The sequence below is a fragment of the Lepisma saccharinum genome, chromosome 11, assembly GCF_977018435.1.
Source record: "Lepisma saccharinum chromosome 11, izLepSacc3.1, whole genome shotgun sequence".
Lineage (NCBI taxonomy): Eukaryota > Metazoa > Arthropoda > Insecta > Zygentoma > Lepismatidae > Lepisma > Lepisma saccharinum.
In genome coordinates this window covers 32,843,174-32,904,121 of record NC_139239.1, presented here as the reverse complement: position 1 = coordinate 32,904,121, position 60,948 = coordinate 32,843,174, and the positions used below count along the sequence as shown (strand labels likewise).

Genomic DNA, 60,948 nt, shown 5'->3' with positions numbered 1-60,948 from the left:
CTCGTCACTGAAGAGGATCCACACATTCTGCCGATCTACTCGAACTCAGAACCGGATGACGAATTTAAGTCTTATCTCCACCGAGAAAGAATTACTTTCTAAGCTGCGAGAAGGGGATAAATCCAAATTTTATGAGGCGGTGATCAGCGCATTTCTCTCCGAAGAAAGAAGAATAGAGCTGGAATTCAAGTAACTATAAGAAATGAGCAGTTCATTTTTCAAAATTTACTTTTTGGAAGGATAAATGAAGGGTACGGGGAAATACCGGGAATGTGCATGTGCATTTTAGCAATTTTGTAATGAACGTGTCATTCTTATGTCCAGTGTGTTTTTTGTAGGGGGTGGTGGGAGTTCCAGACCCCTCTGGTTGCAAACTTTTAGTCAAAGTGGCTTGTTAAATACACCTAGTCTGGCCATAAATAGTGTTACAAACTTTCGGAAAGTGTATATTTTGAAAACTGATTGGTGCTATTTGTGTGTAATATATGTAACTGTAACATACTAAAAGAACATTTAAAAATCTGAAACCATATTAAATTTATTCACAAAATAGTGTGTAACAGTATTTATGGGCAGACTAGGTATAATACATACAATATCCCAAGTAACTAGAATTTCTCCCCCATTGGAATTAGAAATGTCCACATACGTTAAGTCATTGAAACTCGTGCTTTAAAAATTAATTGTATGGCGAAGTATTGAACATTAATTTTCTCGTTTAAACTGTTCTTTGGCAGTCCTTGTTTCTCCTTACTCTTCAAATACGATTAATATTTTAAATGAAGTATTTACTTGATTTAAAATAATTTATGTAATTTAATGTTTTTCTAAATATTTCTAAATTTACACCAAAAATGTTCGGGCAAAATTTGTAACATTTGTTCACAGAAATGAGAGGTGGAGTGGTTAACACTCCTTCTTTGCCAACGCCTTAAGTTCAGGGTCAGGAGACGCCACTGACATCAACTTAGTATCCACGACGTAAGGTGCTTTTTAAAAGACGATTCATGGACCAACTATGGATCCCCAAGACAGGCGCCAGAGAGGCGAAGAGTTAATCTCACTGAACCTACTTGAATATACGCCTTGACCGCGTTGAAACACAATCGACCCAGGGTGGTACCCTGCTGGAGCGACGCTCGTCTTAACGACTCTCCAACTGAAATTTTCGAATCTGGTATAAAACTCCGGGACTCCGAGTTTTCAGTACAGTTTGTTTCGAATCTCGTTGTGAAAGCACCTCTGTGCTATAGCTCCGGCTACAGTGGACTTAGTGTTTTTCGCGGACCATCGGCGTGTGGCTATCAGTGAGTCGTGATGCGTGTACTTTCATCAATCGCTAGAGTGAAGTGAGACTGTGATTCTGTGAGATCATACTTTGTGAAACGAGGACTGTCTAAAACTAAGGCCGGCTAGACGGATAAAAGAAGGAGGGACGACGGGTTTCCAAATCCCTAACGACGCCGCCACTACCATCCGGCGCCGACACTACAGCCAAACCAGCCGACACCGACGGCGTACCATGCCATGGAAGCCAGCCAACGCCGACGCCAAACACAAAACCACCGCGACGGTACAGTCCAAACATCCAACGCCCAACTGTAACGACGAAGAGACGTCCGACGCCTGAGAGAGAGGATTCCAAGCCGACGTTTGAGAGATGCCCGCCAGAAGAAGCAGTGGACCAGAGAGACGCCCGAGGAGGGCCAGAGGGACGCCCGACATGGGAAAAGTCAGGAGCGCTACCCGAGGAACGAGAGTGCCAAGTATGAACGACGAACGCCCATCGCCGCGGTTGCTAACCAAAGGGACATTTTTTCGCCGCAATGAAACAAAGTGTGATTAACTATACCAAGGAAAGATGCACCACGCGACGACGTAGCAGAGTCTGGTATAGTATTCTTCTGTCGATTCACATCCACGTGCGAATATATTGTTTTCTTTCAACGTCCTACCACAAAAGCCGAAATCATATTCATTCGCGATTCTCAACGTGACTCACGATTCCAAACCTAACTTTCGTGTCTTGTATTTGATTGATTGATTGTTTTTTTTTTTTGTTTTTAAGTCCACTTTATGCACAGTAAGGCTAATCGGGACTGACCTACAGTTTAAAGTGGGATCCGAACTACTTGTGCCTCCACAGAGTATCGAACTCGGGACCCCTTGATTACAAGGCGACGACGCTACCACTGCGCCATCGGGGAGGCCGTCTTGTATTTGAGTAATTGTTATAAAATAGGTCATTTCATGTTTAATCATAATCTTTTAATTGTCTGCATTTAAAGATAAAGCTCCTTTATTGCGTTAAATTTCATTATAACTTGCCAAAGTGTACTCCAATGTAGTGTAACCAACCGCCCAGTCGTTTCAATAACTTATCGAAGGTTGACTGTTTAGTCTTTTATTTGTTGAGTAATGTATGTTAAATTGCCCAGGTTGTGTAAGTGATGTTATTCTCTGTTGTAGAGTGGTAATGTAATGTTTGCTAGCGCCGATGGGTAATTAAAGTAATTAAAGTATTCCGGCAGCTAGAGCTTAATTACACCTCAGCAGAGGTGTTTTCATACTTGCGATATAGAAGCGTATGTTCTTGTGAACGGAAGGTTCGATCACGCCGACCCATCATTCTGATAATTGTTTTTTAGAGAGCTGGCACATATTGATCGTAATGAGCACAGGAGCAAATGATTAACAACCTAATTCATGTTCATGTTAAAAAAAGGAAAGAGTGCGTTGATCAAATACGAACCTTGTACGTGTATTTTCATGTTGACACACCGCATGAGAATGAATGAGTGAGCGAATGGACGAATGAGTCAGGGACCTGTATTGTGTTTGTTGTGTAAATATTTTTGATTCCAATACATATATTTTTACCGTTTGTACGAGTTGTCATTTGTGTTTACAGGTGCCAGGTGTATCACGTACAATGCTATTTGTGTTTTTATTATTGGTGCCGACAGGCCTCAGGTAAAATTAAAGTGTTATTTCAAAGTATTTTATCCCCGTCTCCACATTGAAAGGGAACCATTACCGTCCAAGACACGAACTCAACCTGGATCGTTTGCTAATGCATAAACGGAATTCTTGCCAATTTATGCCGTGGTAGGTTAAACACCTAAAACCAATAAAAGTCAGCAATCAGAATCTTAACTAATCTAACTACACCATTATCAATATATTCAATTAACGATTTTCACCAGTTATTAAAAATTACTGCCTCCAATCTTAAGTACAGGGTGAGTGAAAAGTCCCTGACCACCCCTTATAAAATGATAGGGAGTGTAGATTGCAGCGTGGTAATATGTTAGGCCTAGGGGAAAACTTTTTGGTGCATGTCATGACATCTTGTTGACCATCATCTTGGATCCAACTTCATTCTTTAAATGGGAAGGGGGCATGTGGGGTATGGTTTTGGGCTAGAATTTCACAAGGAATTCAGTGGAGAAGTTAGATTTATGAAAACTTTAATGATAAGGAATTTATGGGCATATGAAAGTTACACAATGTGTTCAATATGCTGTCCTTCTTGTGCTATGCACATGTTGAGATGGTTCTCCCATTCTCTCTGGACACGGAACAATATCTCAGGTGTGATTTGTGCACAGGCATCCATTATCCGTTGCTCCAAGTGACCTACATCCCGAATCTTTTTTGCATACACGATTGACTTCACATGACCCCACAGATAAAAATCGAGTGGGGTAAAATCTGGTGATCGGCGAGGCCATTCCACTGGCCCACGTCGACCAATACATCGACCAGGGAACTGGAGGTCCAAATAGTGACGAACCTGTCGCCCATAATAAGGTGGTGCCCCATCCTGCTGAAAATATGAGGGGAAGCTGCCATCCTCTGTCAAAATTGATGGTGAAATGTGTTCTTGTAACAACTGCAAGTAGCTCTCTGCATTTAGGTTATCATGAATGAAGAATGAGCCAATGATACTTGTCCCCCAGATACCGGCCCACACCATAACCTTCCCAGCACCAATCATATTTATTGCTCGGATCTCTGCAGAACTGGTTCTCGGAGGACCAATACCGCATGTTCTGTTTATTCACTTCGCCATTCACATAAAAATTTGCTTCATTAGAATGCAAAATATGCAGTGCAATGTGTGGGTCCTTGCGAATTTGCTCCACAACAGCCCATTCACAAAACTGCATTCTCCTATCTGGGTCGTCCTCAGAGAGATGGTTCTGCAGCTGCAGCTTGTACGGGTGCCACTTAACCATCTTTAACACCCTGCAAATGGAACTCTGGCTGATACCACATTGCACAGACATTCGACGTATGCTGCGCTGCGGAGACTTGGCAAAAGATGCTAGCACTGCCGTAGTTGTTCCTTCGTCAGTGGCAGTTCTGGGACTACCAGATCGTTGCCTGTCCTGGACTGTACCGCTCTCTTCGAATCTGGTCAGCAATTGGGACACTGTAACGTTCGACACTGGGTTCCGTTGAGGGTTCCGTTCGTTCAAATCACGAGCTTCAGCACCGACACTTTTGCCCCCCCCCTCCCCCCGTCCACAGCTTGATGATCTGGATTCGTTCGGCCTTGGTCAATGGCATGGTTCAGCACCTGCAAATGATACATAATTATCACTTTCATATGCCCATAACTTCCTTATCATTAACGTTTTCATAAATCTGTCTTCACCACTGAATTCCTGGTGAAATTCTAGCCCAAAACCATACCCCACATGACCCACTTCCCATTTAAAGAAATGAAGTTGGATCCAAGATGGCGGTCACCAAGATGGCGGACGTTGTCATGACATGCACCAAAAATTTCCCCCTAGGCCTAACATGTTACTACCATGACCAATTGCTGCAATCTACACTCCCTTTCATTCTATAAGGGGTGGTCAGGGACTTTTGACTCACCTTGTATATGAATTCAACAGTGTTTATAAAAACAGAATAGTAATGGAAAATTTACCAAAAGACGAACATATCCTCTCTTTTTCACCCGGGTTCGATACACGGTGGAGGCACATGGTGGTTCGGATCCCACTTTAAACTCTAGGTCCAGTCCCGATTAGCCTTACTGTGCACAAAGTGGACTTTAAACACCAGCTCAATCAACCAATCAATCTTTTTTTACCACAATCGTCGCTTTTCTGCATTTACTCGCGTCAGTTATAGTGAATGATGATTGATTGATTGCGTTTTATTTTACTTCACTTTTCTGGCACTTTATGGCTAATCGCAAAGATGAGGATGAGCATGGGCGTCGGGAGGGGGGTCGAACGGGTCGGTTGACCCTCCTGGAAATTGACATTGTTCATTTAAAGATACTAGAAAGCCGAAAGTTTGTTACTCTTATTGTTAAGAACAGAAAGAAAGTTCATTTAGTTAGCTTTCGAAACGAATAATCAAAGTAAAAATGCATTGAATCGAAAACATTGAATGAAAAATACAGGAAGAAGGTTATATTGTACCATTTCATCCAATGAATAAATGGTTTCACAGTTTTCAATACTCTAATAATTACAGTTGTAGGTGAGAGGCCACACAACACACTTTATAAAAAGGAATCCCCCTGACATTTAAAGCCTTTTCTTGAACGAGACATGCAAAGGTTAATATCAAAATGCATTCAGATACTAACTGCAGAAAATGCAAAAGAAATAAGGAAAATGGTTGTGCTCGTATTCACTCGTTAAGTGGATCGTCTCTCACGATTTATATAATAATAATAATAATTATTATTATTATTTCGAATTAAAAATTATATTTTGGTGCTTTATAATATTTATTATTGTATAATAACATTTATAACCGTGGTAATAATACTTATTATTTATCTACTATTCAACTTTTATCATTTGCACGACCCCCCCTGCAAATATTTCTGACGACGCCCAAGAGGATGAGTTATGGTATGATGAAATTGATGAAGGAACACTTACAAAGGTCACCCATGCCCAGGGCGTGTTTCCAACCCGAGACCCCTAGTTGATGAAGGGACACTTGCAAAGGAACATCTATGCCGAATCGAGGACTTATTCGATGTAAAGTCCCTACTGTCACTTGTGAGCGTCTGTGTGTGTGTGTTGGGGGCATTTAATCGTTTTTGAAGTGGGTCTCGCACCTTGTATCTATTCAATTCACCAGAAATGTGTTGTTATTTGTGTATGTCTATAATATCGAAAAATTGTATCCGGTGTTTTGTAATTCGCTGCAATTTTAAGCTCCCGATTGTGGCAGTTCTTTATTGATGTGTTTCACTTTCTGCGTGTGGTTTCCTTAAGGGCATGCGGGACAGTCTCCGCCCGGCTTTTCCCTCCGAGTCAGTGTTGCCAACTTAGCACTCTCGGAGACAGATCTAGCTCTTTTGTGCACTCGTTTGGCTGTGAACTGGGGCGCCCGCCCCCGTGCCCCACTATGATACCATCACTGGTTCCGGCCCACATAGACCAACTTTTGCCATGATTATACATTTTGCACGTCACGTGATATTGTTTTATTGGCTGCGTCGCCCCACCCCCTCTTATATCCCCAGCTATTTTTTTATGTTTTATTATAGCGCCGTGTTGACGTGAAATTGGCATAATATTGTTATCAGGGAATTCCTTATTTTCGATTTCATACGATCATGAGATGGGTGATGCCGCAGAATCTACGTAGATGGTGAAAACTAAGAATAAATTGTCATCAATTTAGAGTTAACGGTAATAGCAGCACCCCACCCCTTTGAGAACTAACATTACTCTCTAGGAAGCACTTCGTAAATCTAGCTCTTTGAAAGTCAGTTTTAATTCTATTTAAGGTGAAATTTAACTCTTTTATGCGCACCAGGTTTGGCAACACTGCCAGGAGCCAAGGAGAAATGCATTGGGCTTATGGGAGTATTTTTTGATTTGTTATCTTAGGAATATCGAACTTCCGATTGAATAGAAAATGATATCAACGGGAAGAGGGCAGTTTTAAGAAGTGATTGTCAAGCAGAAAAGTATAAACTCCCATTTGATTAGCCGTAACTTGATATTGAAGTTCATTCCCCGTAAGGAATACATGGCATTCCGAAAACTCTTTACTTCATATTTTTCAATATCGTGTCCAGCTTAATAATCAACACAAAAAAACGTTTCCACTTACAACATGGAGAGAAATTCATACTCCGGGGATTTTTTTAATTAGTAGCAGTGCCCATTCGGGCGATATTGAAATAAATGCACAATTGGTGGTAACTGTATCTCCTCCCCTTAAAAACATGCAGCTTCTATACTTACAAGTGTTGGTTGGTTGATTTGTTGTTTTAAGTCCACTTTATGCACAGTAAGGCTAATTGGGACTGGACCTACAGTTTAAAGTGGGATCCGAACCACTTGTGCCTCCACCGAGTATCGAACCCGGGACCCCTTGATTACAAGGCGACGACGCTACCACTGCGCCATCGGGGAGGCCCACTTACAAGTGTATATTCGGTTCGCAATCGCTACTCGTACCTAAGGGTAATGTAACAAAGTGAACACTGCGAAAAATTTTCGGCTTCTAATGTGAGAAATAAATCGAAGCAAAAATGTATTGTTGAAATATTTCACGGAAATTGAATTGTTAATACAGAATAGGAGAAAAGCGTTGTTAAAAATAATGTTATCCCTAAAACTAGGGGTTATTGGCTGAGATATTTCTGGAATCCTGCGGACTTTCTGAAAACCCTCTGGTTAAGAGCCGTAATTTGAAGCATGCTGACAATGCTCGTCCTGTGCTCTCGCCCGTAATTAGAGAAATAGTATAGAGTATAGTATAATAGCAGTATAATACCAATGAAGGATGTGCGGGACCCCGAAAAGAAGGTATCGGGAGAAAATGTTTGCAATCCCTTTCCCGATTTCCGAAAATCATTTCCAGACCTTTCGGGATCTCAAGTAGTCGGTGAATTACAAATAATCGCCTCTTGATTCTCGGGGTGAGTGATCTAAGGTCAGAATGTTACGGCCTTTTTCCCACATAAAGCGGCTCTGAGGCTCACCCAGCCTCAAATCAATAAATCTCTGAGGGTAAAGGAGGCCGGAGCGTGATGCTGATCACATCACCTCCAAAATGGTCGCGATCGAGAATGTGTGGGGCCCTACCCCCATATCTCCTAAATGCGCCTACATGGCATGGTTCTATATGCACGGATAACTTTGCCATACCTTACCTTAATAATATTTATTTTTCATGTTTTCTGCACTTTAAGCCTCCGAAGTCTTGGCAGAAGTGACATCACCTAGTACAGTTCGAAAGCACCAAGTACAGAAGTACACAAGTCCACAGCTAGCCGCACACAGCTAGACCAGGTCACGTGATTTCCGCACTCGTTGTTCATTTGCTTAAAATCACGGAGGTAGAATAGAAAACCAGCAACACAGGTCAAATATACGTTATGGGCCGGCAAGTTGTTGTTTAAAGTTCTTCTAATGTGTGGAAATGTATGTGTAAGAACATTTGAAAATGCTTCGTGATTTCTTTGGTGAAAAATAAGTACTCCCTCTGTCCAGGGGCGCCGACTTGTCAAAATTATTGGGGGAGCTCTGATCACTGAAATAAATGAATCACTCACTCCCTCCCTTTTTTAAAAATAAAAATTACGTCTTCGTATAGCAGTTTTTAAGCAGCTATTATATTCCTCATGCAAATGAAATGTAACATGAAAAACGTTTAGAAAATGTTTCAAAGTCGCTTTATGTCTTTTGTGTCTGCTCATTTGTTTTTTTTACATAACAATTAACATTTTTATTGAAAAGTATGTATTTACATTAAGAGGCCAACCTAACAGTTTATGCCAGCCTCGGTAGCCGAACGTGTTGGGTGGTCGACTCAACTCGCTTTTGACCCAGAGGTCTCGGGTTCGAGTCCCGGAGAGGACATGGGTGTGTTTTAATGTCCGCAACAGATATGTGATGGGTTGCAAATAACCTTAGTGTTGACGTACCCATAAAATAACTAATATTTACAATATTTAACAGTTTTATTTAATTATTTACATAAATGCTAACACAAATAGCAAAAAAACAAGTTTTACTTGTTTGTTCTTGCTACAATATTTAACTTTTTAAATTTAATTTTGCAATAATAAAAAAACACATAACATGTATACACTAAGATATAAAGTGACATACACAACAAAAACATATGAACATGATTTAAAAATAAAGCAAAAGTTGCTCTACGCACTGGGTTATTTTTTTATGAACTCATTAACGAACGGTCTCAGGTCCAAATTATCAAGCACAGTTTGATGTATGTGGAGTACCGCTAAGCTGCTTAGTCTCTTCTGCCCCATTGTAGATCTCAAATAGGTCTTCAGTCGGCGAATAGCACTGAATGACCTTTCGGCTGTGGCTGTCGTCACTGGCACAGTGCGGAGGACCATCATGAATTTGGCAACTTCAGGCAGAAACTCCTGGAGGGTACTGTCTTCCAAAAGAAACTTCCTCATGTCACGCATGGTAGTTAGAACCACTTTCTTCTGTTTGGCGATATCACCAAGCATGGACATAAGTAAGGAGAGCCTATCGGCATCCAAATCTTGGCGAAAGAATTATCGCGTTTGCTGAAAGTTGTGCAACTGTTCACAGCTGAGATGCATTCTTTCTCTACGGCTGTTACTTTTTGTAGTCCTGTAGATTCATGTCCTTGTTTAATACATGATTTTGCTGTATTACACACGTCAGTGTATATTGATTTATAATACTATTTTGGAGTGTAGAACTTGTGAGGTTTGGCAGCATTAGGTTTTTCAAGCCTCTTTGGGACGTGACGTTGCCGGGGCAATTCTGGCTCATCAACGAGGCTGGGTTTGACCTCTGCCAGAACTGCTCAAAACCTATTCGCTTTTCTTGAAAGATGTCAGTCAAGTATTTTAGTTTTCATCCCACTTCTGTAGCATCAATGTGTGGAAACTGAATCTTACAGTTTACCTCTTCTATTGGATCCATCACATGGCAGTAGAGGGAGAGAAAGAAAAAATGTCTTGAAGTGAAGCATTGTCTCCAATTATCCAGCACATTTTGATGCTGCGTCAGTAGAATCTTCTTCAGAAAATTTCTCAAAAAAATTGAGAAGGTTTTCATAGTTCCTTAAGATCTGTTGCATACTGGAGGCTCTCAACGTCCACCGACGAGGGCAAAGTGGTCGCAGTCCAGTATGGCCAGCCTTTTCATTCACATCAATAATATTCTTTTAGGGGATTCCCAAACAGTCTTGAAGAAGTCGTTGGCTAAATTTATTATGTCTCTGATTAATATATGATAATTATATTCTTAGTATATAGTAATAAGTCATGTGTTTTGCTGGCTCCTGTCATAGCCCCCCAAAAGTTGATGTTTTGGCGGCCTCAGCCCCCCAAAGTTGATGGTCTAGAACATTTCAAATGTGTATTTAAAGTTAAGATCATGTGGCACAATTTAAGTAAACTTTACAAGAGAAGCAAAATAATACATTAGATCCTCTTAAGCAAAATTATTGGTGGGGCTCTGCCCCCACATCGTTAACATTGGGGGGGAGGGCTCGAGCCCCCCCAAGCCCCATGGAGTCGGCGCCTATGCCTCTGTCCCATAAATATTATCCGGTACACCTTTGTTTGTTGTCTCATAATAATTGCCTGATATTCAAACTGTGACATTGGTGTACACAGAAGAAGAACATGAAACACTGGAATGAGCCATACAACTTTATTACTCAAGGATCAGTACAAATTGTGCTTTCCATCCGCCTCTTCGTCTGTCATTCCTGTACTACCATTTTGGCATACCGGACTATAATTATGGGACAGAGGGAGTATTTAAAACGCGGGGAAAACAACGTGTCCTCATTTATATCTACTGATCGTATTTGGCGCTGCAGTCGAAGTATAATTCGAAAGAATCCAGTCTACGACTTCAAGACCGCACTGCAAGACCGTACTCGGAGGATGCTCGCTTCAAGTACGAGTTTGTACCTTTCGGACACGGCCAGAACATGCAAAAACAATCATTTTAGGCGAAAATAATATGTAAAGTAGAATTCTAGATTTTAACTGTGTCATCATGAAAATTTACCAATTTAATCGGAAATGACGAATTTTTCCCGTTCCAAGAAAAGATGTTCGTCCCGTAAATTTCTAGTCGCAAGAGCGTATCACCCCTAGAGCAGGAAATTCTTGGATTCAATCTGGTAATTTTGCGGTTTTTGTCTTTGGCAACATTGTGAGTCTTCACAGATTACTCTGCCAGCAGACAGAATATTGCAGAATAGACTGTGTGTGTTGTTTTGTTTATGTTGTCTCCTACATCACAGTTTCTGTAGTAATTGTTCTTTTAGAAAACAAGAAAAGTAAAAGACCTGTGTATTCCACGGAGTCTACAGATTATGGTTTTCTGCCAATAGTTAATGCACCTTGTACAATATAGTTAAATAGCAAGACAATAGCAGTTTCGTGCAAAATTAATGTGACATTATGACTATGCTACCTTGTGTTGTTGTTGTTAGCTGTAGTGATAAACACCCAGAAGATATTATAAAACGTGAGTTTAAATTAGTTTGATTTTGTCATTAAACTCATTTTGGTAACGGTTCCGATTGTTTTATGATTTCGGTAAATATGTAGTATAGCCCAAACGGATGGTACTATTATCGTATGGGTGAAACACCTACGAATCATATATTTCGGACTTCTTTACATTGCTAACGTGTTGCGGAACATTTCTTAAGGCGAAATAATGCATTTCTAACTAAGATAATGTTTATTTTCTCTATTTTCGAGTACTTACTGTTACTTGCTGTTTCGAATCTGTAACACATTATGGCCGTCATAGCATACAGGTTTAGGGGGCGTTCTGAGAGTGTTTTGTCGATTTATGCAGTGGTGCAACCTCGTTCACCGGAAAATATCTACTTTCGTGCCCCTATTTGAAATTATGGTAATACGTTGCAGAACTTGTAAAATAACCTTGCGATTTGCCACGTTCATTGTCCATACACAGCAATTCGGAACCATCTTTCTTTCGCAATTCGGAACCATCTTTCTTTCGCAATTCGCTAATGCTCTTCCTTTACGCACAACACTCTTGCAACCTTGAATATTGACGTCAGACGAGGAATGCCTATGTGGTTAGGTTAGGCCTGTTAGGTTAGGTTCCATTAGCATAAATACAAAGAAAAAATAATATTTTCGCTAAGAGACGCGTTACCTTTGTATTGCCTAACATGAAAAAGGTCTCTCCTGTGACGTCAGAACACAATGTTGCTAGAGTATTGTGCGATAAGTGACACCCTTTCGGGTCGGAACCATCTTTCGACATTTGTTAATGCTCTTCCTTTACGCACAACCATCTTGCAACCTTGAATATTGACGTCAGACGAGGAATGCCTACGTGGTTAGGTTAGGCCTGTTGGGTTAGGTTCCATTAGCATAGATACAAAGAAAAATTATTATTTTTCGCTAAGAGACGCGTTAGCTTGTATTGCCTAACATGAAAAAGAACTTTCCTGTGACGTCAGAACACAATGTTGCTACAGTGTTGTGCGATAAGTGATACCCATTCGGGTCGGAACCATCTTTCGTAATTCGTTAATTCTCTTCCTTTATGCACAGCAATCTTGCAACCTTGAATATTGACGTCAGACGAGGAATGCCTACGTGGTTAGGTTAGGCCTGTTAGGTTAGGTTCCATTAGCATAAATACAAAGAAAAATTGTAAAAACAGCTCTCTCCTGTGACGTCCGAACACAATGTTGTGCGATAAGTGACACCCATTCGGGAAAAATGGCTTGTTCCGAACTCGACAGGTGGTTCTAGTGAAAACACGGCGAGGCTGAAACACTGGCTACGGGGTTGCATCGTCTTAACACACAGAACATTGCACTCTCATGCAAAAAGCAAATGGCGGGAGCAGAAACAGCGTGTCGACAGAGATTTTCGCAGAAAACAAAACGCATTCACATTAAAATGGATCAAATCTACATTCAGGAACTTCCAAAACGCTCAAGAAAATGATTTCCGTAAGTACTTTCTCCTGTAAATTTGAAGGAAATTTGAGGGAATCCGTTTTACCCATACGATAATGTTACCAAACGGATTTCTTCTTTTTACAGAACAAACTACGGAGCGAATTGACAATAAAGTCTCCAATCTTGTTAATTTTCGGTATACTACCTAATTTTGGTCTCCTGTACAATTTCCAGACGTGACCCCCGGTTTTTTACAACAGATTCGTGATTAGGAAGCCAAAATTGGTTACTATACCGAAAATTAACAAAATTGGAGACCTCTATATTGTCAATTCGGTAATAGTTTCATGCATCGGAGACACATTTAAATCGGATATTTTGTCTTTCTCGTGGTTTGTACTTACCAATTATGTATTGCGGAACATAGTGGAAGGTGCCAATATGCTTTTTGCACGAAAACAAACACTTTTTCTGCTAAAATAAACCATTTTCCTTAATGCTACGGAAAGCACGTCACGGTGCAATATCGCTTGCTTTGCGAATTGTAACGCTTCTTTTGTTTTCGAATATCAATGTTTCCAACTCTATTGTGCATGAAAGTTGTAAAAAACCGGGGATCAAAAACCATGCACGGGTAGCCCCACAAACCATTGACGTTAGCCCCAAAAACCATCCACGGGTAGTCCCACAAACCATTGACGTTAGCCCCAAAAACCATGCACGGGTAGCCCCACAAACCATTGACGTTAGCCCCAAAAACCATCCACGGGTAGCCCCACGAACCATTCACACGAGGTTAGGTTAGGCCTGTTAGGTTAGGTTCCATTAGCACCCATTTCACCCCTAAATTCATCGAAAAACCATTTTCCTTTCTCGAAAAAAAAACCGCGCGTTTCTTGAAGAAAAAAAAAACTCGCGTTTCTCGAAAAAAATCGCGCGTTTGGAAACCCTGATTCCACTAGCGAGATCGCGTGACTTCCGACGCTAGAGCCATCTGCAGGTACATCTTGGAAACAACGGCATGATGTTGTCGATTTTCACAAAATGCGCAATATTATTACATGAAAAGTGATTATTTATTGTTCTGCTGCATTGTAGGATGAAGTTTTAGGAAGATTATATATCGACGGAGGTTGTAAACCTTGGAGAAACTCATTTCCGTAAGTAGTTTCTTGTGTAAAATTGAAGAAATGTGTCTCCGATGCATGAAACTGTTACCGTCAATTCTTACTCAAACTACTTACTGTAATCAATTTCTCTGACGTTGTGGAAGTTCGTGAAGGTGGTGTTTTCGGCAACAGTTTCATATATCGGAGACACATTTCTTCATTTGGTAAATTCCTTATCTCTGGAAAACGGCTGAAATTTGCTACTTCATTTAATTTCAATATTCGGACTTATGTATTCTGCATTGAGAAACATTGCTGAAGGTGGCATTTCACTTACTTCACGGAAATAAGGTCTATTTGCGACATATCAAGTAAGTTTTCTTCGTTTCATTTTGCCTTCGGTAACACGCAAAATGGCGGTCACAGTTCCACTACCGTAGACGGCATGCTGTGTTTCCACCCCACTGCACCCAAAAATACCTACGCAAAGCGATTGCATACCGACGGGCACATTGACTTTAAGTGTACTGCGGGCTATGCCCATCGTGAGACCCCAATGTGTTAAGGTTTGAAACACTGCTTGCGCACTGCAAATCGACAAAACACAAGCATTACGCGTGATGATCCTTGACGAGTGCACGTCATATTTTCTGTTACACAAGCGAAACAAGGAAGACAAATAATGACTTGTAATATAACTATTTTATGGAAAAAGGCATAACTTCACCTTAAAGAATCTTCTGCAATGCAGGATAGGTAAGTATCAATGCTAAAATTAACGAAATAAACAAGTGAGAGGTGTTCGGGCAATACTACATATTTAATATGATTTCGCCTAGCACAAATTCTAATTATTGTAGAATTTTGGAAATCATTGTTACACGAAATTTGAACCTTCCTTAAAATAATGAGCACTGTTTGGACTCGAAAAAAGTTATTTATGTTGAAAAAAAAAGCAACTTGAAAATTGGTACCAGTTCGGTATATCGGAAACATTAAAATCTGATATTTTGTGTTTCGCATGGCTCGTACTTACCAATTGTGTATTGCGGAACATATTTCAAGATGCCATTATGCTTTTTACATGAAAACAATTTTTCACATACAGAGTGATTTTTTTGATTCCTTTCTTCGTTTCCGTAACACATATTATGGCAGCCACATCTTGACTCAAGTTGTAGGTATGCAGTGTTTTCAACCTTCTGCGCCGAAAAATACCTACTATCGTGTTCGTCACTGGTGGAAATTGTGCATTATGTACGGGTAGCTGACGAATAGCCCCACGAACCATTATGCATGGTAGCTGACGGATAGCCCCACGAACCATTTCCGATAAGGTTAGGTTAGGCAAGCATAGTGAAAAAAAGGGGGTTGGAAACACTGACAGAGGCTTACGTCATCAAAGGTACGCAGCATGCAGTTCACGTAGCGAAAGCAATGGCAATTGTGTGTCTGTGAGATATTTCTCTTGAAAAATATATGATTCCATGATGAAAGAAAATATCTCGACGAACGGTGGGAAGCTTGCAGAAACTTATTCCCATAAGTAGTTTCTCCTGTAAAAATGGAGAAATGTGTTTGCAATATACCGAAGTGTTACCTGAAAATTATCTTATGCACTTCTCATGGACAAGATATTCTCCGTCGACAAGCGACAGTAAATATCGTAGAATAGTGGGAATGAGTGTAGAAGTTAATTGGAATCATAGTACAATGCATTTAGGGACTTTATTTAGTATATATCTTACAAATACTATAAACGTATACCATAATTAACTAAATATTAATTGAAAATTTTCAGTGTGCTGCTTTTTACTGGAGGTAGCAATAATTAATTATGATATTTTAAAATTTTTCAGTGATTCTCAATGTTGACGAACTTCCAGAATCAGTAGTAATTGAAAGTGCAATTAAGGCCTATCCATGGCACATTGACACAAAGTATTATACCAATGACATCCATGTGTGTGCAGTAACGCAGAAAACCATCGGAAATGCAGAATTTGCTAACAATGTTGAGGCAGTCATAATTAATTTTGACAGTAACAAGGTAGGTAATTATTATTGTCATTCTTCTTATTGTATTTGCATAGGTACGATTACAAGTTAGAGTAAAAAATTCTTATACCTTAGCTTTGTCTTTTTCCTAACTAAAGGAATGGATAGGAAACCTACACTTCTTAGGAATTCAATTTTTTATCATGTACCTCTTAATTTTTCAATCCTGCATGCTTTTTCAAGAGTCACATGAAATGATTTTTCGTAGTTGCCATAAAATGTCAATTTAAATGATTCGGGAAATAACTTATTAATGAATGTTGTTTGTTATTCCTAATAGCTTCGTAATATTTTGTAGATTTCTTGTACTTTATGTTTAACCATCTAGGTCATATTCAGGAACATATAAAGAAAAAATAGGAATGTTAAATAATAAACTCTGAAATAAATTGCACCCGTATAAGATGTATCATTCATAATTATGCAAAGCTAATTAATTGTTATATGTATATCACATAAAACTCTTAACATCCCTGGTAATTACCAATCTTCAGTTGTAGCATTGTGATTGATGCTGTTGCCTTGTAATCAAAGGGTTCAGTGTTTCATTCTTGGTTGGAACACATCTCACTTTGATTTGTAGATTCAGTTACTTATACTTGTACTGTGTACTTGACAGTATCAACATTCTGTTCTACCACATGCAGTTTTTCTACATTTGAAAATGTAACTGACAATGAGAGACACCAGACATCCATATATACAGGGTAAGTCAAATTGATGGACACGATTTCAGACATTTATTCTGTGAAATGTTATTGTGAGACATGTGCTAAGAAAGGTAAACTGTCAAAAGTTTTTTTCAAACAGATCACAAGTGTTCTATGTGAGCACCTCGCGTAACACGGCACACATCAAGCAATGGCTGCTGTGATGCGGGCACGCAGGTCATCCAATGTTGTTGGAAGTGGTGGTACGTAAACATGATCCTTGACAAAACCTCACATGAAGAAATCACATGGGGTCAAGTCGGGAGAATGAGGTGACCAATGAAGGAGAGGTCGATCCTCCGGAGATGCACGACCTATCCAACGTTGTTCCAATGCCGCATTGAGATGGTCCCGAGCGCTGCCATGGTAATGCACAGGGGCACCATCCAATTAGAGAATTAAATCTGCGCTATCCTCTGCAAGCTGTGGAAGGAGCCATAGTTGCAGCATATCAAGGAAAACAAGTCCTGTCGCAGCACGTTCATGGAAGAAAAAGGGCCCATAAATCTTTTCATGGGAAATGGCACAAAAGGCATTCACTTTGGGAGAATCACGTTCATGTTCCACAAATTCATGGGGGTTAGCAGTTCCCCAAATCCATGGTATTCACTTTCCCTGAAAGGTGAAAAGTTGCTTCCTCACTGTAAATTAACCTCTCAGAGAACTCATCCGTTTCCATTAATGCAAGGAAATCAGCACAGAAGGATGCATGCAAACCATAATCAGTGTCTTTTAAGGCTTGAACTAGTTGCAAGCGGTAGGGTTTCATTTGTAAAGGTTTCCGCAGAACCTGTCAGAGAGTTTTCTGTGGAAGTTTAAGTTTATCGCCGTGGACTCCGCACGAAACATGTGCGCACTCGTTCCACTGTCTCTTCCCCAGTCGACGGACGGCGAGTCGATTTTCATTTACAGATGCAGCCCGAATCTCTGAAATGTTCATACCACTTACGAATTGCCTTCCCCGTAGGTGGTTCTTTCCAATATTTGGTACGGAAATGCCATTGTACACTAATCACAGACTTGTTCACATGATAATCAAGCACACAGAAAGATCTCTGTTCTCCAGTCAACGCCATTTTTCTGCTCGCTGCTGACTCCTACCGGTAGAAAGTGGAAACACTGCATGGAAACTAAACTTTGAAAGTTAACCTTTCGAAGAGCATGTCTCACGATAACATATGTTTATTAGATTTCACAGAATAAATATCTGTAATCAGGTCCATCATTTTGACTTACCCTGTACCAGGGACGTCGTTAGGGGGGGGCCTGGGGGGGCACTGGCCCCCCGGAACGTTCACGTGGCCCCGGCAAACTGTTCTACATTTGCTGAAAATTTTACTTTCATGACAAATATTGCAAAATAGTTTTTCAGTATTTTTTTTCTTTCAGTTAGAAACACTGTTCTTAATTTGAGTGGCACGAACCCAAAACCACATTTCTTTCTCGTTTTCCTGGTTCAAGCTATAGTGGATGTCAGTGTAGGAACCCAGAACTTCGTTGTTTCTCGGAATTTTGAGGGGGCTGTCTTTCCACTCCTAGCAGTCGCAGGTCCACAACAGGCAGAGTTGGGCGTTGAGTTTTGCCGTTGCGTCCAAACAATGTTTTGAGCTTGAGTAGATTGAAGAACGACCGCTTGTGCAGCGGTAAACGACATATATGCTAACAGTTACAACTGGTCCCGAATCAGAGCGCAATACACGCTAAATAAGTATAATGCTGGCAGGATGCCTCATATCTCCGGGTAAGTAGTATTATTCGCACCAAATATCTTTCTACTATTGAAACAGTCTAAAACACGCAACGTGTTAAAAGTAATTATTTTCACAAACTGTACGATTTCTCGAGTCGCATATTTTTCTCGATATCGTGAAGACCGATTTTGAGAATCCTCCTTAACAAACGATGCCTCCCCGATTGCGCAGTGATAGCGTTGTTGCCTTGTAATCGAGGGGTCCCGGGTTCGATACATGGGTGGAGGTACACAGTGGTCCGGATCTTACTTTAAACTGTAGGTCCAGTCCCAGTTAGCCTTACTGTGCATAAAGTGGACTTAAAATCACCAACTCAACTCCTTAACAAACTTTTCGAAGAATCGAAAATTTAAACAAGAACAAGTAAATACATTTTTGTAATTTTGAAGTAAATTATTATTATTGTTGTTATTATTTTGGGTATTTTTGGTTCGTATGAATCTGCCTCACACAGTAAGCTTATTTTGTTGAGTCAAGTACAATAACAAACCCTTGCAATAAGTCACTGGAAAGACATGTGAGGTTGCACATATGTTTAAGCATCTATAAATAAATAATAACCCGTGGTTCGACAATCCTGGAAGGGCCTTTGGTCTATCTCCCGACTGCCAGTCTCCCTCCCACAATCCTACCTAGAGATGTGGAGATCTTTAACCAGTAATGGGGTGACGTGGGGTCAGCACGTCAAACTCCTAACCGTTATAGGGGATATCCGTAAAGAATAATGATATTCTTGTGGTAAGGAGTCGTTGTCATTTAACAAACTTTATTGATTTATTCCATCAGCATTATTTAAAATGTAGTGCCATACTGAACTTACCAACTTATCAAATGCACATTGATTGCTAAATGAGGCATTTTCCTTGTGTTGCAGAGCAGGTTCAGCTTTTGGAGTATTGCAATGTTTTATACAGTCCGTTCGAAGAATTTTTAGAATATTGATGTTTTGTCAAAGGGACCACCCCCGAATAAATATCTGTGGATGTTTTACAGGTTTCATCGTATTTAAGAAGGTAATTTTTCCGGTGCAACTTTCCTCCGTACAACATGTCTTTTGCCACTCAAGCTGAAGAGCCGATTCATAGGTGCAACGACCTTGGCAGAAAGAAACTCTGATTGGCACCATGTTGACAAAAGACTCAAGAAATCCCGCAACCGACAGAACTCGAAGCGCTCGGATCCTACGGTGACATACACTTTGATTGAACACAAACGGATGCATTGGTAGGAAATGCAGTGATTTTATGGGCCGTCCCTTTCTTTTGTAAACACACTTTCCCTTCATGCACACCAGGGGGCCTAAGCCAGGTCACTCCTTCCCACAAAATCTTCTCTTCATCTGGCTCTGGTTATCGGCCGCGCCGAAACGCACTGCAGGTAGCTATATAGGACTTTCTGGGTTAATTACTTTATGGTTCAGCATGGACAAAGGCTTTTCAAATTTCAAGAGACAAAATTCTACTGTCTGTCCCTTTTCTGGCGGGAGATGAATGACAAAGATGTCGCGGTTCCTTCAGGTTCCCACACTCAACCCTTGTGCTCATAACCTGCAATGAAGGGAAAGGCCATAATAAGCCTTTGTAATGTACTGACTTTATATCCTTCTGCTTCTTTTTGCCCTACTGTGTTGTTTGATCGACAATTGATGACTGTCAGCTAGTTCGAAGAAGAGTTTGATCCGAGAAGTGGTTTTATAGTTAGCTTCTGTAAACGTGAGATTCCGGTAGGATCACGGAGTGCTTGAGATCTCATTTTCATGCATTGCGAGTGAAATTTCGATTGATTTGGTTCATTTTACTTTGCTCTTCTGCCACATTTGGCTAATTGCGAAGATGGGCATGAGTGATGATATGATTAAATTGATCAATGGACACAACAAACACCCATGCTCAGTCCGGAATTCGAAACCGGCACAACTGGCATCGTAGCACGATGTGCTAACCCCTCCGCCACGGGGGTAGGCGAAGTGAAATTTCGAGTGTGAAGCTGCCAGCTTATTTTCCTCTCGAAAAACTTGAAGTAGGATCGACTGATCGACCAAATGTCCAACACATTGACTTTCTAAATTGTTGTCCGACTACCATACAGGAGACCGGGTTTGACTCCCAGGGCAGTTGATCTCACATGTGATGAAGAATAAGTCACATTTCAATTAAGGAAGGAAACGAGGTATGTAGTCAACTTTATATAGTAGTGTGCATGCTCTAGAAATAATGTTTCAAAATTCTGCATATTTTGTGATTTTTCTTCATTTAGCCTTCACTTCTATGTGTTTTATTGGGTTCCGTTGCAGGACCGGAACCTTTCTTCTCGCACAATTTAAATTCGGTCCTAGTAGTGTATTGTTCCATTAAAAAAAAAGTTACTGGATCATATTTAAATTGATCCTGAAAATATTCCTGCACCGAATTTTAATTTATCCTGGAAAAAAGGTTCTCGGACAGTGTTTAAATTCAGCCGCAAAACAAGGTTCCTGGACCGTATTTAAATTTTACCGAAAAAAAAAAGAGTTCCTGCACCGTATTTAAATTCATACGGAAAAAAAGTTCCTGGACCGAATTGAGGCTTAGAACCCATTTACACTTGCTGATTTTCTCTCCCGGATGGGAAATGAATTTATTTACAATACCTGGACCATTAATAACCCTGGGATTGTTAAAGATTAGGGAACGCATACATTCTTATTTGTTCTATAGGATTCCGTTATAGAACCGGAACCTTTTCTCTCGCACAATCTAAATTCGTACCAAGTTGCGAATTGTTTCATTTCAATGCAGAACTTTGACCCTATTTAAACTGATCTGGGAAAAAATGTTCGTTGACCGTATTTAAATTCTTCAGGAAATAAGGTTCCTGGACCGAAATTAAATTCATCTGGAAAAAAATTCATGGACCGAATTGAAAACGTTACAGATGAAGAGGTTCCTTACGGTCCAGAACCCATTTACGCTTGCTAATTTTCTCTCCTGGATGGGAATTGAATTTATTTCAAATTCCTGGACCTTTAGCAACTCTGGCCTCCACCCGCGAATGCAGACGCTGTGGCTGCTGCTTAGGCGGGAAAGTTCACTACACATACAAATAAAATTAATCCAAAGTTATATAGCGAATAATAGTTACTTCCATAATAATATCATGAAATATGGAGAACCAAATTACTTATCAAGCATTTTCTGTTATTTGTCTATCCTAGTGGGAGCGAAAATCTTTTGTCCTTGCTGGTGAACTCTGTTCCTGCAAATTCAAGACGACATTTTCTAATTTTCATTTCTATTTGGGCCGACAACTCCGTGGTGGAGTGGTTAGCAGGTTACACTACGAAGCAGAATGTCCCGTGTTCGAATTCCGGCCTGAGAATGTGTCTTCTTTGTGATGATCCTTTCATCAAGTTAATCTTTAATCATTCTCATCTTCACGATTAGCCAAAAAATGTCAGAAAAGTGACGTAAAATCGTAAAATGAACCAAGTCAATCAATAATTTATATTTCGTTATTTTATGCCGCTTTTCTACCTCTTGTGTTAAATGCGACGATGAGACTGAATGATGATCCGAAGGAATAGCGATGCGAGACATGATGCAACCACACCTGTCCAAGGTCCGAACCTTGGACCTCTGGTTTCGTAGTGCGTCATGCTCATTCTTCGGGAGTGGAATCCTTTGAATGAAAAACTATAAAAGTAGGGTGAAAGAAAACAACATTGTACTGTGCAAAAAAGCCATGTTTAGGTCCTCTAAAGAAAACTACAGTTATTCAGTAAAATTAATTTTGAAGGACAAAGCCTCCGAAGTGTTTTCCATTCGGTGACGCGTGGTCATCACATCGAGTCCCATCTAGTTTTGAGAGTGGAATTCGCTTACATATTGATTTCAAGTAGCTTCTCAATTGTCCTCACGATGTTAGGCCATCACAGAAATTTTGGAGTTTCTACCAGGGATCGAACCTTGAAAGACTAGAACGCAATAATTTGAGCGCGCGGGAATTTTGTTGTTTCTATTGCCATCATATATTCAGTTTTGCACGCGCAAAGAAGATTACTTTTAAAAAATTAGATGTGTGCATAAAATTTCATATATATAGTCATCATTCTCCAATGTGTACAGTACGACGCCACAAAAGACTCGTGCATTTCCCATAGCATAGTGGTTAAGGGTGTCGCCTTGCACTAAAGGCCGCCGGATTCGATTCTGGTATAAACAATATACATGGGATGCCTATCTTGAACTCATTACACAAACATTTCATTTTCGCACCGTTGTCATACTTGTGCACCTGATTCCAGCACTTTTTTATATCTAAACTGACCGAAGAGGGTTTTCTCTACTTCTCAATTTTCTTTGAGCAAATTTACAAATCTAAGGAGTAAGGACTAATGACATTGTTCTTGGTGTCTCAAAAATCTGACATAAGAGAAAATACATGGATTTTTAAAGACTGTCTAGATGCCATTAAGTAAATAAGTTCATTCTGCATTTATATTCCCGAATAATGGCCGTGGATTTCGCGAGTCTATATCCGTAAATTTATTTATATATATATATATATATATATATATATATTATTTTTATTTATTTTTTTTATTTAATTGTAGTTGTCTCCAACAGAGAAAGCTTCTCCAATTATGGGAGACTTGCATACAGTTTAAATATACATACATAATTAATAATATATAAAAACACACATACACACAAATAAATATTTACAAGACAAAACAACACAATACAATACACTCATAGTAAATGGTAACATTATACCTCACCCATGATATATATACATGTTTAGAAATCCCTAAATGTCTGCACTTACAAGACAATAATTTCTATAATTTCTTGCGCAAACCATAATGATTGAAATTTTGTCTTGCAAACATTCAGGGAATACAAAACAATACAAAGCCCTACATACACTCATAATAAATGATAACAAATAAATACCTCACCTATAACATATATTTATATTCAGAAATCCCACATATTTGCTCTTATAAGACAATAATTTCTATAATTTCTTGTGTAAAACATAATGATTGCAACTTTGTTCTATAAATATTCAAGGAATACGAAAAGTCTAACTCATTATCTATCATTGATAACTTATTGTACAAATCTAACATTTGCTGTAACGGAGAATTTTGATACTTCTTAGTTTTAGCCATTTGACAATTCAGCAAGTTTCTATTTCGAAGATGACAACATGTAGTATTAAAAGATATTTTGCCTAAAATGTGAGCATTATCAATAAGGCCATTAATTATTTTATATAAAAATAGCTGTTGCATAAAAATTCTCCTTGACCTTAATGATGGCATATCGATTTCTCGTTGAAGTGTATTGGTAGATAACATTTTAACATTACAATTCTTACCATGTTTTTTGGAATACAAATAACGTTGAAAGCGTTTTTGTATTTGTTCTATTTTTCTATATATATTTTAGCTATTGGTGACCAGATTATAGATGCATATTCCAAGGTACTCCTAACCATTGCATTGTATAATAACGTAATTGCGTCCAGATCCTTTAAATATTTTGACATTCTAATTACAAAACCTAATTTTTTGTATGCAATATTTACCATTTGTATTATATGAGTTGAGTACGAGAGATCCTTGTCAATTATTATACCAAGATCCTTCATAGTATTGACTCTTTCCAATTTTTGGTTGTTTATGAAGTATTCTCATTGCACGTTGGATTTATTTGCAGATAATACCATGTAATAACATTTTTTTATATTAAGATCAAGTTTATTTTGAATACTCCATTGATAAACACGTTTTAAATCTTCCTGCAATTGACAAGTATCTTGTAACTTTGTAATTTCTTTATATATTTTGATGTCATCTGCATACATTAGACAACTAGATTTATTAATACTTAATGGTAAGTCATTTACATACAGTACAAAAAAAAGAGGCCCTAAGTTTGATCCTTGCGGTACTCCAGAATTTACATCATATTTAAAAGATTTTGTCAACCTAAAATCTACATATTGTCTTCTATCTTTCAAATATGATTCAATCAGTGATATCCAGTCATCTGATAATCCATACCATGTTAGTTTATGAAGAAGCACTTTATGATTGATTTTATCAAATGCTTTAGTAAAATCTAAATAAATAGTATGTACTGTGGATCTATTATGTAACATTAAATGAACTTCTTGTGTATAATTTAATAGATTCGTGATGGTCGATCTTTTTGCTGTAAAACCATGTTGACAATCTGTTATCCAACATTTTACATGATTATATATTCTAGTATAAAGAATTTGCTCAAGTACCTTCACAGGGGAGCATAAAATTGAGATTGGTCTGTAATTTTCTATTTCGGATATTTTATTCGTTTTTGGTATAGGACACACCTTGGTTAGTTTCCAAATACTAGGAAATGTTTGTGTCTTCAATATTAAATTGTAAATTGTGCATAAAGGATATTCTAATATTTCCGAACACGCCTTAACGATATACGGCGGAATCCCATCTGGTCCACATGACTTCTTTGCTTTAAGATTCTTTACTGCATTATAATATTCGTCTTTATGAATTTTATTCAATGATAATGTTAGAAGTGTATTAGCTTTTGTATTTACAACTACACTAGAATTATCTTCATTTTGTTCATTTTGTCTATATACAGTGCTAAAAAAATTCGCAAATTCATCTGCGATACTTTTATTTGAATCTAATATATTCCTACCTGATTTCATTTTCTGATTATTAATTTTTTTAGTGTTCCTCTTACTTTTTGCAAATCGCCAAAATTCTTTCATATCAATCTTAATATCTTCCTCTAATTTTTTAATATAATTATTATAAGCATTTGTAATTAAAGTTTTCGATCGCTTCCGTAATTCTTTATACCTATGTTCACTATTGCTATCATGTTTCTTGCGTTTCCTATAGTATTCTTTCTCCTTTATAATATTAATGTAGGCCTATATGGTATATTAATAGTTTGTTAGTATTTAATGGTTTGATAGAAAAAATATCTTAAGTTTTGGGCCCCCCCGAACTGATCAACCTAGCTACGTCCCTGCCCTGTACATTGGAAACTTGATCAAAATATAAGCTCTGTTGATGTTAACTTTTATTCATTGGCAGCAATCAATGTTAGAATTTGATTACCTTATGCAATTAGTTACTTACTGCCCAAGTTGTTGGAGTACGAAGTACTTTTCGGGACACTTTGGAGTGGGGGGGGGGGCTATAGACCGTATATTTCCCTTTGTAGATAAGGTTTAGCATAGTGCTGGGGCAAAAGTGGTGCCACCACTGCATGTATTACACATTGTCAGAAGTGACATATATGATGAGGCACGTTAAAATTATATGACAATAATAATTTTAAAGCAAATATGATATAATATAAAGAAAGCATTAAAATCAAAATTGTTGATGGGCATCAAATAAAAAAATTATGAGTGATTAGAGGGACAAAAAATAATGTTTTGTCGAAACTTGTTTCATCTCTTTATTCGTAGATTAAGTTGACTTTTATTTTATTATTTTTTCATAGAGTTGAGTATTCTTGTAATTCAAATGTCCTTAATGCAATAATGGCATACAGATGGCTAAGTTTTTTCATGACGTACGCTAGATTTGTAGAAGTTATTAATGTGACAAACCCCAAGCTGTTCCAAACTCCCTTCTCAGGAACAAACAATGATAACATTATAATTTGCCATTGGAAGAATATCCAGTTATTCATTTTACAGAGTTGTAGTAACTCTTTTGAAAATGCATTGTGTACGATTTTGTTTTAGTTTTTAATTCAGGTAGGATAGGTGTTGGCTTGCTGTATTTTCTGCAAAGTTCAATAAAGTAAAAGCTTTTATCTTCAACCGGTCAATCATACAACACTCGCAACATTCACTTTCTTGTCCTGCCGCTCCGTACTTTGAAACTTTGGTTTTGGAGCTGGTGGAACAGGTGGATTGGAGGTATTCCCTAGGAAGCTATTTCGCAGCATTTAGCCAAGGCATTTAGCAGGAGCTTAGACTATAGAAGATTTTTCCAGTTCATTGTGAATATCAGACGTTAGTTCGCAACGAGCTAGGAAGTTATAGACTTACTACACTCAATAGTATCACTATGATACAATTAAACTTCAGCACATAGCAAAAAGTCGAAGAAAAGCAAATGTCCCTCGGAAAGAACAGCTAGGGATTCCAGCTTCCATGGGACCGTGGGGATCGTTTACCTTTGTGCGTGATACTCCGCATCAGGCAAGTGAGGATGGAAGGACGAGGCTGTCTCTGTCAATTTTCCTCCAAGTACATGGAGATTTTTCAAAGCTCTAAACAAAGCAAAATGTCTGGTGCCACTGTTACCTGTACAATCCAAAGTGGTCGGATCTGTAAGGTCTTGCTCACTTTCGAGTCACTTCGGTGCTTTGTGGCATTTACACCTTGCAAACTAACATTTCAGCATTGAAGTTTGCACCACTGACTATGTTTTTGTTGAAAGATTATTTTCAGCATATAAGATGATCCTCACAGACAAAATTGCGGAGTTTGACTGTGGATAACATGAAAAAGATTGTTGCCTACTTATATGGCGAGGAGTGGATTTTAATAGCAAATTTCCAATGGTACATTCTGCCATTGCCATAGGGTTAGGCAACACACATAACGTTATGCAAGATAGTGCGTATTTCAGGATATAGATGTCCCATTTTCATTGCCGGTGGCTATTCCGAATCAGTATTTTTCAGGAATTTTGAACTATTTTAAGTTTTATTGAACCTACTTCAAGATTTTTCGAGCCTAACTTAAGACTTTTAGGATTCTTAGAACCTATTTTAAAGTTTTTCAAACTTACTTTAGGATTTTTACAGCCTATTTTAGGAACATGAAAGCATCCTTTTTAGAACCTAATAATTCGAGGTCTAACTATAACACATAATTTTGTGATATCCCTTTTTTGAGATATCCATTTATTTAGTAAATAGTATTTACTAAATACTTGTACATGTACTTTGTACTTTGTGGTTTTTTCTGGAACATATTCAGTTTTGAGTACAGTACATGGTACTGATCACATGACTTCCAACATAGCTGAGGTTTAAAATGTGTCAGGCCATACCACACGTCTACTATGTGACTTCATTTTATGTTTTAAATATATATTTATATATATATATATTATTTTAATTTTTCAATAGACAATCTGGGGAGAGGAGCAATTGTTATGTGTGTAATTGATTGATTGATTTGGTGTTTTAAGTCCACTTTGTATACAGTGAGGCTAATTGGGACTGGACCTACAGTTTAAAGTGAGATCCGAATCACTATGTGCTTCCACCGGGTATCGAACCCAGGACCCCTTGATTACAAGGAATTGATGTTCATATATAAAAATATAGTCTTAATTGTGTTCCGGATTTTTATCCATGTAATTACAAATGTGATTGTTTAATATTTTATAACTTATTTAAGTAAAACTTCTTGGAAAACACTTCTGTTGAAATGTTGAGATAATGATTTTTATATCCAACGAAGTTCATGTTTTGCCTTGCTTATCAGTAACTTTTATGTTTAATGTTAGATATAAGCCTAAGTGATAATGGAAGTTCAGAATAATTGTGGATAGTTCGATTAAGAAACATATAAACAGTGTAAAATGCATTTCTACATAGAATTATTTGTATATTGTGTGAACCTTAATTATACATTTTTCAATGGGCCCTTGTGGGAAATGTAAATATGGAGAAATTTTATGTTGTCCTTGATTACAAATATACAATGCAGAAAATGGGTAATTCTATGTTGGTAAATTTTGGCTTACTGTATTTAGAAAGAGCATATTTGAACATATTTAATAAGAAAAAAATTAAAGAATACTTACAAGCAGTTTTTGTTTCCAATATGATGTTTCCTAGGGCATCTTTAGGCAGCCCAAGAAGTTTAAATCTTTATAATCTCATGTCTGTCAGAGGTAAATTTAAAGGTGACTGCTATTCTGCGACCTTCAGTTTTTATCCTTGTTGCGAGTCTTTTAATGTTTTAAACTTCTTTGATAGCCCAAAGATGACATAGGAAATGGGTCCAAATGTTGAATTGGACACAAAAAATGCTTGTGTATACTTTTTATATTTTTTGTATTGTGAAACAGTCGTTATGCAAACATTCAATAAAGTGTTGAACATATGTATATGAACTTCCGGTTCCATCTCTTTCTTCTGACACCGATGATGCTATGAAGTTAGCGAAAATTTTGAATTTTTCTACTGTCCGGTGCGTGTTTCCTTTTACCTTCTTTGATTTTTGCTTAGCCCTTTTGGCCCTCCTTGCTTTCATCCATTATATATAATGTGTTTATCAGTTATTCACAATAGTTAATATTGAACACTAATATAGAATATACATAAGTATTTGTGGTTGTACTTTGTTTGATGTGTAACCTTTTGTTTCATTCTCTCTGCTCGAGACAAGTAAGAAAGTACATCCAGAAAAAAATATATTTTTATAAATACAGATAAACTTGTACTGTACTCACTTTATCAGCGAAACTATTTTTTTCTTTATTCTATTAATTTCAGTGGCCACTACCACCATCCTCGTTACAAGTTCCAATGAGGTGGACACTGAAATTAATAGAACAAATACATCATCACCTTGTAATCAAGGGGTACCAGGTTCGATACCCGGCGGAAGCACATCGTGGTTTGGATCCCACTTTAAACTGTAGGTCAAGTCCCGATTGGCCTTACTTTGCATAAAGTGGACTTAAAATACCAATTCAATCAATAATAGAACAAATAAAAAAACAGTTTCGGGGATAAAGTGAGTACTAGTTTCTCTGTATTTATCTACTACCGTGTCTCTCATTTCCCAGTTATAAATGTATATGTTTATATTGATGTTTAAGGGTAAGGGGGACAATTTCCCTTTGGTGTTTCTCGCTGCGGGAGCTGCTGATCACTGTTACCAACTTCGCTCTTTTGGAGCCAGATGTGGCTCTTACATGCACTAGTTTAGCTGTGAAGCGTGACACCTGCCCCTGCCCCATTATGATCCCACCACTGGCTCCGGCCCACAAAGACCAACTTTTTCCATAAGTGTACATTTTGCACATAACTTGATATTGTTATATTGGCTGCGTCACCCATCCCCTCTTACCTCCCCAGCTACTTTTATATAGCACCATGGCTAAGGTGAAGATGACAATGTTGTTATCCGGGAATCCTTTATTTTCGATTTCATATGAGCATCAGTAGATTATTGAGATTGGTGATGCCGTCAAATCTAACAGTAATAGCAACACCCCTACCCCTCTGACACCTAATATTACCCTAGGTGGCTCTTTATGCATCCGTTAATCTAGCTCCTTGAAAGTCATCTTTAGCTCTATTAATGGTGAAATTTAGCTCTTTTATGCACATCAGGTTTGGCAACACTGCCAAGATGGCCGTAGGAGGCAAGAGAAATGCACTATGCTTATGAGACCATTATTTTATTCGTTCTCTCGGGAATATCAAACATCCAATGACGTAGAAAAGTACATGGATGGAAAAAGGACACGTTGAACTATGTCATAGTAGTAGAAAAAATCTAAACTTCCATGTGATTAGCTGTAACTTGAAGTTGATTTCCCATAAGGAATACATGGGATTCAGTTTATTAATCATATTTTTCAAATATCATGTCTAGCTTACTAATCAACTTGAAAAACAGTTTCCACTTGCAACATGGAGAGAAATTCATACTCTTTTGCATACTAGTCCCTTTCTTAAATAGCAGTGCCCAATCCGACAATATTGAAATAAATGCACAACTGGTGCGTAATTGTTCCTCCTTGCCTTAATACAAAATTAATGTGATTCCATGACCAATCTGCAAAGCAAGAAACCAAATCACAAAGGCTTAAATTTTCCACATATTTTTAGAGGTCTCGGTGTAAATAATACGTATTTTTTGCTTCTATCATTGAATATTGTTAACTTCTTCTTTTGTATTGTTTGCAGTTTATCTTTTTCAATAATTCTTAGCATGGTTCATTACTTTTATTTTTATAGGAAAATGCCCTAGCTGTGGTGGAAAGCTGGCTGTCGTTCACGAAGGAATTTGAACCAGAAATTAATATATTGCTATGTGACAGATGTGATGAAAGTCCTTCAGTTGGGCCTACCAAAGTTACAGGTATGTATCAAAGGAATAACTCTTCTTTGTTCTGGATGTGTGTCAGTGGAAAGTCCCATAACAGTCTTCACACTAGTGTGTATTAAAATGTGTTTGGCCTAGGCTCTTTCTGTTCTTATACTTCTTGAATGTGGTCATTTCTAGCAGAAACCACATGTCATTGTCACTCTCATCTCCACATTATGGGTAAGCTGGTCTATGGATAACCTACATAACCATTTGGGCCTCTCTGTGACACTATGTGGGCATTGATTGGTGCAGGAAATGTCAATCAATCACTAGTGTTGGTGGAAAAGGTTACAGGTTGAACCAAATGAAGAAACATGTTTTTGACATTACCTGATGAGTCTGCCTCCATGAACAGACTTTTTTTTTGTATGAGCAAGATGAAAGAAAACGTTAAATACCAGGTGTTTCAGAAATAATTGAGATGATGCAAAAATTTATTACAAGTATACTATTGAATTTACGTTAATGAAACCAGTCCAGAATGATCGAGGCACGCAAACCGTTAGTGCATTTATGTTTTATTAACCTGAGAGTTCATATCCCTGCTGCTAGGCGACACTCAAATCACCCACATCACTCACAGTGTCTCGTTCAATGTTTTGGTCCCCAAGATCATCCGACCTTACACCGTGTCATTAATTTTTGTTGGGGTTTCATCAAAGACAGGGTATTCATCTCACCGATGCCATGTGCCCTAAGGGAGTGTACAATTGCAGTGATAGACACTATCGACAGGCCCATGTTGATGCGAGTGTTGCAAGAAGTAACCTATTGTGTTGATGTGTGCCGTGTCACCCACATGCACACATTGAACATTTGTAGGTGTAAAAGAAAACTGTTTAAGTTCCTTGTTCATTCTGGACTGATTTCATTAACGTAAGTTGAATATTTTACATGCAATAAATTTTTGCAACCCCTCAATTATTTATGAAGCATTCAGTATAAACATAACTTTGAGGTACATATTGAAGAATGTTTTAGTGTGTATTTAGACCACCTAATTGGCTGTGCATCATTTTTAAAAATTAACACAGAGAATGATGATGAGAATGAATGATTTTTTTTACTTATCACAATGTTTGGACACATATATGTCCATAAATAGTGATAAGTTCCTTTCAAACACTTTTTAATGTAGAATCTGAGACAATGATGTGGCACAAGCCCCTACAACCCTTGTTTCCTTGGAATACTATGACTGCAGTGGAACTTACGATTATTTTTTTTTCAAGGGAACGTGGTGAATAAACTTAAAATGCAGTAAAATGTAAAATCCAAGAATGGTTTATAATGTGTTGCTTTATTGAGACTAGACACGTTAAATGTATGGTGCAGGATAAATGTAAAACTGCACTGCACACAGAGTGTATGATCCTGTTTGTTTTCCAGCCCAGGAGTGGTGTATTAAACATGGGTTTGAATTAGTTGAGCTCAATCCAGATGTTGACAGTGAAGATGAAGACTGTGATTTTGCAGAGACTACAGGAATTAAGAGGATTGTACAAGCACTGCATGCCCACATGTGGCCAAATCTTACAATGAAAGGTATTGTTACTATATTTTTTTTAAAATGAAAATTCCTATAAAAATAATTTCATTCATAACTTTGGACATACTAATCAACTGTAGTTTGTATTTTATTACAAACTACAGTTGAGTATCTTAATCATTTGTAGATATTGGACTTTATTCGTTTTATTGCCTTATTAATCATGTCTAAAAATTACTAATTTCACAGACTGAATATAAAAACAAGTGAATCAAACAGGAAATTAATGCATTAAGGTGATTTTAGAAAAGAATATCAGGGACAATATATGTAATTGGGTGGTAAACAGCATGTAAGCCTGTATGAAAAATTAAGTATTATTATCTTTCAATGAAATATTTTATTAAATCATTGAATATATTACTTGTAAATATAAATATATAGTTTAAACTAATCATCTTGTAGAAGACAAATATTGAAATACTTTAGATTCATTGTGAATAGAGAACATTTTTCAAATTTTACAGGAAATGTTATAGAAACTCAACATACCAGTGCTATTTGACAGAATTAGCATTATAAAAACAAGGAATAATCTGAATGTCTATGATATTAGTAAACTTTACTTTGCATGTGTACGTCAGTCAAGGAAAGATACAAACCTGCTTGGTTAGGTGGCCCAGCTTTCAATCTGGCCAGTGTTCCCAAGTTTAAATCCCAGCTTGTTACTTGTGAGTGTCCTTTCATCAGTTTCATCTGATCAGCACTCATCCTCAGCATTTTGCCATAAGTGGCAGAAATGAGATGATGAATAAGAAAATTACAAACGCAAATATACAATCCACACAGTAACTTCTAGATTATGATTTGAAATGATAACTATGAGATAACTGTGTTTTGTCACAAATAAACAATAAGTGATCTTGGATTTTATTCAGCACAGCATGTAATTCACAATTCTCATTTCTTTTTGAAGTCCATTTACTTTCATGATGCAAATAAGATATTTGTGAACTACCATATTTACTCATGTATAATGCACACTTTTTTCCAAACTTTTTGCACCTCAAAACTGTGGTGCACGGAATAATTCGGACAGGTGTGACCACCTATCCATCCTACTCACAACCATGGCTTCCATTAGCTAAGCCACAGAATATCCCCACACTGCCATTACTCCCTTTTATCTAGCGTGATTGCCCATATGGCATTTCTTTACATTGCTGGCAAAGTTATAATGTGTACAGCGTGATTGCCAATATGGATTTTCTTTAGATCGCTTTCAGAGTTATAATATATACAGCATGATTGGCATATGCAATTAATTTTTTATACAACATTTTTGAAATCGAGAATTTATAAATTCCCGGGGTTGGGAAATTTGACTTTCTTACTGAGAATCAAAAAGGAATGTCAATTACTTCATGCATTACTAGAATTATAACATTGTTTACTTGCTAGAAGTTAGTTACAAACCCAACACCACATAAACAAAAATATAACATGTAAGATTATGACAAAATATCAGATTCATACATTTAATAACTTAACATGCAAAAACACAAAACAGAATACATATATGTACAGTTTGCATGCATAATCACAGAACCAAATTTGTACAATTTTCATGCGTAAACACAAAACAACGCATGTGCAGTTTGCATGCATCAGTAAAAAAAAACACATGATGTACAATTTGCATGCACAGATACAATCATCACATATGCATTTCACATACATAAACATGCACAAACTCCACATATCACAAATATGGTACAATTAAAATTTACTATTTGTTATCATACTCTCATTAAATATACACTAGACTCTTGCTAATCTGGCCCTCAATAGTCCACCCTCGCATTAGACCGGCCCACATCCGGCCTGTAGTCCCTCAAGCAGAAATGACGTGCACAACAATGAATTATCGTGTTCAACAATGTTGTTAGTTAAAAATGTTAAACAATGCTATACATACGTACAGTATTTGAAATTGTGACTTTCTTACAGTAAAGTTCAGTACATACTATGGCTTCTAAAAGGAAACAAGTTACGCTTGACCTCAAGCAGAAACTCGAAATTTTAGATAAGTTGAACCGAGGCTCTTCACAGAAAGCCATTGCTATTGAGTACGGTGTTGGACAAGCAACTATTTATGACATCAAGAAGAAAGAAGAAGTTATTCGACAGTACGCATCCCAAATGTATAGCGACATTTAGGAAACGGAAGGTTATGCGAAAGAGTGACAATGAAGAACTGGACATAGCTGTTTATAGATGGTTCATACAGCAACAAAGTAAAGGAATTCCAGTCGGTGGCCCGATAATAAAGGAAAAAGTGGTTGCATTTAACAAACAACTTGGTGGCAGTAACTTGTTCGCAGCAAGCGAGGGTTGGCTATCAAATTGGAAAAAACGACATGGCATGCGGCAGCTGACAGTCACCTGGGAAAGTCGCTCAGCTAACGAAAAATATGCAGAAGAGTTTGTAAATAAGATACGGAAGATAGTAGAGGAAGAACATTTAACTGCAGATGCCTTGTACAACGCTGATGAAACCGGCCTCTTTTACAAGATGCTTCCTTCAAAAACATTAGCTGCCAAGAACGAGAAGGAAGCTCGTGGGTACAAACAACAGAAACAGCGTGTAACCATAATGGCGTGTTGTAACGCAAATGGGAGTCATAAACTACCGCTCATGGTGATTGGGAAATCCCAAAATCCACGTTGTTTTCAACACAGCGACAGAAATACACTACCAGTGCAATATTGTGCCCAGAAGAAAACGTGGATGGACAGAGAAATATTGTCTCGGTGGTTCCACCAAACATTTGTACCAGCTGTAAGAAAAGATCTGAAGAAGAAAAAACTTCCACTGAAAGCCATCCTTATAATTGACAATGCTCCCAGTTATCCTTCTGATGTGACTCTAAAGTCCGATGGTATAGAAGCACTCTTGTCTTCCACCAAATGTGACAGTCCTGATACAGCCCATGGACCAAGGGATTTTGGAATCAATTAAACGTCATTATCGACATGCACTTCTTGTTTCCTTGCTGAACGAATGTGAAAACGACTCTACCGAAGTTATGTTGAAGGTGTGGAAAGCAATCAGCTTACGTGACATTGTTTTCCAAACAGCAGAAGCATGGGATAAAGTGGAGAACGCAACCATAATGAAGAGCTGGAGAAAGGTGTGGCCATGCATTGATGCAGAGTTGGAGCCAGTACTGAGCGACAGCGATGAGCCAGTCAATTCAGAATCATCAATTGCTGACAATATGTACATTGATATGTTACACAAGCTTCCGGGAGGAGGAGAAATTGATGAAGAGGATGTTGCTATGTGGCTGAATGAGGAAAACTGTGAGATAGACCAAACTTTAAAAGATGAAGAAATAATCAAAAGCGTGCAGGAAAGTACTAATGATGAAAGTGATGAAGAAGAGGACACAGGAGGGGAGAGCATGAAGATTTCTCATACTGCTGGTGCGGAAGCTGCAGACATCTTCCTGGAGTATATTATGCAACAATCAGATACATGCAGTACCGATGTAATGCTTGTAAAGCGTTTGCGTGATAAAGCATGCCGCCGTCGCGTATCGTCATTGCGACAACTAAAAATTCGTGACATGTTTCATAGTGAGTTATACTACTGTATATGTACACACTGAATGACTAAATTTTCTATGTAAATGAATGTACAGTGTCTTTGGATTTAATAAAGTACAGCCTGTATAATCCCTATGTGTTTAAACTACATAGTAGTACGTAATTTCCGACCCTCTCAATAATCCGGCACTTCTGCCAATCCGGCACCCATATGTGCAACAAATGGCCGGAGTAGCGAGAGTCTAGTGTAGTTAGACAGCATGATACAACTACTCCAAACCTAATTCATGAAGTTGCAGATTGTTACACACACTTAAAAGTTTGTTTATCCAGAGTTTTTGTTTGTCCGATGAAGAATGCCAAACTTTGATATTTTTTACGAAAATATTTGCAATGTCTTTTCCCGTGTTGCAGCATATGGCTTTCACTGTGTTATCATCCTGAATTTGCATACAAACAAAAGGACCTTGGCATAAATTACAATATTTTTTTATAATGCAAGAGATAGCGTCACTTTCAGGATGCAGTTTTATGAAGATCAGATCGCCTTGCTTTACTGGAATTTTAGCTGCTTGGTTTTCATGTTGTTTCATAACTTTCAGGTAAACCAAACAATTACTGATTTTTTTTTCTTTTTCTTTTCCAGACAGACCACAGCACATGTCAAGGACAATGCAGTCAGCTCTAAATGGTAGTTTTATGTCCAGCTCAGAAAATGATGATTCAGGCGTCTCTGATGTTTCCGATCAAATGCAAAGTGTATCTATTAATGGTCACACAGAGAACGAATCTGAGTACAGTTTGCTGACCAGCAGTAGTGACCAGGGACGATCAATGGAGCAAAGGATAGGTATGTACATAAGTTATTCTGAAACACAGGAATAGGATCAGAAAAGGTGCCAGAAGGGCAGGTAAATACAAATGATGAAGGAGACAGTAAACACTTACCACACGAAGAGAAATAATTCTATATTTCGCGATCTGTGTCGCATTTTCAAGGTAGAAGAAAGAAAGATCGGCGTCACCTCGAAAATGCGACACAGATCTCGAAATAAAGAATTATTTCTCTTCGTGTGGTGTTTACTGTCTCCTTCATCATTTGTATTTATTCTGAAAGTAATATTCTAACTACAGTTTTGTGTGTTTTTCAAAGTTTGATAAAGTAGTTGCAATTTAGAAACACATGCAAATCTTGTGCCTCCACATTTAACCCAAAATATTCTTTGTGACAAACTCAATGTTTCCATTACTGTACCCAGACTTAATAAGGAAATGACAGGTTAATAACTTCTTTATTGGTAGACATAATTATTTTATTTGTAATGAATTCAACAGATTTCAAAGAGTCCATGTTACAATTAGTGATACACAGAGCTATATATCTGTGGTAAATAAAAGATCAAAACTGGACATATTTTGAGAAGAAAAGTGGTATATAAAATGGAATTTTGGTGCTAAAATGGTGAATAAAAAAATTTAATTTTTAAACTATAAACTGTATACAAAATTAACATTTAACTTCTAATAGCTCATGTGTATTGTTATCAGTTTATTCCTGTGTAAAAGAGCCCACTATTGTTTCTCAAATATTTACAGCAGAATTAATCAATTTTCTGTGATTTGCATAACTCACAGATAATTCAGACTTCAGAAGGTGTTGCGTCGGTAAATAAACCATAAATTTCATGTTTCATTGTTTATTTCACATCATTTCGTAACAAAATATGGTAGCAAAATGCACCTCACACCTTTCAAAAATGAAAAATTTACATTACAATGTGTTGTTTCACATTTTGTGTTTTCGTCAAAAACTAAATGTGCATGTTCCTAACGATACAAACAGTACAGAAAATTAAATTGAGTGCTCCATAAAGAAGAATGAAGATTACCATTAAGAATTTTCCAAAGCAGCATCTGGTCGTGAATTGCCATTTTATGATCAAGCTTGTGCATGCAGAACTTTTCCATTAAATTACTATAGAAATTAGGGATGGGCCGATATGAAATTTTGTCCGATAAGATACCGATAACCAATATTCTACCGATCCGATATAATATTAGAAATGGTCCTTGAAGAACCTGAAAGGTTCATTAACCTCCTTAATAAATTGTTTCAAGGTGACTGCATTGCAAAAGAAGTTACATATTTAAACATTTACTTTTTTAGAAAGTAGAGCATGGAGATTATCCATAAAAATTACAACAAAATGGCAGAATTTTGCACTAATTTATCAGATATTTATAGATATATCGGATCGGTAAAATAATCAGTAATTTTACCGATAAACCGATATGCCTATATCGGCCGATACCGATAGAGTACCGATTAATCGCTAAGAACAGAATGAGGTAAAGGGACGAGGGAAAACAGATAGGATTAGAAAGGACACCCAAAAAGAATTCAAAAAGAAACTAAGTAACGTTAAGAAATGGTTAAAAGACAATAACATCTTCCTGATACGATCAGACAAAGAAAATAAAATGGTAGTTGTTAGGAGAGAAGAATATAGAATGAAAATGAAGGAATGCTTCCGTAGTAGCGATTTCGAAATTGTACGAGATAACTCCATCAATAAAATTAGGAGGGAAATCAAAAAAGGAATCGAAATTAGCATAACGCTTGCAAGAACGGAGAAAGAGAAACTAATCTAATGTTGTAAAAAGGGAGAAATTCCGGTCGCCTTTGGGATCCCCAAAACCCTCAAGGAGGGAGTACCACTAAGACCGATCATTCCGATGTACTCCTACCCTGGATATAACTTAGCAAAAACTCTTGTAACTAAAATTAAAGATGTGGGAAATAACACAGAATTCAGTATTAATAATTCTAAGGAAGTAAAAGAGAAGATCGAAAATCTAGAGTTAGATAAAGATGATCAAATAATGAGCTTTGATGTGGTAAACCTCTATCCTAGTGTCCCGAGACACAAAGCAGCCAACTGTTTATTTAGATGGCTTAGAGAAAAAGGAGTAGATATAATTGTAGCTTGGGAATATGTGCGGTGGTTTGACCTATGTACTAGATATAACTATTTCAGTTTCAACAAAGAAGTGCACATACAGAAAGAGGGATTAGCCATGGGCTAATTTCAGGGATTACATCGGGGATCTTCATGCATTTTATAGAAAAAACTGCCTTAGAACAAAATATTTCGGGAGATACGTCGATGACGTTCTGGTTATAGGGGGAAAAGCAGATCTTCTGAAATTATTTGATATATTGGGGGAAGAAGACCCCCGAATTAAATTCACAAAAGAAGAGATGGCAAAGGATGTAATGGGCTTCTTAGATTTAAAAATCATCAGAACAAGAACAAAAATTAAAACCGGGGTTTTTCATAAAATCCTTGCCGGAGATTTATACATTCATAGCAAGTCAGAACATGCCAAAAGAACAAAACACAATGTCTTTCTTAACTTTTTCATCCGGGGGATACGATTATGCAGTCAAAAAAATGAGAGGGAAAAAGAAGAAGAATGGATCTATAGGATGGGAAAAGAGAATGGATACAAAGAGGAACATCTGAATAAGATACGCAGGAAAGCGCACAAGATATGTAAAAAGGATAGGGGAGAGGGGGAAGAAATGAACAGTGATAAAGGAAAAAGACACAAGATAACGAAATTAATAAGAAATACAAATATATCGGCATTCCGTATTTCAAAGGAATTTTGGAAAAGATAGAAAGAGCAGCTAAAGAATTTGGCATTAAATGCAGGATGAGGGCACCACGAACGGTAGAGAAACATTTCACACAATATAAAAAGGATGGGATAGAAACGGAGAATAAAACGGAAAGTGAAAAAGGGGTTTATAATATAACAGGTTCCTGTAATAAAGAATATATAGGTCAAACCGGCCGGAGCATGAAAATTAAGTTGGGGGAGCATGACAAAGACATAAGAGTAGGAACCACAAGAACCGGACTATCAGAACACGTGATAGAGGAGGTACATGAAATTCAGAAGCTAGAAATAATGAGAGTTGATCATAAACCATTAAGTAGGAATGTATACGAAGCAGCGTATATCTGTAAAGGGAGGGATAATAAACTAAACAGAGAGGATGAGAACATTGATGAAAAATGGATTAAAATGTTCAAAAGGTGGGATACGACAAGAGAAAAAATCTGCTACCAGGTCACCCTGGCTGTGATCAATGCGTCTCGCGAAATAATAGATTTCGAGCTAGATATGACGTAACCCAATGGAAGTAGGGGGAGGGAAGGGGAGTAAGAGGGAAATACACTGCACAAAATCCTAAAATAGGTTCTAAAAATCCTAAAATAGGTCCTAAAAATCTTGTTAGGCTCGAAAATTGTGAAGTGGTTAAAAAAACTTAAAATAGTTCAAAATACCTGAAAAATGCTGATTAGGTATACTCACGGCAGAACTCACCATTAGAAATTTGCTATTAAAATCCACTCTTTGCCATATAGTTAAGCAAAATATTTTTTCCATGTTATCTACAGTGAAACTACGCAATTTTGTCTGTGAGCATCATCTTATATGCTGAAAATAATCTTTCAACAGAAACATAGTCAGTGGTGCAAACTTCAATGCTGAAATGTTAGTTTGCAAGCCGTGAATGCCACAAAGCACCGAAGTGACACAAAAGTGAGCAAGACCACACATTTTGCTTTGTTTAGAGCTTTGAAAAGTGACCATGGACTTGGACACTTGGAGGAAGGGAAATCGACAGAGTATGTTTCAAACACGTTCGTCAATGAATTTTTTCTTGACCAAACAAAGCAAATGCATCTGTGTGACAAAAATCCTGTAAAACCTTTAAAAATGTATAAAAATCTTTAAAAAGGCTTCATTTAGGAACATAAACCTAAAATATGTTCTAACAAGCACAATAGTTTTTTAGGCACTATAAAACTTCATCAGTTGCATTTTTTAACAAAATGCTGATATAACTTATACAGAAAAAGAATAGTTTAAAACCTAAAATCCGAGATCTAGTTATGAGTTATTCAAGTAGGAAATAATAAACAAGCAAATTAATTCCTTAAAGCATAGCTTATTCCTTGTGTCAACGTGTTTACATATAAACAGGACAATTGATTTTTCTAATCACTTTGTTTTTTCTCACACATATTTATATTTCTGTAAAAATATTTCAATTATTTCAAAAGGTTTTCATCAGGTTAGTTGATAAAGGATGGTTAATTTGCAGGTGTCAGCATTTATCAAACATACCCTTACATGTTATTCCAACAAATATTACAGTTTCCCAATCCCAAAAGGTTAGTCTGCCTGTAGCTTGGAAGGGATTGAAATCATCCTGTTTAATTGACTTTGCATTATGAGATGCTTGTCTTTGTTCTTGGATTCAAGTTGAGAGCTTTTATACTATATCACTATTGTGATCTGTTTTTCTTTCTGGCAGTGATTTTCAGAAAACATATTGTAAAGTACCAGTTTTAATATGCATTTGACATGGGTTTGTTGCAGGCTAAAACATGCATGCTCAATAAAGGCAATTTTATTCTATTCTGTGAAATTAGAGCAATGTAGTAGCAATGTCCAACTCCGTAGCTAAATATGTGAGTGCCCTAGGCAGGATTGTGGTTTGTCATACCCCCACCCCACAGTACCAAGCACCAGCATTTTATGTGCTTTTTATGCCATGGTTTTTGATATTTAAATCCTACAAATTTTGAATTGAGAAAGTATAGAAAAACTTATTAAAAATAATATAATATTGGTTATACAGGGTGTCTGATAAGTCAATACCTATTTTGAACCCGTGAGGGGTTGCGCCTGGTCTTTTCCAACTGGGTTCATTTTATTTTCTTTGTATCCCCTCAATCTAGAAACTGAATGCCCCCTCCCCCGAAGTACCTTCCTGTGTACTTATTCTCTGCCTGGCCAGGTGGTTGTTGCACCCCTTCCCCCTTCTCAGTTGGTGATCAGCTGATAGTTTTCCGTTCAACCCGGTCTATTCCTCCTTGCGCGACTCATCGCATGTGTCATTTTTTTCCTTTACATTTCGGTGCTGCGTTTTGTTAGTTGAAATTACCTTAAGTAGTAAATTGTGCTTGTATTGTTGAAAATGGATCGGAAAGAAGAAGAAAGACTTTTAAGACTGTTACAAAGGGTTGAAAAAGAGTAAAGTCTAGAAAAACAAACAAGGAGAAATCCCAGTGCAATTGGAAGGTAACTACTTATAGCTATTTATTGACGAACCTACCTTTGAGCCTACTGATGAATTTGGGTTCCGAAGATGAGGATGAAGATAGTGTGGAAAAATAGGAAGATGATACAGAATTGGAACAGTCTGGAGGTGAAGAAGAGATAAATATTGTAGCAGGGCCTGAGTATACGGGTAACGATAAAGAAACTACCTGGATCAGTTCATGCGTAGATTTTTCATTCAAATATATTTTTTCGTATTTTAAAGGAGTTTAGAACTTTTGATTTTTGAAGAAAAACTCACGTTATTTTGTTTCATGATAATTGATCAGAATGAACAAACATTTTATTTTGTTCATTAACAAGTAATATTATACACTAAACGTATGATTAGAATAAGTATTGTTTAATAAAAACCTCATTTGGTACTTCTTTGTTGTATTTTTTTACACCCGGTCTAAATGACCGTGCATGACTCCTCACATAACTTTTCCAGCACGACCCCTCATGGGTTAAGTGAGTAATGCATAATGTACATAGAGACCATTGTATAATGGTTGTGAATGAACACTAACTATGCACCATTTATGTTGCTGGTAACTGAACATTTCCCCAACACTTACAGAAAAGTGAGTTTTCTGCCTTTTTCAACATAATCTCCACCAACATTGATACACTTATTCCATTGTTTATCAGTGTCCCAAAACCTGCTGCATAAAAGTGTTTGAGCTGCTGTCTCATCTACAGTTGCACCTCACATTTAACATCTTTATCATCTGCAAAATGTTTGCCACTAAGATAAGAATTTATTGACCCATTTGTGCATCACTTTATGCAACAAACACCTCACCGTATACAGGAAACACTTCGTTATGAATATCCTTTCCAGGAAGTCCTTTTGCCTAACACACACTGCACACTGCTCTTCTAATGTACACTTCACGAACACAGCTGAGCTGCCCATGCATGCATCTGCTATCTATCGCCTGCTAACTGAATATCATGAAACTGGATTTTGCTTCCACTACTATTTTCAGCTATCCCAAGTCAGTTTGTGATATATTTAGTCACTCCCCCTCGTACATTACTACACTCTGTCAAATGTAAATTTATTTATATATATATTTTGTTTGTGGTTTTAATATTGACAGTTTTTCTGTTTTCCAGATCACTTACTACAAGGCTGTGAACCATTTGAACCCGATACAGGAGCCGAACCCAACTTTGAAAGTTTCTTTGAAAGGCTGGCCGAAATGAAACAGAGAGCACAGGAACTCCCAAGCGATGAACGGAAGGCATATGCTGAGCAAGCAGTAATGGCATTTTGGCGAGCAATTGGTGGAGATGAAGACGAAATTAATGTATGTAGCGATGACGAAGAACCGTAAATAAAACGTTTGATAGTAATACATACCCATGTCAAACTATTGATACACCTATTATATCAATTTATTTTATCATAAGTGGGCCATTCTACAGAAAACATATCTTTTAGAAATCAAATTTTTCCTAACCCAAAGTGTCTTTTCTTTATTTTCAAATGTCTTATTCAATTCTGTTAACTATGATATGGATGGTAATATGTTTCTATCTTATTTATGAATTTAAATATTAATGAAAATGCATGGTATAAAAGGAGGATGCATGTGTGTAACAGAGTGGTTACAATTGATCAAGGAAGATACGTATTTGTTATGGTTAATACATGCTGGATTTGTAAGAGGAGATAAAACAGAAAGTAAGAGTGCAATCACAGAGCAGGTTTGGGTAACTAGGTACAGAAATCAAGTAAACATACAGGGTGTTCTGGTAGGAAGCGGCAATACTTTGGGAACTGGTAGTATGGGTGATTCTAAGCAAAAAAGTTCATATGATCATGGGTCCGATTTTGAACGATAACGGAGATATGAACAGAAATAAAAATGATGTAGGAAAATGTAAACAAAAACAGTAACAAGTAAAACATGGCAATGTAATGGTAATTGTGTAAGTTAATACTCATGTTATTCGATGCTGGATAGACGCCGGAGCCTCTTCCACCGTCAGAACAATTTTGGGTTTCCCCGGTCAGGAGTCGAACCTTAGTAAACCATAACGTTCCCTGACAATTTCGCAAGATTGCAAACAGGTGGCAGCACACGTGACACAGTTACTCATCGAAGCGTCTTACCTGCAGTTCTGTGAGAGTGTGTACTTGGAACACGTGCACATTTGTAAGATGCTGTTATCTGGGTTGTTTCCGTGGCAGTTCACAGACAGTTACCATCAAATGGCACCTACATACACGAATGAGGAGTATGCGGACATGGTGTTTGTGTACAGGTTTTGTAATGGAAGTGGGTACGCGGCTGTTGAAGAATACAAGAGGCGTTTTCCATTACAAAGGACACCAAAAAAGGTAGTGTTTACTAATACGTTTCGTGCATTGAGAGAGCATGGAACACTTCCCAATGCTAAAGTGAAGTGACTTCCGAATGTGAAACCAGACAATCTGTTGATGAACAGGAGGAAATACTTACCATGGTGCAACAAAGTCCTACCACTAGTACCAGACGAATGGCAACACGTCTGTGTATTCCACGTACTCGTGTGTGGCGGACATTACATGGGGAACATTTGTATCCATTTCACCACCAACCAGTGTAGGACTTGCATCCTTGTGATTGCACTTCCCGTCGTCGATTTTGTCATTGGTTACTACAGCATGCAGTACAAGTGCCATACATTTTATTCACTGATGAGGTGACCTTCACTCGTACTGGTATGAATAATACCCGTAATAGACACACTTGGGCTCAGGACAACTCTCACGAAACCCTTGTCACAGGGTACCAAGACAGATTTCCCATAAACGTCTGGTGTGGCATGGTTGGCGACATTCTTCTTGGCCCAATTATCCTTCATGAATGCACAGCGGTACCTTCATATGTTACAAAATGATTTGACGGACCAGTTAGATGATGCTCCTTTGCACACAAGGCGGAACCTCATCTTGCTCATTCCATTCGGTTGATCATTCAACATCTGAGTTCAACCTACCCTAATCGATGGATTGGTCGTTGTCGTCATTGTGGTAGTTGTCTGGTTCCATGGCCACCTTGTTATCCCGACCTAACCCCCTCTTGATTTCTGTTTATGAGGGTGGATGAAGCAGGAGGTTTACCGGGAAAGGGTGAATACAAGGGATGAACTGCACATTCGCATTATGAATGCTGCTGCGTTAATCCGGGAACATCATCGGAAACTTTATAGTGCAACACAAGATGTCCTCCGACGTGCTCAGAAGTGCATTGATATTGGTGGTGGTATTTTTGAGAATCTGCTCTGACCTGCTATCATTTCTGTGGCCTTTTCCCTCCTTACATTTGTTCATGTGAGTACTAACCAGCAGGTGTTAACATTTCATTTTTCTACATTTATCGCTTGCTTAATTACTTAATTATCATGTACTAATTACTGCTACATCACAAATTCAGGCAATAAAAATTAGTATCAGCATGTCCCTTCTCGTATTTACTTACACAATTACCATTACATAGCCATGTTTTTACTTGTTACTGTTTTTGTTTACATTTTCCTACATCATTTTTATTTCTGTTCATATCTCCGTTATCGTTCAAAATTGGACCCATGTTCATATGAACTTTTTTGCTTAGAATCACCCATACTACCAGTTCCCAAAGTATTGCCGCTTCCTCCCGGAACACTCTGTATATAGGGCTGTTTTGACTTACTACTTTTAGTACATTTTATATGAATGGATGCCTTTAAATTTGGAAATGAAAATATGAAATTAGTCATAAAAGAAATACTTTTGATTAACAGAAATAATAATGATCATCCACATTCATCTACTGTGACAAATTTAAGTAAAGTAAAACATTATCTGCATTTTAGAGTAAATCTCCATTGAGGCCTGAGTTTGTTCTCTAACGTCATTAATTCCAAAAATATATCGATATTTTGAAAATTGTGTTTTCTGTATTTCTAATATCAGTTTTTTGTTAGTGCAGGCATAAAAATTCTGTAAGTTTTACCAAGAAAGCATCCGAGGGGTGATTTTAGCTCAATCCAATAGTCTCCCACTTTTTCTGTCTCGAAGTGAACTCTTCCCTCTCTTTAATAAATAAATAAAGAAGAAAAATAATCATTTGCTATTGCTGATCCTCATGGTTGATGATGATCCAAGTTTTATCACTCCAGTATTTTGAATATTCAAGGAATTTCGAAATAATGAACTCACATTTTCCCATTGAGTTGATTTTGATCCACTTCCCATTTTTCGGGATCATATATTTTTTTAATGCATGTGCCTTTTTGTTTATTATGGAAAGTGTTTTAATATTTTTTCAGAATCAATAATTAATTCTTTGTAATGTCTTTTGTAGATGGCATTAAAAAAAATAGTGTAAAGGACACAGGCCATATAACTTCGCCAAATGTAATGCAATTATGGATTCATTTCATTACATGTTATTTGAACATCATCATTTTTTTTATTCATTAAGGATGTTAAATGTCACTTGCAATTGTAGTTTTATGTCATGATTCATGAGCTATCCAACACACATACAGTCTTTCATGTTTCTTAGGTGGGTTGTTTTTGATCCAATAGGAACATCTTGACTAAATATTAGCATTATATTTTTTACTGGATATTTCTTACTTTGTAACCTTCATTTCTTGCTTCTACATTTTTCATGGAGAGATCTAATTTTTAATGAATTTAGGTTTTATAGTTTTCCTATAATGACAATATGTATTCATATTCGTTTTATTTTTATATGCAGATTTTCCTCCAGTTAGTTACTTGAAATTAATTTTTTGTCAACCTTTCAGCTTTTAAAATAGTCTCAAGTTCATGTGGATTTTTCACGAGAAGTGTATTAGTATTCACATTTCCATCAGACATACATATTCACATTAGGTCATGTTTACTAGTAAGTGGATGTACTGACATATTTCCTCTAGAATATAAAACCTGTGTTGTTTAGTCAGTGATTACTAAAGCCCGGATTTCTATGTAATTACATATTTTTTCCTTTATATGTACAAGCGTGGAATTAAAATATATTGACGAATTACGTCAGTAGAGATGTCACAGTGAAGTTTTATATTACATATTTTTACATATTTTACTAAATGTTACATATTCCTAAGATATGAAATATTTTTTACATAAAACAGTCCTTAAGAGGAAAATCCAATGAACTTTTGGCTTACTAGTTAAAAAAGTATCTTCTCACTTCCCCTCCCCATTTCCAGGTCTAAAAAAATATAGTAACTTAAAAGTGTGATTTGCCTTCGTTGTACGTACATAGCAGTTCGTTGATTCGCCGCATCGTAACAATTACATCAAGATTCGACAGTGTTTCAGTTTCCAGTTTGTAACATGGAGCGGCAAGCAACACACAGCGAACGAAGAGAACCAACAATGGAAGGTGGCAAGTACTATGAGGAGAGGCACTTACCTTTCATCCGTACATTGTTGTGATCGTTTTGATTTTTGCAGCCGGCGGCGACAAATCTTGAATGAAGTATTGTTAACTCAACCGTAGAATTTCGTATATATATTTTGTCGCCTTTTCATTTTAACCATTGGAGTTTTAAGAAGAGCTTGCCTCAGTATTTAAACAGTGTTTTAGCTGTAGAAAGCTGGAATGGCTCCGCCTACCTCCTCGTTATCTCAAAAGTTGCGATCTTGGATAGCAGTCGATGATGCATTTACTACGGATGGTAAAGTTATTTTTTGTTGAGTGTGCGATAAAAAAGTTGGGTGCACTATGAAGTCTCAATTAGATCAACATTTTCGCACTTCACTTCATGTGAAAAACAAACAACTAGGAGTGAAAAGAAGCAAGTTTTACTAACCCAGATGCAAGAGGATTCTTCATTCAGTGTGTTTTACAAGGAAATGTGCGAAGCAATGATTGCAGCAAACATCCCTTGGTATAAAATTCATGTACCGAAGTTCCGGGATTTTCTGGAAAAATATTGTGGCCGTAAACTTCCTGACGAGTCAACCCTTCGAAAGCGATATCTTCCACATTCCTACAAAGAAACTTTAGAATCAATTAGGGCAGACGTAGGCAGTTCCTATGTGTGGATTTCCATCGACGAAACAACTGATGCTTTGGGACGGTATGTAAGTAATTTCATTGTTGGAACGCTAATTGCTGATTCTCCATCTACACCACATCTCATTGCATGCAAAGTTCTAGAGCGTACTAATCATTCCACCATAGCACGATTTGTGAATGACAGTCTTAAATTGTTGTATCCGGATGGCGTACAAGAAGAGAGAGTTCTTCTCATGTTCACAGACAGTGCGTCATACATGTTAAAAGCTGCTACGGCACTTAAAGTGTTTTATCCTAACTTGATCCACTTTACTTGCTTGGCACATGCTCTCCAACGCATTGCTGAGGAGGTGAGAGGCAATTTCCCGGAAGTCAACCAACTTATTTCTTCCACGAAAAAGGTGTTTCTGAAGGCACCACAACGTGTGCAAGTTTACAAGGAACAATTGCCAGGTGTACCATTTCCTCCGGAACCTATTCTTACTAGATGGGGCACTTGGATCCGGGCAAGTAAGTTTTACAACGAACATTCTGAAGAAGTGAAATCTGTGCTTGACTCATTTTCAGCGGACTCAGCTGTATCGGTACATACTGCTCAAAATCTCTTCAAGGACACCAAACTTGCTTGCCATATGGCATACATAAACAGCAATTTTGGTTGGATTGATACAAGCATAAAAAAACTTGAAACTGTAGGGCTTCCTCTCCTGGAATCCATGGATATATATGAGGATGCAAGAAAGAAACTGTCTGCTGTTGGAGGAGATGTGGGAGAGAAAGCTCGAAGAAAATTTGACGCAGTGACTGAAAGAAACCCAGGTTACGTCAGCTTATTTACAGTGAGCCGCATTCTCAATGGTGAAACAGTTAACCCTCCCAATGATATTTCTCCCGACCACATTCACCTCCTGAAGTACGCTCCGGTTACTTCTTGTGACGTGGAGAGAAGTTTCTCTGCATACAAGAACATATTATCTGATCGGCGACAAACATTTACTTCTGAACATTTGGAAATGTACCTGGTAACATATTGTAAGTGCCTGCCCCAAGATCAAAGGTAACCTGAATTTTTGTAAGTGCTTTTTGAGTGAAAAATTTGGGCAACGAAAATTTACTACTGAACATTTTGAATGGTACCTGCTGACATTGTATATTAAATATTGAATATATTCAAATTGTGGTTAATATTTTTGCTCTATAACAACACAAAAAATACTTAAAGTAAGCATTATAATATTGTAACTTCAATTTTTGTAAGTCTTTTTGAAATAAACATATCCCTTTGTGAGGAAAAATGTAACAAAAATATAAAGTAACGTTTGGAATAAATATTTATAGTACATATTTCATTATGAATTTACATATTTTTTATATATTTCAGACATTTTTATTACATATTTATGTACATATTTTAGGGGTTGATATTGTATAAAAATCCGGGCTTTAGTGATTACACATTGTGTGAAGCAAGAAGCCACCCTTTTTCTAGGAGTGAAAGTCTTATGTTTGAGCTAGAATACATGGGCAATTTGTACTGGTTTGACCGGATATAGAAAAAATACTAATCTTTATATCAAGGTTTTTAGTGTTACTGAAATTTTCTGATTTCTTGTAGTGCATTTTGTTTAATTTATGGAAGCTCTTATGTATTTAGGTTAATTGTATCAATGAAGATGGATGGTGATGTTTAGATAAAACTGAAGAAAAAGGAAGAAAACTTTCCTAGGATGGGATTCAAATCAAAAAACCTCATCCTAACACTCGATAACTACTTAGCAGAGAACATAAATTTTATTGAACTTCAAATTAAACATGTTGTACGGTTACAGAAAGTATTTTAGAGAGCTGACAATTCTATGAGAGAGAAGAACAAACAAGGAATCCAGAAGAACATAAAATGTGAATAGAAATAATTGATTCCTGTTGTGCTATTGATAATCAGTATCTTAAGGTATTGGAATTCTTAAACCCAAGGTAAACCATGTACTTATCTGCTGTTGGATGTACAGTCCAAATTCAAATGCCATTTTTTTATTGGATATCATTACAATAATGACAATGTTTCAGATAGGTAAATTATAGAATTTCAGCAATCTCATTTCATCTCTTAGGTGATATGGGGGACTTAAGAGTGCCTCTCTACTAGTTCCAGATCTTATTTCTATGTTGTTCTGTATCAATCTATATTCCTTTGTTCCAATTATACATGTGTGAATGAAAGACAATTTGTAGCCAACTCTGTTGCTGATTGCGTTAAGTGGTTATATTTTGAACTTCCCACCAGAGTTCTCAGATTTGAACCTGGTCTAAGCATGTGAGTGTCCCTTCCTCAATTTCATCTAATCATAACATCCTCATGTCTGCAATTAGCCAAAAGTGGTGGGAAAGCAATGTTTAAAAACAAAAATAGAAGTATGAAAGACAGTTACAGGTAACACAATACATAATTGTATCTGTATGTAATATACAGTATGGTTATAAATTATCGAGTGCATTGATACATGAATTAAAACACAACACACATGCAAAGCAACCTTTCTTTTGTTACATATGAAAGAGCAGTAGTAAGAGTTTGTGTCGACATCGACCGAGCATACATGGTGCAGTGGTGGCAATGTACGGAACCTCAGTACAAAGATGGCTACCATGCGGAGAACACTATGTGCATTCTTTAGTTTCATGAAACAAATCTGTGACATAAAACCTCTGGATATCTTTTTTCTTGGGGGGTGGGGGGGGGTTGACAAAGGTGTACAAAATGAAAGTTAGTGACATACGTGAACTAAAAACATGAATCTGTGAAATCATGAAGGAATAACTTCCCAAATGCTGTGTAACACATAGCATGAAATTGAATGCTGCCTGGATATTTTACATGCCCAACATGGAGCTCATGTGGAAGTTATTTAATGGGGTGAGATGATGTACATGTTGTAATCAAAACGGTTGAACATGGTCTATTAAAGATAAAAAAAAAAAAAAAACTAAACGTAGACACTTTACTTTGTTCCTTTTTTAATCTTTCTTGAAATGTGTTCAATAATTTACAACTCACTGTACATAATATGTACGTTGTACATGTCTAGTAACAATCTAACATACACATGATGGTGGGGGGAGTTGTAAAAGGTAAAGCCACCCCTGTGCATTGTTATATGCTGTGAAGGCATATAAGATAGATCTCCACACATTCACAATCTTGGGCATTTGTGAAGGTGAGATTAGCACCATGCTTCAGCCACTTTTACCTCCCAGAAACCCATTTATTAGAATTAGAGGATAAATGAACCCATTATTTTATGGCTTTTTTCAAGATAGTTTTTAACAGTTTTTTTAAAAAAAAAATTGTGCAATTCAATACCTATTAAGCTCTATGCCTCATTCCATTGTCTTGCACTCATCTTAAACAGATGTAAAGTGATGTAACTGGTGCCACAATGTAGTATAATAGATTCATGGTGATTTGAATTCCTTTGATCTGAGTCTATGGGTGTGTACCTATGCCTCATGACCAGAAGTGCTATCACCTTGCCCAATTACTCACACTTGCATTCATAATGATGCTAAATGTCAATGCAAGTTATGATTCACCTTTCACTGATAAGGGGACTATGGCAGCGTTGCATTCGACAAAAACATTTTAAAATATGAATTATTACAAATTTGAATGACCCTAGTGATATTTTCCATCAATTAAGAGAAGAGGAATGTTAATGGGTCTCTTTTGGACTGTGGATTTGATGTGATCTGTGTGACCCAGCAACTTGCAATATAGAAGTACCACTGGTGATCATCATCATCCTTTGCCGTTTGTTGTCTCTGGCTGGGTTGACATAGAAGTCAAAGCCTCTCCATTTTTTCCTGTTGTTCCACCACTCCTATTTTTCCACGGTGTTCCAAACTTGTCCTCTTCTCCTAACACTCTCCACTATCTGCTCTTTCCACCGACATCGTGGTCTCCCCCTTGACCTTATTCCCACTCCTTATACATAGTAAGCTCTTACTGGTAGTCTTTCTGCATCCATCCTCTTCACGTGTCCGAACCATCTCATCTCATCTGTGTCTGATCTATCCTGTCCTGAAGCTTCACCACACCCACTGTTTGTCAGATCTCATTCCTTATTCTATCCCTTCTAGTCTGCATCTTTCTTTTGTCTCTATCATTGTCCAAGTCTCTGCTCCGTATGTAATTATTGGCACATAGTGTGTGCTATATATTATCTTCTTGCATTTCATAGGTACATCCCTGTTCCATATTAAACTTCGAACGCTTTGAAATAGTCCACCACCCATTTGTCCTCTTCAGTTTACCTCATCTATTCTTCCACTTCTCTCAATTATGCTTCCCAGATATTTGAAGCTCTCCACCACCCTCAACTCTTCTGTGTCCATCTTTATTCTTGGTTCATTCCCGGCCCTGTTTCTTGTTGTTATTACCACCTCGCTCTTTCCTCCACTGAATTTCATTCCCACTCTTCTGATTTCCTCATTCGAACTATCAAACTGTCTGTACTTCTTCTTCCCTGTTTCCCCATTTTACTAAGTCATCACCGAACAACAGGGCCTTCATCTCTTCCTCTCCTAACTTCTTCCCCACCTCTTCATTAATTGCATCCATTGTAATTATGAGGAGCATTGGGGAAAGATCGCTTCCCTGTTTTAGTCCATTACTTATACTGAACAACTCTGTTCTTCCCACTGGTGTCTTCACACAGCTCTGTTTGGCCTTGTATGTGCTCTGCACTCTACACTTCCTTGACTCCTTTCTCTCTTAAGCCTTCCAAATCTTTGTTCTGTCCATACTATCATATGCCTTTTCTATATCTAGGAATGCCATAATCAAATCATTTCCATCCTCATAGCACCTTTCCTTTATTTGCCTTATGTTGAATATCAGGTCTACTGTTGATCTGCCTCTTCTAAGTCCATACTGTTCCTCTCGCATGTTCCCTTATTCTTTTCTTAATATTTTCTTTGTAGATTCCTTTCTGTCATCCTTCTTGAATATGGGAACTATTAGTCCCTTTCTCCAATCTCTTGGCACTTCTCCACTGGTGATCACGTTCACAATATACCAACTCACATACACAAGAAAGTGAATAAAATTACACTGCTCATTCAGCCAAATTTTCTTCATGCACATAAACTAAAAATGCTTTGTGAAGGACAATAATATCGCCAGTATTTTGTATAATTGCTATGTTTTAATAATATACGTACTATCTTTCTCTATTATAAACAAGTCTCTCTGGGAAGTCATGGGGGACAATCGTGACCCTCATGGTTGGGACCGACTTGGGCATGGGTGTTCTTTATGTTGTTTGTTCCTTCATTAATTTTATTATATCATGACAAAAGCGACACTACGTAACAAAAATCAAATCAAACTATTGATTGATTGATTTTTTTTTTTTTTACTTTGCTATTCTGCCACTTTTGGCTAATCACGAAGATGATAGGGTAGAACTGATGAAGGGACACATATAAACAACATTCATGGCCAAGCCGAGATTCAAACCCGGGATCTCTGGCTTAGTAGTCAAATGAATTTGTTTTTGATTTTCAAAAGGGAGTGGCTGTGGAATGTTCCATCACTTTTCCATGCCCTGACAGATAATTGAATATCATTTTGAGACGAGACGAATCAAAGTAAAAAGAAAGCGAATATGGATGGTATAATGGAGAGATAATTCTCACAAAAATAATTTCATGCAACTATGTGGCAGATAATGCAGAGATTACAAGAAAGCAACACAAATTCGTATTATAACTTGACCTGATTTTTTCGAGAAATTTGAGTTATGTGTACTTTTTTTTAGAAATCACTCCTCATTTTGCAATCCTATCCTCTCCTTGGCATTCTTTTGTTTGGGAATACTGAGCCCTAAAGGTGGGGGTGCGGGGTGGGGGGTTATGACCCACATTAATCCCCATGTGTAGATTGAACTTCAAAGTCAAATCACCACTTGTGAATATTTATTGCATATCAGAGCATTTCACAACTACAGTTAAATTTATGTTCAAATTAACCCACCACATCACCAACCTCTTCAATCGCTTATCTGATTTCAGGATCTGTGCACCAGAAATTAGGAAATTGAGATTTTACCTGTGAGCTAAAGTTACATATTTTAATCTTTACTAGTCCTATCTGAGAACTAGTTACATATTTTAATTTACACTGTTTATCCTATTACGAAAATATTTCTGGTGTTCACAACCATTTATCAGATAGGCGAGAATCAACATTCGTAAATGATGACCCACCCGAAATCCTGCCCATCACCTCCCACCCTCTCCTGGATGGTTTACGTTGTGTGTTTGTGTACATGGGCACATTCACACATACATGCATGCATTTATGCATCAATTGCATGCATTTATAATTCAGGGTGGCCACAAAGTCGCTTTCCCCAATAAATGAAGAAATACATTTATTGGGGAAAGCAACTTTGTGCCCACCCTATATATATGAATCACATGCATCCATATATTGCATGCAATATATACATACATACATATATCAGCCCAGCCCTAACCTACCTCACCCTCCCGCCAACCTCAAAATCACTATTGCTACTACTGCTATTAGTAGAGTTATCCACCAGCCAGGGACGGCGTCAGAAATTTTCGACCGGGTGGGCAGAAGCTCCTTATTGATAGATTAGGGTGGGCAGTATAAATGTAAGACCATGTATGTGTACGTATGTATCCCCCTCTCTCTTACACTCCCGATTTTCCTCTTACTTCTTTTTCCTTTCCTTGTTTTCCTCTTTATTCTTTTCTAATCTATTCTCGCATCTTGTTCCATTTCCTTTCGTTTCGTCTCTGATGGACACAAGGAAGTGTTTACATATGCGCAGCCATACCCCAGCCATACATTCTAATGTATGCATGTTAATACAGTGAAATAAATTTGAATTAGATTTAAGCTTGTGTTGCAAATACAAGGCACATACTTGATTTTATGTATTCGGCGACAATGATAGAAAGTGCGATGGTAGACAATCGTGCAGTTTCTCGTAATTTAAATGCATGTTCCTGAGCATAGTATTTTCATCGTATGAGTTTTTAACTTAAAGAGTATTCTTACTCCTTATGGGTCACTTTTCTTAGCTTACAACTGAGAAATCTATCTGAATGTTTGTAGTAGCGGCGATTGGGTGCCAACATTTGAGGGGCAAGGACAATATACGTTTTCTTGGTAGAAAAGGCTTAGCATAAAAAGGCCATAGTGCAGGGGCAAAGAGTGGCAAAATTTGGCGAGGGAACTGCATCTTCCACTTCCCGGTTCTCCTAATCGCCGCCACTGAATGTTTGGATTAAAATGAACGTCTTATTAGGAATGATTTAAAACACACACGGAAATCAAATTCTTTGTTCATTGTCCATGAAGTATTCCTAGGCTAATGAAAGGCTATTTTGACAGAATATCACTCACAAACAAGTAAGATCGAAAAATCTGTTCAGAATTGAAGATATTATTAGCTAAGTTGTTATTCATTTTCTGAACTGTCATGTTACTAATGCGGGAGAAGCAATACACGTATGGTTGGTTACATGAACATATTTTTTGAGGTAACAAAATGATTTAGGACACAAGGAATTCATCGAAGTTGATCACCGTGCCAGTAATAATTCATCTATTTTTCATAATGACTTGGGTTGCATGGCGTGACCATTTCGAACACACTAGAATGTCAACCTCTATCCTGTGCAGTACACCCTGGAAACTTGATTTTTCAGGCAACGAGTTCCTGGTGCTTGGAACTACTGTCAAAGTAATAATTTATGAGGGTTTGTATTTTGAGTGTCAGCTTGTGTTTGATTTCGCCCCTTCGTAACTTTAATCATAATCACCTTATCGTCGCCATTATCAAAATTAGCAGAAAAATGACAACCTTTAAACAGTCAATGGGTCATATATGACCCATGGTGCGGATGTAAACATTCACGTGCTTTTAGGACCTTCATACTTGTATGTGAGGTTGTAAACGCTGACAGATGTTGAGACAAGACATTGAAATGTCATGTGGAAGAAACCCCCCCTCCCCCTATCTCTAGTATGCAAATTAGCTATTTTTAGCCAAAATGCAAATTGTACATATTGCTTCATATTTCAGCTTGTATGAGAACTAGAACTTGAAACAAGTTTCGCTTTGTTGCAAAAGGTCTACTCTTTGAAAACAATGCAAATGTTTGCGCCCTTTTTCCAGATTTTTTTTTTTCATTGAAATTTTCGGACTTGGCCCCTCTCAACCCCGTTTTTCTCACTTGGGCTTTCTGAATTGTACACGGTCGCGTGCTCTGATGTTCTTGCTTTCAAACAAAAGTTATCCGAAGTAGATTGCTCAAATAGTATCCGAGATATAACGTTTTTCCGAAATAAGTGTAAAAATTTAAAAATCGCGTGCAAAGGCCGCGGCGAGAGAGGGGTTACTTTCAAAAACCGGCTCGGTTGTTTAAAGGTTAAATATAACAAATCAACCACAACTTACTGTTCCAAAAATGGAGTTGCATTTAGTTCATACCTCTTAGAAAGTTGAGATGGTAGTTTCAATTGCACAGCGTTTCATTAGTGGATCAAGTCAAGGCAGCTAATTCCGTGAACAATTATGTTGTTTTCCCAAAGTCTCAAATATTTGCCTCAGGCAATCACCCTCCTAAAATGGACGCAACTTCTGTGGTGATAAAATGCCACGTTTGGTGCGAGTTCTTTCTGTATATTTCTCCCCAAAGGCATAACTCTGTCGCATTATAATGAAGACGTCCTATGTTCGACTCCCCCTCCTCTGGTGGAAGCACAATGCACACTGGTTCCACGTTAAACTGTAGGTTTAGTCCCGATTAGCCTATCTGAGCATAAAAGTGGATTTAAAAACAAAGTAATAAAATCGTCTTCTGGATACTTCGTGACATAACTTTTTTTCTTTACTTCAGCTGCATCTACAGATTCTGTTGACATTTTCGGCTGATTCATGTGGCAAAATTTATGTATGGAACGAGGATTTCTAAATAGGATAAGCCACTCATTAGCAATTGAATAATTCTGTAGCTTTTTCCATACATAACTGGTTTATTAAAATTTATTCACTGCAGTATTGTAGTGATTATTGTGATTCCTTCTTATTAGTAAAATGAATATAAAGTTGATATTTCGCATACCATATTGATATTTGAAGATAAGAAGTATATAAAAATTGTAATGAAATAAAAAAAGGGACACTTCTGGAATTTTAATGCAGAGCTAATTAAAACTATGTTATACTCTCTAGGTTTATGGCTTCAGCAACAGAAGCCTTCCATCTGTCCCTATTCGGGGCAAGATCAATCCAATCTTTTCGATCCTTGCCGATTTCTTTTAGGTCCATCTCAACGTTATCCCTCCATCCTCGTCTTGGCCTTCCTACTGGTCTCTTACCATGAGGTTTCCCAACAAGAATCCTGTAAACTATTTTTTTCCTCTGCCATTCGTGTCACATGGGCTGCCCATCTAAGTCTTCTTGATTAAATTATTCTAATAATAATAATTAAAAAGTCAAAACAATGTATTGTGTTGCCGGTGGAAGTAACGCTAAGATGATGATTTTATTTGTTTATTTATAGATTATTTTAACCATACCCAGGCCGGGATTTATATACGTATGTGGAGGCCCGGAGCTGCAGTCCTCAAGTTCGACCTAAATTCTGATATAATCTTGATCATACCCTGCATAATTTTGAGCCTCCTAAGCCTACTAACTGCTTTTAATCATGGAAGTATTCATTTGATCACAGTTTTTGTTTCAATAGCTCTAGTATTTACTTTCACTTTCTAATGACAAAATTGGCTTTTTGTGGGTTGATAATATGTGAATATTTCTAGCGTAGATAATATTCACAAGTAAAATATATATGTTATGAACAAAAGAATATACTTATTTATCAAATTATTCATATATATCTCCAAGTATATGTACTTATTGAATTTGATTGGGTGGGCAATCGGGTGGGCACAGGAATTTTTGGGTGGGCACTTGCCCACCCGTGCCCACCCCTGGCGCCGTCCCTGCCACCAGCTCTAATACTGACAGCAAGATAAATTAAACTGCCAAAATAAGGGTGCAATGTTATTACAGATTTAAACTAAAATGCTATTAAAACTCACTTCTAAACACACTCTACGATAAGAACTTTTTTTCTAAATTTGTGTCCTAGCCAGGAGAGAATGTTTCATTGTTAATTAAATTAAGATACTGAAGTTAAGATTTATAATGAAATAAGGAACATATTGGACGGTACTTTCAACATCACTAGTATCTATGGAAACGTTATCCATTCAACCATACAAGTGACACACAAACAAAGATTTTCTATCACATAAAAATCTGTTTTTCTTGTACTGCTCAGGTTGAAGTAGCTTCAACAAATGGAGAAAAAAAAAATAGACAAAAATATACATAATATATCTCCTGCATGTGCTCAAAGTGTAGTAAATGGATACATTACCTTAAAAATTTCTGGTGTTTTATCTGTCCTAGCCTTTAACTGTTTTCTTGTAGTTATGTATTTGCAAAGTCAGGTTTAATAATATAGACAGTCAATTGTGTATGGCACTAACCACCAGTTTAAGTTTCTACTGAAAAGACTCGGTGACATGTTTAGGAAAGAATAATACTGCAATTAACTAATGTAATTTCCAAAACAATGAAATGTAATTCTTGTTTGTCAAATAGCCATTTTTGCAAGTTGCATTTAAGTGTATTTGTCTCACTGGGAAAGGCTTCAATGGCAGTGGTAAGAATATAGCCTTATAGCAGAGGTTACCAGGTTTGAGCCATGGTGGGGCCACATTGTACTTCTGTATAGTGGTTTGTAACCTCTTGAAAACCCTACGGCCTGTCCCAATTAGCTAATCTGAGCATAATGAGAAAAACAACCAACTTCTCTGGGAATTCTTAATGGCACATAAATGTACTTAGCAGGATTAATTACTTTTCCTTCAAACCACAAGCATAGAGAAATTGAAATTATGTCTGTTTTGTTCAATGGAAGAAGTATGGTGTGTATTCAAAACTTTATAAAATTAACTCCATATATTGTTTTAATTTTAGTTGTGTCAATTTTCTAACTTTTTAGGTTACTTTTGATCTTTGGTAGGATATCCAAATGAAAAAAAAATTGGAGCAGTATAGGGTTGCCCTCCTTTATTGTTTGGAGTTTCATGCTTTGATTTTCATGTGCTGCTTTCTGCACATAAGGCCAATAGAGTTTAAAGGAGCTGAAGTAATGGGAAACTTCTGTTACTGAGGAAAATTACTGGCAACTATAGATCAAGTCCTCGTAAGCCCACATATGGCCCATACTAATGTCAACAATGAAATAGGACCCAATATTTGTTCTAACTAGGTAGTTAGGATAATAATTATGCTACAGTTTCCACCACAGCTCTGGTGTGCAGAGGATAGGAAGATGCTTACCTGGATGCAATGACTTGAACAAGTGCATTAAATCCAAATAAGGCTTGGGTTACTTGTTCTTTCATTATTAGTTCATACTTTTCTGTAAGATTGGTTGCCAAAATTGCAGGTTCATCCAGAATCTGTGTTTCGAGTTGGGCTGTTGTATAAGATTTCATAAATATCTTTTCATAACACATTGGATTTCTTTCTCACAGTTGCATGAAATCTTGAACTTCTCTTCTCACTGATTATATTCATTTGCAGCCAATATGCTTCATCTCATTGCGTCTCTTTAATGTGCATGCATCGTTCACAAAATATAAGTAAAAGTTGTGTGTGAAGTTTAAGGAAGAAGTTTGAATGTTTCTTGCTAGTGGTAAGTTAGTGTTTCCAACCCTCAATATAATCATTGTGCTCCATTTCCATCAGTACAGCAAAATCAAATATGTGACTTCGAAGCCTATTGACGAGTGTACTATATACAGGGTGACTGGTAATTAGATGTATTCCCTGAAAGGGGTTAAAGTAGACACAATTTGCAATAAATTTGACCATATGATACCCCGTCCGAAAATTAGTAGTTTTCGAGATAATCGAGTTTCAATTGTTTTTTTTAAAAATGACAATTTTCCACATAAAAAGATGAATTGAGAAAAAACTGGTTATTGTATGGAACATATTTCAGCTTTTACTGATAGCTAACAAATAAGTGGTTTGTTTTAAAAAAAGTTTTTCCCAAATAACAATCACATGTAAGTAACGGGTGGGTCTAAACTTACAAGTGATGATAAAAAAATGCACTCTTAGTTTACTTGGCAACGTATTAATAACAAAAATGGTATGACACGAAGCGTACAAATTACTTAAATTACTTCCTTGTGACATCTGCTATCCAGCAAGATACAAATGTTGCTAACATTCACATTTATGTACAAGAAATAATACTTCATTCATCTTCATGTGAATGGAATCAATGAACAATACAATTAAAGAACATTACACGTCTTGCTCAAAATGGGCACCTGAGTTACGAATGCAGGCACGCAGGTTTTTACGGACATTTGGTCTCTTAACTCGTGATGTAATGGTGTCCTTGATGTGTTGACCAGCTGTTGAGATCCTCTCCCTGAGATCTTCTTGCGAGTTTACCGGCGTCTTGTCATGTGGCTCCAAATGTAAAAGTCGAAAGGCGTCAAATCGATCGGGGAATCGAGCTGGGGCAGTCATCATGCTGATAAATCATGTCACGTCTTGTAGCTAGAGGCACATCCTCCAACAACATTGCCATCCCGTTCCTCAAAAAATGTTCATAAGTGATGCCATTAAGATTTGGGGCAGGAAAAATGGCTCGATCAAATGATTGTTGATGATGCCCATCCATACTTCTGCTTGGGTGTGCGACAGTGGCTGGATGAAAATTACCAAAGAAATAGATTAGCCGAGGTGGCCCGATTCCCTGGCCTGCTCGATCCCCCGATTT

At 37.4% G+C, this 60,948-nt stretch overlaps 1 protein-coding gene across 1 annotated transcript; it reads left to right on the top strand.

Annotated features, from left to right (window-relative positions):
* Positions 1 to 11,243: 11,243 nt before the first annotated feature.
* On the top strand, positions 11,244 to 43,358 carry LOC145995189 (alpha- and gamma-adaptin-binding protein p34-like). Its single transcript, XM_083131743.1, has 6 exons — positions 11,244 to 11,501; positions 15,896 to 16,086; positions 30,573 to 30,696; positions 32,095 to 32,250; positions 36,453 to 36,656; positions 43,115 to 43,358. Exons 1-6 carry the CDS (start codon positions 11,435 to 11,437, stop codon positions 43,333 to 43,335), a joined length of 963 nt encoding a protein of 320 aa, XP_082987869.1. The 5' UTR covers positions 11,244 to 11,434; the 3' UTR covers positions 43,336 to 43,358.
* Positions 43,359 to 60,948: the final 17,590 nt, after the last annotated feature.

Excerpts from the sequence above, each read along its gene's own strand:
- LOC145995189 (XM_083131743.1), top strand. The coding sequence starts at position 11,435 with ATGACTATGCTACCTTGTGTTGTTGTTGTTAGCTGTAGTGATAAACAC. Across the intron at positions 11,502-15,895 it reads CCCAGAAGATATTATAAAAC|TGATTCTCAATGTTGACGAA; the intron begins GTGAGTTTAAAT and ends AAAATTTTTCAG. Across the intron at positions 36,657-43,114 it reads ATCAATGGAGCAAAGGATAG|ATCACTTACTACAAGGCTGT; the intron begins GTATGTACATAA and ends TCTGTTTTCCAG.